Raw genomic sequence first — 71,382 nt, 5'->3', positions numbered from 1 at the left:
ATTATGATTCTGCAACATGTACACTCAGAAAAATGAGAAATTATATCTCATCTATGTATGATATATCAAAGTGAATGCATTCTACTGTCATGTATAAGTAATTAAAACAAAAAAAATTAAAAAAATAATGTAAATCCTATTACTTTGTTCTATCTAAAATAAAACATGATCTCAATATGAGAACATATAGAACATTAGCAAGGGTAAAATAACAGTACTATATGAGGAGGCAAATCTAATGCAGTTGGTCATATAAGATGTCAGTTGACATGATGGCAGTATGGAAATAGTTTTATAGAATTGAAATACTCCCTGTAACTGTTATCAGAGTAGGCAGCATTGAGTATTTAAATCTTATGATTATGGGTTCATGCCCTGACATCCAAAGAAATAGTAGGTCATCTAGTTCTTACCCTGACAACATTTTATAGCTAGAAGCCACAGTGTTTGGAAACGTTGCTTGTTATTATTGAAAAAGTTGTGGTGGGTCTTAAACAGATGATATCTCAAATATTTGAATAAATATTAAAGATAATTTTCTTCTCATGTGAATGATCATTATGGCAAAACCCTGATATTTAACAAATAAAATCAAATGCCACGCTCACAAAATGAATCATTTCCTAATGAACTACCAAGGAGACATCTTGGCAGGATGCATGGAAATAGAACACTTAGTCCTATTTCCTGCCCTATGGAAAGATTTCCCCCAGGAAGCACTAGTCCAGGTATTCCTGGTTTCTGGTATTTGTTCACCAGATGATGCATAAGAAGGCAAGTCAAGATTTAAAATGTGGGTGTTAGACTAACTGGCTTGCCTAGGGTTGGTGCTTAGTAGGCACAAACGCACATTCACCTGGAAAGGCCAGGCTCACGGCCATGCATTGAGCCTGCAGTAATACATCCAGAAAAGACTGTTGTGCATTTGTGTTTCCTTTAATGGGGAAGCATTGAAGAGCTGGTCTCATTCTCATTAATGACTTCATTCGAATAGGCAATGCATAAATAAGCTAAAATCATATAAACAGGTCCAAAGATATAGAAATATTCCTGTTTTCTTCCTAGTCCTCTAATTCCGTTCTCTAGAGGCAAAACTGGTTTTAGCTCCTCGTATGCTCATGCAGATATATTTTATGTATAAAAGGCATATGTTAATTCCATTTGTTGAAAAGAAACAGTCAGATAGTTGGCCCACTTCTCTGATGGCCCCTGAGGCTCCCGTTCCTAGTACATGTGCCCTTTATGATCCTGTCTTGAGTATGGGAAGGACCAAAGCAAATGATGAGATATCACTACCATGATTAGGTTGGGCTACCAGCACCTCTACCATAGCCACTGGCTCTGAAGATATAAGCTGTCATGTTGTCAGAGAGCCCCATGCTGGGACATGAGGTTGGTCCATATGAGCTGAGAGAGACCCCTGGTTTACAGTCAGCGAGGAATGGACTTCTGCCAACAACCTGAATGAACTTGGAAGAGAAATCCAAACTTCAGATCAGTGTAATCCAAGTGGATACCTTGATATCAGTCTGGTGAGTTACTAAGTGGACCCGTATCCAGATTTCTGATTTAAGGAAACTGAAATAATGCACTTCTGTTGTTTTAAGCTGCTATATTTGTGATATTTTATATTGCAATTAAAAACTATTACAAAGTATAGTCATGTGCTTGCATAACAAAGGTTCAATGATGGACCACATATATGATGGTAGTCCCGTGAGACTATGTTGCCTAGTAACCTTATGGCCATTTTAGCGTGTGTAAATATATCCTATGATGTTTTCATAATGATGAAATCACCAAATAACTAATTTCTCAGGATATATATCCCCATTGCTAAGTGCACATGACTGTAGTATTAGAAAAGTAGTTATTTAGCTGTTTTGTTTATAATTTTTCCTCCATTTAAAACACTATTAAGTCTGGGAGTGGTGGTGCATGCCTGTAATCTCAGCAGCTAGGGAGGTGGAGGTAGGAGGATCACAGGTTCAGGGTCAACCTCAGCAACACAGAGGTGCTAAGCAACTCAGTAGGACTCTGTCTCTAAATAAAATACAAAATAGGGCTGGGGATGTGGCTCAGGGGTCCAGTGTTCCTGACAACAACAAAAACCCCAAACCAACAACTAGCCGCCAGGAGTGGTGGCACACATCTGTAACCTCAGCGGCTTGGGAGGCTGAGCCAAGAGCACTGCTCAACAATTCAAAGCCAGCCTCAACAATTTAGTGAGGTGCTAAGCAAATCAGTGAGACCCTGTCTCTAAGTAAAATTTTTTTTAAAAGTGTGGGGGGGGGCTGGGAATTTGGTTCAGTGGTTGAGTATCCTTGAGTTTAATCCTGGGTACAAAAAAAACCCCAAAAAAAACCCAAAAAACTATTAAGAAGTGTGTGGTCCTTTTGCCCATTTATTAATTGGGTTATTTGGGGGTTTTTTGTTTTGTTTTTTTGGTGTTGAACTTTTTGTGTTCTTTGTATGTTCTACGTATTGATTCCTTGTCAGAGGAATGGCTGGTGGGGATTTTCTTCTTTTCTGTAGGCTCTTTCTTCATGCCCTCTTTATGTACACGTATAAAGCACTAAATATAAAGAAACAAGTAGAAAGAACAAATTCGGGGGTTAGGAGAGAAAGTTGAACAAAAATGTGAGCATTTACCTTATGTAACTTGTATTGTGAAGAATGTCAACCTTTAAATACTATTTGCTGTTTAGATAATAAGTCATAAAAGAAAATATACTTCCAAGAAGTTAAAGGACCAATGAGAATACAAATAGCAAGAAAAATCTTGAATAGCATGAAGATGGACACTGGTGACCACCCCAAGCCACAAACACACAATATTTTCAGTTACAACTGTTGTATAATGGGTTATTTTGGGAGCCCAACTTATTATGCCAGTTCCCAAGAAGCAGTACGGTTACAAGAAGTGAGAAAAACATGTGCTAGTCAACCTCGTCAAGTTCCTTAATTTTGAACTTCAACATGAGTAGACAGCATTTAAAACTGTAGATCAGGCTTACTGAATTACATTTTCTTTTCTCTCCTGTGTCCCAGGATCATATAAGTTGCAGCAGAACATGGTATGAGAGAAAGCTGCTAATGTCTAGCAAGAGTTGTGAAAGGAAAAGATGGACTCTAGGCTTTAAATTGTAGAAAATGGAGCAAAAGAGGAACCGGAGGAAAGAATATTAAGAGAAAATGCGCGAGAGCTTGTGAGTACTAACTAGGTCCCCAGAACTTTCTCTACAGACAACCTTACAGATATTTATGTACTGGAACTTCATCCACAGAACTGTAGATTTTAGATCTGCGTGGGAACTGCAGAAATCACTGTTTGTCTTTGAAGCGCAGGAAGACATATTAGTAATCCTCTCCAGAGACTGAACTGCAGGATGTTGTGCAAGGCTAAGAAAATGAAATCGTTTGAAAAAGAAAAAGAAAACAGCACAAGTTTAGGTCATTTGAATCTTTGATTAGTGCCAGCTGTTTCATGATGTCCTTAGACAGCTCTGTCCCTCTTCTGCCCTCCTCCCAGGGAACAAGAAGTTCTATGGCAATTTCGAGACACCTCCAATTGAGTTTCAAAGCTTTCTATTTCATTAGGCAGGGAAACTAGAATTTCTTCTCATAAATATCTTACAGATAATGAAGAACGGTGGTGGAGTTATCCTCTTGTTCTCTTCATTGTGTTGAAGACTGATAGAAGTTTCAGCATTAGCAGTTTCTTGTCCAGTAGATGGGTCCCTAGACACCAAAGCCCCCTATGAGAGGGTCAAATGGGAAAGGTGAGTTGCTCAATGACTTCCCCCTTTGCTCTTCCCAGAGTGTCAGTGGAGAGATGGGATATTGTTGGAGCATTTATTATTACCAATTCTTTACTGCACCTCCTGAATAGAAGGAGATCAGCTTTGCTAGCTGACATAATAGGGTATGAACTCAATATCATTTTGTGAATCTTTCTTAGAATACCTGTACATGAATTTTGCCCTAGTTGCTCTGACCTGTGACTCGGATCCGTGATTTCAATAATTAATTTCCTTGCCTTTCTGAATTAAAGACAAGAACCACAAGTGAGTCATGGACTCAGCACTACAGGAGTGAGGCTTTAAATTCTGGAAGAGCACTGAGGCTCCAAAGGCTCGAATACCTAATATATAATTTGGAAAGCGGGGGGTGGGGCATTTTTTTTTAAACTGTCAAAGATATTGACTCTTACTCTGGAAACCTAGCCTTGAAATGTCCCCAAAGTGAGTCATTCCACAAATAGAAAATATAGGGCAAATCAGGGAGAACATTGCCGTTGTCTGACTTCCACAGGTACTCTGAATTTCATGGTAGTTTATTACAGATTTGCTTTTGCTGCTTCTGTGGTGCATTGAGCTGATCTTACTAAGGTAGAGAGGCAGAAGAGAGAGGTCAGAGAGCATTGTAGTCCAGGATCCACAAAAGACAAACATGATCATGACTCCTAAATCTTCTTTACTTTTTATATGAAAACAAAGTTTGTGGTGTGTGCCCTCTGATGTTTATTCCACCAGGTAACACACATCTTAATAACCTAATAAAAAAAAAGTCAGAAAAATGCTTTCAAATTCATACTCTACAGTTAGGAGTTTACTAGATAAACCAATATGTATTTTTCCTAAGCCTTAGGCAGAAAAGCTCACGATTGGTTCTGTGCCTGAGTCTACTTGGATCAGCCTGGAACCTGAGTTCTTGGAGGCTGGCCTAACGCCAAGCTGGGCGTGAAGCTTGAGTCCACAGGGGCAAATGTGGGTCCTGGGTCCACAGGGAATAACCCTGTGTGTGGCTGTGTAGAAGTGGCACTAGAGGATCAGCATGCAAGGGCCAGCTTAGTGCCTGAGTCCACTGGGGCGGGTCTGGACCCTGCAGATGTCATGGTGCAGGGTGGGCATAGTGCAGGGTGGACATGAAGCATGTGTCAATCTGTGCTGTCTGAAATCCAGGTTTGGATGCAACTCTGGTGCCAGTAGTTAGGAGGCCTTACCTGGGTTTTGGGACCGTGGGGCCGGCCTGGAATTCAGTCCATAGATGTGGTCCTCCTTGGGCCTATGGGAACCAGTCCTGTGCTGGGTCTACTGGAATGGGTCCAGACCCTGTGTCTTCTGGAGTGGGCCTGAGTCCTGAGTGTGCTGGACCATGGGCTACAGTGACCAGCCTCTATGCCTGGCTGCAGGCATGGTGCCTGAAGCTATGGGTACCAATCTGATGCTGGCTTGAGTCTGAAGCCTGTGTCCAGGGGACCAACCTGGCTCTGGACTGGTCTGAAACCTGGTGAGGGCTTAAAGGCTGGGGCTGCTCTCTGTGGCTTGGCACTGAAAATGCCCAGAGTCTACACAAACAGAGGCCCTATTTGTGCCAGTCTTGATGGCTATGGCTCAGGGTACAGCTTCATTTTGGGTTGGGTCAGAAGCTTGGCCCTGTGGGGACCCGGGTAGTACCAGCGACTGTCCAGGGCCTAGTGTTTTAACCCTGGGTACTGGTCTGAAGTCTGTGGCTATGGGCTCGTCGCCAGTAAGGTTTGATTGGACAGGCCTGGCACTGAGGTCTGAAATTTTGGGGAGCCATTCATGAACTGTGCGTGAACTAAAGCAATTAGGGCTTTAGGCAGGAAAGCCTGGTATCAAGAATTCCCAGCAGTAACCCTGATGGTTTGAGAATATCTGGTCCATGTGGTGTCCTGCCTAGCTCCATCTCAAGTTCAGCACAGCACTGGAGATGAAGATGGGGTGACCCTCTGGAGCCACACAGCCTCTTGGAGATGGATGTGGCTTGCCAGAACGCCAATCAACCTGTTCACTGCAAGACCTGTACCTCATCTAGAAGCAAGATGCCTCCCACTGAAACCTCATCCCTGCCTTTGATGAACTCCCCCTTAAATGAAGAATCGGGGCCCTTTGTTCAGTTGTTCATTCCAGCTCCCACCAGGACTAGAAGACCCATCAGTCACTAGCTTTATATCTAATTTCTGGCTCTGGCTCTTTCTTACTAATTATTTCAGACTTTTTATTTCCCAGGCTGCTCACACTACCTGAGCAGGAACCTAGCCTGGTGGGGGGCTGGTCACCCCATTATATAAAATATAGTCCAGTGCTCCTGTTCTTCTCCTTCCCCTAAGTGGAGGCTCTCTCTCTCTCCATACTATGGTGCCTGAGAACAGGGATGAATGATGCAGGGAAACGTAAACAGCCAAACAGCCCTTCCTACTCGTTTCAGTGAATCTTACTTCTGTGCTATCCCTGAAGGCTGTAATCTCTCACCTTACCACTTGGAACATATTTTGTGTGTAGACAATTATTCAAATTGATGTTTCAAAAAAAACCTATTCTGCTGTCTTGCTGTCATTCAGATTTCCTACACTGTTAGAGTCTGTAAACAAGTCTGGATGGCGCCTGGCAAAATGCCAGAGGGAGTGGTTTGTGAAGTAACGCCAGCGAGCCATTAAGTGTGGAGATTCCTTATTGGTTGACTGCTGTATCTATTTTATGTTAATTATATAAGCTATGTGGAATGTATATATACCCCTCAGGTCCTACAATAAACGGCTTCCACTCCTGCTGTATCAAAGTACACAAGTTGTTCGTCACTCCTGGGTTATTTTGCTGCAGCCGGACTGCGGCACTACACTGAGTTTTGAATATTGAGCTTGTGTCTTAGCATCAATTTAATTTTCTTCATATAGCAGTGTGATCATTTCTTATATAGGACTGGGTTTAATTTGTTAATGTATTGTTAGGTATTTTGCATTAGTCTTCATAAGGAATGCTAGGCATTCCTTTTCTTCTAATATTTTATTTAAATTTGATATGAAAGTAATGCTATATATTATTTTATCTTTTATGCCTTAAACAGGGCATTAAGATTTTTTTGATAGAGTCACTAATGAAACCACCTAGATAAACAATTACCTTTGTGGAAATATTTTCCTTTATTGGATGAATTTTATTCAACAGGCACAGGATTATTTAGATATTTAAATTGTTCATGGGATCATTTTTGTAATTGTGTTTTGTAACTTGTATTTTAGAAGAAATTTTCTTATTTCATCTTAGTTTTCAAATTTACTGGTGTAGTTTCTCAAAGTATTATTTCAAAATATTATTTGTTGTTTTAATATTTGTAGTTACCATAGTGACATTTTGTATTTCACAATTGAAATTATATCCATTAATCTTTGTCAAGGTTTATTATTAATTTTTGTGGAAACTGTCTTTGTTAATTTGTTCTAATTTTGTCTGATTTGTGGTAATTTGCTCACATCTCTTTATTTAATCCTTTTTTTTTCACTTAGTGTTTACTTTGCTTTCCTTTTTAACTTAACATTTAAAGATGGAAATTTGTTAAGGAGTCTTGATGCCAGCCTTTTGGGATGTCCTCTCTTTTCCTTTCTAATAGGATTTGCATGAACATTATTTTCCTTCACACACTGCTTTTCCTGGTATCCCACACCCTTAGACAATGTTCTGTTCTTTTCTGTTCAATATATTTTATAATTTCCCTATAAATTTCTTATTTGGCCTATGAGTTATTTTATAATACACAATATAAATTTTTGGATTTGGGGGATTTCCTAGGCATTGTTATTGGTTATTAATTTAGTTTTGGTTGATCATAAAGCATACAGCATACTGAGTGAGATTTCAGCCTTGTGAAGTTTACTGAGTCTTATGTTCCAACAGCATCCCATTCTGGCCACTCTAAATACTTTCTCTATGTCTTTGTTTGCAGCAATTTGACTGGGATCCCAGTAGTTCATTATACTTTATTTATTTTTATTTTTTTGTATTTTGACATTTTAGAGATGCTTGATTCCCTTTCTTCTGTAAGTCAATGTTTTCAAACATGAATAATTTTTTGCAGTATCTTTTTAGATGTTTTATTCTCTACCATTTTCTTTTCTCTGGCTGGGATTCATATTACTTATACAAGAGTTCTTGCTATTATTGTTTAATTGGTCCTTTATATTGGTTCATTTACTTTTAGCTGTTTTTCTCTCTGTGCTTTGGAGTATACAGTATTACAATTTAAATTTTTCTTCTGTGATCTTCAATTTGCTATCAAGTCAAGTGAAGTTGTAAATTTCAGTTATTAAAATGTTCAGTTCTTGAATTGCTATTTATGTGTTTATTTATTTATTTTTATTGGTTCTTTTTGGTTATACATGACAGCAGAATCCATTTAGAATATATACACAATTAGAATTCATTGTGTATATATAATACAAAAATGGAATATATCTTGCTCTAATTCATTCTCCAGCACCTCTTACTTCCACACCCCTTCCCCCATTGCCTGCTCCCTTCCCCCTACTGATCTTTCTGATCTTACCCATAGTTATTCTCTCTCTCTCTTTCTCTCTCTCTCTCTTTCTCTTACATTTCTTATGGATGCATACAATGGTGATATTTACTGTGATATATTGATATTTGTACATGGAAAATTATGTCAGATTCATTCCCCTGTCTCTTTTTCCATCCCCCTCTTTCCCTATCATCTAATCCACCGGACTTCTATTTTTTATACCACCTTCCACCCTCTTATTGTAGATTAGCTTCCCCGTATCACAGAAAACATTCAACTTCTGTTTTTGGGACTGGCTAATTTCACTTAGCACAATAGTCCTCAGATCCATCCATTTACTGGCAAATGTCATAAAGCCCTTCATTTTTATGGATGAGAAATACTCCACTGTGTCTATATAACACAATATCTTCATCCATTTATCTGTTGAAGGACACCTAGTTTGGCTCCATAGCTTAGCTATTGTGAATTGTGTTGCTATCAACTTTGATGTGGCTGTGTCACTGTAGTATGCTGATTTTAGATCCTTTGGGTATAGACCAAAGGGTAGAATAGCTGGGTCAAATGATAGTTCCATTCCTAATTTTTTTTTTTTTTGAGGCAATTTTATACTGCTTTCCAGAGTGGCTGCTCCAGTTTGCAGTCCCACCAACAATGTGAATGTACCCTTTTCCCCACAACTTAACCAACATTTATTCTTGATAATTGCCATTCTGGCCGGAGTGAGATGGAATGTCAGTGTAGTTTTAATTTGCATTTCCCTAATTGTTAGAGGTGTTGAACATTTTTTTCTTATATTTGTTGACATTCATACTTCTTCTTTTGAGAAGTGTCTGTTCCTTTGCTCATTTATTGATTGGATTATTTGGGGGTTTTCTTGGTGTTACATTTTTTGAGATCTTTTTATATCCTGGAAATTAATGTTGTATTCGAGGAACAGTTGTCAAAGATTTTCTCCCATTCTGTAAGCTTATTCTTTGTGCTGTTAGTTGTTTACTTTGCTGAGAAGAAGCTTTTTAATTTGTTTTCATCCCATTTGTGGATGTTTTATTTTGTTTCTTGCTCTTTGGGAGTCTTAAGGAAGTCAGTTCCTGAGCCAACATGTTGGAGTGTTAGCCTACTATTTCTTCTCACAGGTGCGGGGTTTCTGTTCCAATTCCTAAGTCTTGAATCCACTTCAAGGTGAGTTTTGTGCAGGGTGATAGATATGGGTTCACTTTCATTCTACTCCATATGGATTTTCAGTTTTCCCAGCACTATTTATTACAGAGACTTTTTTTTTTCCAATATAGGATTTTGGCACCTTGGTCTAGTATGAGATAACTGTATTTATATGGAATTGTCTCTGTGTCTTGTATTTTATTCCGTCTATTTTCACGCCTATTTTGGAGCTAGTACCATGCTGTTTTTGTTACCATAGCTTTGTAGTTTAATTTGAAGTCTGATGTTGTGATGCTTTCTGCTTCACTTTTTTTTTTTTACTAAGGATTCTTGAATCTTCCTGGACCTCATATTTTTTCAAATGAATTTCATGACATTATTTTCTATTTCTATGAAGAATGTCATTGGATTTTTGATGAGAATCACATTGAATCTACACGGCACTTTGGGTAGTAAGGGCCATGTTGACAATATTAATTCTGCCTACCCAAGAACATGGGAGGTCTTTCCATCTTCTAAGGTCTTCCCTGTCTCTCTTCAGTGTTCTGTAGTTTTCATTGTAGTGGTCCTTCACCTCTTTTGTTAGATTGATTCCCAAATATTTTATTTTATTTTATTTTTTATTGGAGTATTGTGAATGAAATAGTTTTCCTGATTTTTCAGCAGATTCATTCTTGGAGTAGAGGAATGTGATTGATTTATGGGTATTGATTTTTGTATCCTGCTACTTTGATGAATTCATTTATGAGTTCTAGATGTTTTCTGGTGGAGGTTTTTGGGTCTTCTAAATATTATGGGATCATGTTATCAGTAAATAGAGATAGTTCTAGCTCATCTTTCTATTCATATCCCTTTAATTTCCTTCTCTTGCTTAATTGCTCAGGCTAGATTTTCAGGACTATGTTAAATAGGAGTAATGACAGTGGGCATCCCCTGTCTGGTTTCTGCATGTTTTTAGATGAAATGATTTACTTTTTCTCCTTTCAGAATGATGTTGGGCTTGGGTTTGTTGTACACAGCCTTTACAATGTTGAGGTATGTTCCAACTATCCCTAGTTTTTCTAGTCTTTTAAACATGCATTGGTGCTGTATTTTTTCAAATGCCTTTTCTGCATTTATTGAGAAAATCATGAGATTCTTGTCTTTAAGACTCTTTATGTTCTTTATTGATTTTCATGTGTTGAATGGATCATGCATTCCTGGGATGAACACTCTTTGATCATGAAGCATTACCTTTTTAATGTGTTATTTTATGTGGTTTGCCAGTTATTTTATTAAGAATTATTGCCTGTATGTTCATCAAGGGTATTTCTGAAGGTTTTTTTCCTTGATGTGTCTTTGTCTGGTTTTGGTATCAGGACTACCCTCGCTTCATAGAATGATTTTGGAATAGTTCCCTCCTTTTCTAGTTCAAGGAATAATTTGAGGAGGATTTGTATTAGTTCTTTCTTAAGTGTCTGTTCAAATTTGGCTAAAAAAAAAATCTGTTCTTCGGCTTTTTTTTTTTCTTTTTTTTTAGTAGACTTGATGGCTTCTTCAATTTTGTTCCTTGAAATAGAAATGCGTTGAAGGTACAATGTTGGCTATTGCATTAAGAATTATCATTCAAGTGAAGCAGTTATTTATATGATCAAATATTAAGGTCTGTAAACAAGTCTGGATGGCGCCTGGCAAAATGCCAGAGGGAGTGGTTTGTAAAGTAACAAAAGCGAGCCATTAAGTGTGGAGATTCTTGATTGGTTAACTGCTGTATCTAGTTTATGCTAATTAAGATAAGCTGTGCAAAATGTATAAATACCTCTGTTATCCTACAATAAACGGCTTCCATTCCTGCTGCATCAACGTACACAAGTTATTCGTCACCCCCCGGTTATTTTGCCCAGCCAGCCGGGCTGCGGCAATCAGATTTGACATTAGAGTTGTTCATAGTACACCATGTCCAGATGGAGAAAATCTCATTGAATCTTGTGGGAGGCCATCCTTGCAAGTGATTGAGTTACCTCCCGTGCTGGGTGTGAGGCGCTCAGACACTAGGTGTTAGAGCTTTCCCCACCCTTCTTGGGCCCGAGGGCTTGTCTGTGTGGAGGCATGCCTTACCACTGCCCTCCAAGATCCAGTCATCTCACACTGCCCCCCCCTGACCTTCATTGGATGGGATTTTCCCAGAATTTTTTGTTCCCCAATAAAAGCCCCCTCCCTGGCGTGCCCTCGTTCTCTCGCTAGCCTCTTCAGTAAACCTCCCTACTTCCCTGGGTAGCTTGAGGCTGGGGTGCGAGGAGCCATCTGGAGCTGGTTTAAAAGTAATTGGCGTCTCTGTCTTTAATTTAAACTCCCTTAGGATTTTCCCACTTGGCCGAACTGTTCATATCTCCTGCACTGGCCTCAGACTAAAGAATCTTGCCTGTGGATCTTTCCTGAGTTGCAGGGGCACAGGGGCCAAACTACCAGGAATTTCTGAATTGTCAGCTCAGGGGCCTGCATCTGACTGATCAGAGGGTTCAGTGTTGTGAGTTGGGTGCTTCTATTGATTGCAGTAGTTCTGTATGCAGGCTTTGGAGTGTCCCCGAATTACTTGTGGGTCACTGTGTACTTGTTCCCTTCAGTTGGATCATATTCAGACCAGTGAAGCTCCCGATGGCTGTCTGTGAGTGCTAGAGTTCTGGTTTTGGTTTTTCCACAGGTGATCTGTGGTGCAGTAGTCCTCCCCCAGCTAATGCTAGTTTCTGAGTTATAGTAGTGGAGGGTCTACTGGGGCTCACCAGGACTCTTTTCATCACTCTCATATTTGGATACCCCAGAAACCTGCACAATGACACTTCTCTGTCTTGGACAGCTTAAAACCACTTGGTACCACCCAATCTGTCAGATGTCTATGGTTGCAGATTAGCATCTCTGTGAGCTAACCTGACCTCTTTGGCCCACATGCTTCCAATCTAGCAGCAGCTCTGGATTTTGGCTTTTTCTTAGTTTATTTTAATTCCAAGGAGGAATGTGGTATGGCACAAGGATGTAAGCTAGAGTGGGATGGTGGAATTAGATGAAGCTTTTTAAGTGAAAACAAAACAAAGAAGCAAACTCTTGTGTAGAATGGGATTTTTTTGATTATCTCTGTTGGAGACTCAGTTCTTACAAGTTCAAGGGGAATCAACATGACTGAAAACAGGGCAGGGACACTGGGCAAGTCACCTGTAAGTCATGCTTTACCCTTAATTGTCACCATCTACAGACTCAAGAATAGCAAATTGTAGGAAGTTTACATAGAGTATCAGAGTATCAGGACAACTCAGAATACAAACATCAGTTGGGTATGAAGCAATCTTTTTCCTTAGTGTCCAAAAGTCAAGTTTGAATTTAGAGGAAGTTTTAGCAGGTGACACCCCAGGATGATCTCTGTTCCTAATTAGCAGAGTAACTGATTTTGACACTTCATTAAATATCTTTGAACTTTAGTTTTCTAACAGTAGATGAGAAATACATACCCATACCATGTAATACATTACCATGTAAGCACATCTGCAGTGATATAACTGTTATACATTTATTTATAAATGTATAACAATATGTGTGTATGTGATATATATATATATATATATATATATATATATATATATATATGAAAATGTTTAATTAGCATCTGAGTCAACTATAAGAAAAGAAACAAAAAGAAAGGAGACAGTCTATGGCAAAACAATACAATACAATAATACTCCTTGGGCATTGAGCCACAAATGGGGCATCCGTAGTCTTGGACCCGTATTGTGGTAAACGTACCCATGCTCTCCAAATTTCCAGCTCAGCTCCAGATTCTTCCCCATCACACCTCCCCCACACTGGAACTGCTCCCTGGATTCTTAATGTAGCTCTCTACTTTCCCATCCAAGTGTCCTTAGGAGAGTGAGTGCACCTGTCTGTTGCTTGTCTGTCACACACTACACAGAGTAAAATGGAGAAAACTATCCATCCACCTTTTAGGGCTTATAGGAAGGTTAAAGGACACAAAACAATCAGAAAATACCTGGTACCAATATGTGATCGATAAAAATACAAGAGTAAAATTTCTTTGCAGACATCTGCTTCCTGCTATTCTACTCTAAAGAAAAATCAGTTCTCTTCAGTGATTGCCTACAGCAGAAGTGCCTGGGACAGCTTCCTGATGGATTCACACACAGGGAATGTAAGGAGGAGGAATTGTGGGGGGATAGCTATGGAGACCTGTTGGTACTTGGGTAGATAAATGGAACATATCTCAGATACAGGGAGTACATCAGGGAGGGGCAGAAATTCTTTTATCATACTAGTGTGTTCATGCAAATCACCAGACAACAAACACCTCCACATGGACAACGTACCTGATTGTGGCCCCTTTAGGGGACAGATTCTCAGATATCTACCCTTCCAGGACAAAGAGATTTGCAATTATACCGCAGGCCGCATTTCATTACCAAACTTTTTTTTTTTGAGCAGGTCATAGCCTATTCAACTGTGACTAGAGCCTAGCATTGCTCTAGAAAAATTATTATTTTTTTAAAAAAAATATTAAAATTATCGATGTAAAATATGGAATTTAGAAATACAGACAAGTAGAAAGTAGAAGGCTCTTCTAAATCTCATTTTCTAGAATCAATGAATATCATATTTGTTTTTAAATTTATTTATTATTCATTTATTTTTGTGTTGCAGGGTATTGAGCCCAGGGCTTTATGCTTGCTAGGGGAGCACAGCACCACTGAGTGACAGCCACAGACTAAAGCTGGTTTTTGTTTGTAATATATTTCAAATATATATACATGTATTTTTTTTCTGTACTTGGATCTCATCTCCATGAGCACTGTTATCAGTAGTATTCTGGCTTTAAGAAGGATTCTTGTGAAGTGTCCATATTTGAATCACGATTGAGTGGACATATCTTGGATTTGTTGGCCTTGATTACCTTGAAGAAGAAGGTCAGAAGTTGAGATGCAGCTGGCCCACATTTCTCTCTTCACCCACAGGGTCTCCTCCCCATGAACCTCATGTCTTTTCTCACTCCTACTTATCTCCTATAACCATTCCTGTGGTTGGAGTCACCTTTTCCCACTTGCTTAGGACTAGAAAGTCAGCTAGTCACTTTATCCAGCATGAACACAGGTGGTATCAGGAAGCAGCACAAGAGACAAGAGCTGGTGGACCCCATGCAAAGCTGAGTGGAGGTTTTCATTGGGCAGAAGGGAGGGAGGAAGTTACAAAAGGCTTTCCTAGTGCAACTGGTGGGAGGAATATTTGACTGATGGTCCTGAGGATCAGAGAGATCTCAGCAGGTGTGTTTGAACAGGTCATGTGTACATTTCTGTGTGCTTGAACAGGTCAGCCTTTTTATTTTATGTCTTTGCTGTCCAGCATCAGCCTTTTGCAGTGTTCCATGACTTGCACATGAATGTCTGTGCATCGGTGTGACAAAGAGCACAGACACTGTCATCTACCATTTCTCTAAAGGGAAGTACTTGTGTTCTGATTTGCTCAGGGCAGCATTGGTAACCTAGATCTCTTAGAGGTTTTGTTGATGACCTGTTGTGTTAGAAAATATTTCCCCACTTTATAGAAGGTGACAGAGAAGTGCCTCGTGTTTTAAATCCTTAGTCAATTAGAAAATCACAGAGCCAGAAGTTGAAACAAATCTTCCTTAATCTAACCCAAATCTTTCATTAAATTATTTTCTTACTTTGGTTAATTCAACAACATATCTTCATTATTTAGCTTAGGGAAGAATGAATTTTTATAGTGTCTCTGAATTTACTTTATTTATTACATTTAAAAATAGAATTAGCTTTTAAAAAATGATGCTCATATGTCCTAATCGGCAGAGCTTAGTTTTTCTTCCCACATGTTGAACGCTCTAACAGCATAGAGAGTTTATTTTCCTGAAAGTACAACATAAAAAAGAAAAACAAAAAACTTATTTTGGAAGAATGATATTCCCATAGCACACCCACCTTGATGTAACTGTGGAAAACAGATCTCAGCTGCCACTTATCTGCATTCAAGGTCAATTCAAAACAGAAGAGATTAAGTTTATCTCCTTCTTCACAGTTGATGTAGGTTAGCCGTCCATACACCACCACTTCCATCTTCCCTGTATCATCTTGTATCTCATAATAAGTGCAATCTTCCCTCACATTTTTCTGCAAAAGATTATGAACACTCATCTTCTGAGAAATGTATCAGGAATTCTTACATATTTGACAAATATAGGCTATAAATGAAAATGTTTATCTCTGACAAGGTAAATAGATCTGAAGTTTCTGAATCACAGGTAACAAAAACTTAAGGTATTTTCCACCGAACATCTCTCAGGCTTTCCTAATTTAATGTCTGTAAGGTTTTTCTAGAAAACCTTATCTTCCTAATCTGTTTCCACATAGGCATAGTCACTATAAAAATCTGATTACCTGTATAGGTTTCTTTGATACCTCCACAAGAAAAGAGAAGAAAGGCTCACTGGGTGAGGCTGAGGAAAACTATTACATTTCCTCATTAAGTATATTGTTATCTCAATATACAATTTATTTTTTGTCTTCTTCATTGACTTGCTCTTCTCCAAATATTAAATCCAGATCATCTAGTCCCAATGTTTTTGGTCATATATCACTATATTTATTAGTTCTACAGCCACATATATTTGCACTATTGTTTAAACAGAGTGCATAGAAAACATCCCAGGTAAAAGAAAAAGGTTGAGCTCAGAGGGTTACAAGTTCAAGGCCAGCCTAGTCAACTTGGTGAGGCCCTGTCTAAGTAGATAGATGATTGACAGATAGACAGACAGACAGGCAGACAGGTCTAGGAATGTAGCTCTGTGATTGATTACCCCTAGTTTAAATCTTCACTACCAAAGAGAACAACAACAAAAATAGACCATCCTCAAAGACGTACAGAGCAGATTGACACACTTCCAACAAACAGTTATCTCAGCTAAGGGTACTAAGTTGCATGGTGTATCGGGACTGAATGACCCTAATTCTAAGAATTCACCAAGCTTCTTTGCCAATTGAGGGGTCTCTGATTGAGACTATAGGTTTCTGACCTTTCAGCTTCTATGTTTCTCTTATGATTTAATGCAGAGGTCAGCTGCTCAACCATCTCTGGATGAAAAGTAATGAATGGGAAGAGGGGAGAGCCTTTTAAAGGGACCAGAGTCTGGCTGATCAGAATCTGAGGTCACTGTTAGATGTCACCACATCCCGGGGCAGAGCCATCTATTTGGTTTCTTATTATGTTCACCACAACCAGATCCAGATTTGGGAGGCCAACTCTTCATTTACAATTAAGTTGTCATTGATACCGATGGGGAAACCACAAGCAAAATCCTAAGGATACATGGGCTGAGATGAACTACAGGGTGTTATAGACCAGAGTGGCTATGAAAGTATCAGAATAGCTGTTAAAATGCCAAAGATTCTTGGTGAATCTCTTTCTGAAGAACTCTCCTGATGAGATCCTGTAAAGACAACTGTTCTGAGACTCACTGTGCCATACTCTGATGATGGAGTCTCCACTTCCCAATCCCTGATCAGTCAGGCCTTGATTTCCTCTGTTCAGTAAATTGACTCGACTCCCATCAACAAGGTAAGACTCTTAAAATCTGGGCTTACAGAAGAAACTTTATGAAATAGTGCTGTGGCTTACCTTATACACCATGTACACCCCATTCACGTATTTTGTTGTGCTTCTTGAGCAAAGATACTCAATTTTAGGAGTTGCATTAGCATTTTTAATCAGTGTCTTTGAGATCTCCATCTTTCTGTCTGTGCTCACGTGAGACACAGTTGAAGCACTGTATACCTCCAGGAACCCGTTGCGGCCAATATAATCGGATATGGCGATAACTGTCTTTGGGATGAATTTGTCCTTCAAGTGGATGTCGAAAACTTTCACTCTGAAGAACTCGCTCTCAGTGGCCACTGTAGCATGAAACATCTTCTTCCCGCCTTCTTTGAACTCATAAGTAAATGGTTCTGTTACTTTCAACACCACTACTTCTTTGGGGCCCTTCTGGTGACCATGTTCTTCAGAGGCTTCTTTAGGTACAGTTTTCAATCTTGGATTCTACTTAGGAAATACACAGCAAAGACAGGCACCGTTAAGATAGGGTGTCTTGGGTCACTATCTAGTGAGAGCTGACTCAGTGCTGATTCTCAAAGAACGTCAACAAGATTCTCAAGGTCGATCCTCAAGAAAACAGTACTTGGGCAGAACTGGGGGGAAATCTAGACAACACTATCAAAAATAGTATAATTTAGGTGGTGGAATAAATAAATAAGAAGATTTAGGTAGTCATTTCACTGGCACTATCCTTACAGATTCGTAAACTAGTGTCCAATTTAACTCATTATGGAAGACGGAAGGGTAAGTTCACTAACAATTATATATATTACTTCAATGAAGTGGAGTATTATCTGAATGGGAATTCAAATGTAGGATGGGATCTCAAAATGTACTCAATAAAATGAGCAGTTGAACTGAACAAATGTGGGAGAAGCTCTTCCAAGTTTGTGAATCTCTGTCATTATAGTGTGGGAACAGAGAACTCTTACCGTGGGTAAGCCACTGCTGAAAGATGTCACAGTCTTCTGAAGAGTCTGCAGACTGGCAGATGGTGTTGCTGGCCACACTTGTGGATTCTGGATTATGGTGGATGGTTCTGTGGGATGTGTCTGAGGAGTCTGGATTCCTCTGGATGACGTTGGAGAAAAATGAGGAGTCTGGATTCTGCCTGATGGATCTCCAGGACACATGTGAGGGGTCTGGACTCTGCTGGATGATGTTAGAGATACGTGAGTGGTCTGGCACTCACTGGGTGAGGTTCGAGGTAAGTGTGGAGTGGGGGTTCTGCCATCTGGTGCTGCCAGAGGCATCTGAGGAGTCTGGATTTTGCTGCATGACGTTGGAGATGTGTGAGGACCCTGGATTCCTCTGGATGATGTTGAAGAAAAATGAGGAGTCTGGATTCTGCCTGATGAATTTGGGGGAGACAGATGAGAGGTCTGGACTCCGCTGGGTAATGTTAGAAGTAAGTGAAAGGTGTTGGTTTTGCCAGATGTGGCTGTCGGAGGCATCTGAGGAGTGTGGACACTGCTGGGTGGTGCTGTTGGGGGATTCTGAGGAGTGTGGACACTGCTGGGTGGTGCTGTTGGAGGCTTCTGAGGAGTGTGGACACTGCTGGATGGTGCTGTTGGAGGCTTCTGAGGAATGTGGACACTGCTGGATGGTGCTGTTGGAGGCTTCTGAGGAGTGTGGACATGGCTGGATGGTGCTGTTGGAGGCTTCTGATGAGTGTGGACACTGCTGGATGGTGCTGTTGGAGGCTTATGAGGAGTGTGGACATGGCTTGATGGTGCTGTTGGGGGATTCTGAGGAGTGTGGACACTGCTGGGTGGTGCTGTTGGAGGCTTCTGAGGAGTGTGGACACTGCTGGGTGGTGCTGTTGGGGGATTCTGAGGAGTGTGGACACTGCTGGATGGTGCTGTTGGAGGCTTCTGAGGAGTGTGGACACTGCTGGGTGGTGCTGTTGGAGGCTTCTGAGGAGTGTGGATAATACACTGAGGTGGTTTTATGCCAATTTCTGACAGTTGTGGAAGTTGACGCTGTCCCTGAGATTCCTGGACCTTTCCGTTATTTGTTTTGCTATTCGTGGCTTCCATTTCCTGAAGGAAAACAGGTTTCTTTACTTTGTTGTAGTTATTGTTGTTTAATGGTTTTAAAATCAAATGAAATTCATCTTTTATTTTCATTTTTTTTTTCCTCTTTAAATAGGACTTTGACCCTGCAAATTTTATTCTGGGTCACAGTAGGAATCATAGCATGCATTCAGATACTTCCAACATATTGCCTCCTCCTACCACGAACCTCCTTTTAAATGTTAAAATCAGAAAGGACTGCAATTTCCTTTGTCTGGGAGGTGATACTGGTTCTACAGATCCTATAAAACTGATCTAAATCATTTGATTAGATAAAACTCTTAGGATTATTTTGGGGGGAGGGCAAAACAGCAGATTCACATTTATGGGCATTTCTTAAGTAAGCCTTTCCAATCAAGCAAATATATGCACCAGTCCCTGTCCTGTGCTTTTTGACAAATAAGATATACAGGTCTCCATCCTTCCAGGTGTCCTATCATAACTCCAACAGAACAGGTCCCTCAAATTCACAGTTCCTCAGGAAGGATCCTGCTACCTCAATACTATGGATCAGGAAGCCAGAATCTTTCTGCGTTCCTAGGTGCATTCACAGCAATTCAACATACTACCTAAAGCATTATCTTTAACTACATGGTTAGACAATTTCAAATAGTAATGGGAAATCTCTATAAAATCATATGCCATGACAATCTTCAATCACACTAATGGAAGATCATTAAACATCATCATAATTGGGTCAGCACAACATACTACTGAACAGTTTTTTTTTTTTTTTTTAACTGTTTTGTAGTTGTAGATGGACAGCATGCCTTTATCTTGTTTATTTTGTGTGGTATCAAGTGCCTCACACGTGCAAGGCAAGTGCTCTGCCACTGAGCTACAGCCCCAGTCCCCTGACCAGTTTTGACAGGATTGACAGCATTCAGTAATCTGACTTTTAAAGTGCCAGTTGTGGATAGGTGTGAGAGAACTGCTTAGAGGGCCCTCACCTGGAGTAGAGCCCCTTAGAACGGCTTCTAAGCACCACAGGCACTTGTGCCACAGTGACAAACCCCAAGCCTAGCACTTAACATGAAAGGGTTTAACATCTTCACACCTACCCTGCAGTCCATCTATGTTCATTAAACATTCGAGTTTTACAGCTGAAAGATGGCTGGATCTAAATCCTGGCGTGAATGCCTACTGCCTGTGTGACCTGTCTGATTTCACCCGTCTCTGTTTTCTCATGTGTGCAATGAGACTAACAAGACCATCTTCATATGGTATTATAAAGAAGAAATGAGATGATGTACATGAACCTGGGTTCTACATTTGCTGCCAACTCATTTGATCAAGCACAGTTTTTAGGGTTATGTTTGGGTAAAAAAGAAAAAAAAAAAAACAAAAAACAAAAAAACCTCTGTTTTTTTTTTTTTTTTTTTTTCTCTAAGGGAGGAAATTTCAGAACAAAGTCAGCAGCCTTTGGATTGCACTTTGTTTATTAACTAAAACTTTCCATTAAGGAAATGCACATTTTTTGTCCTGACACCTGTTCTCCAGGCTCCTAAAAAGAAAAACAAACAAACAAAAAAGCAGATTTATTTGACCTTTCAGGAAAGATTATTGTGGGAAATGTAGGTTCTGGGAACTAACAATAATACTAACAACAGAGGCTGGGCATGGTGGTGCACTCCTATAAGGAGGAGGCTGAGGCAGGAGGATCACAAGTTCAAAGCAAGCCTCAGCTACTTAATGAGGCCCTAAGCAACTTATCAAGACCCTCTCTCAAGATCAAAAATAAAGAGAACTGGGAATTTGGCTCACTGGTTAAGTTCAATCCCTCCTGCCCATAAATAAACAAATAAATAAATACAACAGAAAATCAAACCAAAAATCAATAGTCTCCCTGTATAGGAGGTCTGTCTTCAACATCGGCATATGTCTTGGTGGTGAGGCTGCACCCTAAGTCGAAGTGCAGCGTGAGTCTGGAGTTAGAAACCAGAGTGCAGAAGAGTGACTTAACTTGTGCTCTTACCTGCCCCTCCTGAAAACTTGAAGAAATTTTTTCTTGCTTATTCACCAACGGTACAGACTTCTTGATCTTGGGTCGCTGATAACCACAGGAATCACATCAAGGCAGGGAAAAGAAAAGGCAAAACAAAAAGCAGAGTTTGATGGAGTTGATAATACAGATGTGAATCACTTTTCCACCTCTGCCTTTCTCCCCTCTGGCAGAGCTGACTGCAATATGAGTTTATCATCTAGTAGAGAAGAAAGACATCTATTTATTTTTTTTTTTTACAGTAGGATAAAAGCACAGAAAAGCTTAGGTCCAATGTCTGCTCTTTTGCATAGGGGGTCTTTCCATGAGGAATTATTTGAGGAATGCATTATTGCTGGCACCGGATGGGTAATAAGGAATTCCAAAGCAGGGACAGAGCATGGGTCAAAAGATGTGGCAAGCAGTAGCACAGGTGTCTGAAAATTAATTCAGAAGTTTGGTCAGTCAGCAAAGATAAAGGGTTGAAAAGAAATTGGAATCTAGAGTGAACATACTTGTATTCATGCATCCTTATCTGTCTGGCCAACCCCCTATCCATACCCATCTCTCCTGGACCAACACATGAACACAACACTGTGGAGATCAGAAATTGTTTCATCAATGTATGCCTTGTAAATAGCACTGAGATTTTGATAGATGCATTTGGCAAATCAATATGGGATTTAATTGTAGGAGGAAATGGGGTACAGTAAGGGATTAGGAGAAGCTCTTTCAAGGTTTCAATGACCCCTGAAATATGGTGTGGGGAGGGACAAGTATTAGGAGCAGGAAGAGGTACCTTGATTGGAGGACTGCTGGATGGTTCTGGTGGAGCCCCATGAGGAGTCTGGGGACAGACCTCAGTTTGTTCTTCGCTGGTGGCTGAAGGTTCCATAAACCGACTCTGTTCTGGGGGAAGCTGTGTTCTCTTAGGGTCTTCAGATTTTTTCATTTTGTTTTCTTGAGAGAATTTTAGTCTTTCTTTTTTCTTGACAGTGGTAGGTTTTCTTTTTTGGTGCTGCGAATTGAACCAGGGCCTTAATCATGCTGATTAGGTGCTCGACCGCTAAGCCACACTCCCAGCCTTTGGTAATGGGGTTTAATGTCAGTTGAAGCAGAGCATCTTTAGACAAGAAAGTCTGTATTTATAAGCAGATTCTAATTATACTAATACCCTTGGGAACTCCAGGGAGTCAGTCCATCCTCTAAAAAGATGGCCAGAAGGTAAGCACTGGCCATACATGACTGCTTCAAAGAAAGAGGAAAAGTAATGTATGCATGTCGCCCTGTACTCACCTCTGGTGATGGAAGAGCAGGAGACTTGGATTTGGAAAAGCTAAATTTGGACTCAGTGTCTCTCAATAGGCTTTAGCAAGCCATTGCCCCAAACTGATTGCTGTTTTAGTGCATATCTTACAAAAGTGTGATGATTTTCTGTTTCTGCCCTAGGGGGTCATATTACCTAAGTTCAAGTGCACAGCAGTACTGAAAGAAAACGGGAGACCAATAGGTATGCCTTTGCTGGCTCAGAAGCTCACTTTCACTACGTTCTTGATCTATACAGGGACTGGAGGGTAGATTAAAAGGCAAGAAGTGGAAGATCAGGAATGGATGTTTTTCAGTGGGGGCTCAGCCATCCTACCTTCAACGAAGGTACCTCCTCCTCTGACTCTGGTTCCGAATCTGTATTTGTTGTGGACCTGGACTGGGCAGTAGGAGATTCATCCTGCTCCACTTTTTTCCCTGTAGATTTTTTTTTCCCTGTGGGTTTTTTTTCCCCTTTGGATTTCCTTTTAACTGATGAAGTAAAAGAAAGCACAATAAACCAGGGTTCCTGGGTGAAGACAGTGGACGCAGTCTCAGTCTGTTTCCTCTCTGCTCCTGCTTTTGTGTCTGACTGTGGGCGTCCACCTCCAGCCCATCAGCCCAGCCTGGCAGTAGCCACCCAGGCCCAGCCTGTCCCTCGGCGGTTTCCTTACCCTTCCTGTGTGCAGTGAGCACAGCCCTCCTATCCTGGGGACTCTCAGGGACCTCTGTCAATCCCTTTCCTAACCCTCTTATTGTACATTTGCCTCATAAGCTTCTACACTGTACATGATGTTAAGGAGAAGTCATCTTTGTAGAAGATTCCTCCAAATTGGAGAAAATAGAGAAGGAAATATCTTCTCTTTTGCAGCACGAAAAAGTGGTGGTATTGGAGTTTGAGTTCTTACACGTGGTTTTTAAACCCAGTATTTCATAAGAGGGAATGTCTTCACATCGCCGAAAGGCAGGTTTTTAATTAAAGAGTGCTTCATTTTTTGTTGCCAGAGAAGATATTAATGATGAACTAGTATCCTAATAAAGCAATAATAATAACTGATTTAAATATTTTTAAAATGCACACTCCCCCCCCCAATTTTACTTTGTTATTTTCCAATGTAATGTATCAGAAACACGAGTCTCTCAATGAGTCCTTTTGACTATTTTCTTCATTTCCACCCTCAAAAGACATAACCCCTTTGCCAAAAAAAAACCCATCAGAACCCTTGACTGGAAAGGAGTTCTCTAAGTGGTCAAATGGTTGGCATCTCAAGAACCATGATTGCTATGGTAACTGAGGTTTTGACTTGGGAAAGGGATGTATTAACTGTGAGCAAGTCAGGGCTCTAGTCAATGTTGGGGAAGGTGGGTGCAGAAAGGATGGGAGCCAGGGGTGCCTCCTGGTTACCTTTCAACCTCCGAGTTTTAAGAGTTTCCGCGAGTTCTGCAAGTGCCGGAATGTCTTTGCAGAGTGTTATCAGTTTTCCCAGCCCAGCATCACTTGGGAACTTCTCTTCCATCAAGTCAGCAATCCTAATTCTGTCATAATCTTCTTGCATATTTTTAGTCAGTTTTAAGTCTTTGGCCAATAAGGACTTAATCAATCTAAATTCATAATCCTTAATGGCCTCTAGCCCCACCAGCAGGACAATTTTCTTGTATTCGTTCACCATCTCTCAAGTTATGGATGAGCCTACAAGACAGAAACAGCGTATAGTCTGACACGCGCATATGGACACTTTCAAAAATGGCTTATGTGTATGTGAGTGAATGCCCCCGTCCAAGTGCCGTCCAGAGGTGTGTGTGCGATGAAGAGGGCTTGGTTACCAGAGGTGCTGCTGTGGAGATGGGGGGAGAAATGCTGCAGTACACGTTTCTAAGAAATTCTTCCCTATGAGTGATGAGAGCTGAGTGGATTCAATGGAGGGTGGTGAAGGGGTCTGGAAACAGGCTGGGGGCGGTGCAGTGTCAGAGCCCCTGGCTCCCCTTGCCATTCTTTCTTGGACCTGGGGCCCATCCCTGGGTGTATCTTGCTCCTGACTCTCTGCTCACCTGTTATGAATGAAGTGGCTGCTGGGCCAATGGCCGCGGCCTCCCCCTGCCCCCAGGAGTGACTGTCTGCTGCTGCACCCCACTTCCAGGCTCAGGCACTGACCCTGTCTTGGCTTGGCTCTTCCCTACCCAGCTCTCATTAGTACTGTGTCTGTTCTGGTGTTGGAGCATGCATTCTGTGTCCTCTGCCCCCATTTCTGTCACTTTGCTGAACATCTATCTGCTTTCTGGTGTAGGGTCACAGTGTTTATTGGTAGAAAAATTTCAACAGTTGCTTGATTTTTCTTCTTTCAGCCTTAATTTCCTTAATTGGATTTTTCATGGAGTCAATTTTCTCTCTAGGATCCACAGCACAATAATGCTGAAATTTTTTAATAGTGTAAGAAATATTCCTGACTCCTTAAAGGATCCTGGAAGGCCCTGAGTGACCTCCTGTTTTTCATTTCTGTTTTGTTCTTCATATTCCTTCTGATATACACAACACACTCTGTCTTCTCATGCTTTATGACTTTGCTACTTCCCTTTCATGGCCTGAAAAGCCATTTCTGTATTTCTTTTTCTGATTACCTCCCACTACAACCTTTAAGTGTGAACTGAGGTTTTGTATTCTGGAATCCCTAGAATTCCCACATGGACAAGAGTCACACTTCTGAACCTAGGTGGCTTTTTGTGCTCTACCCTAGTGACACTGGTACATGGTATGGATTCCAGTTTTCTGCTTACTTTACAAGTGTTTTTAGGAATCATTTCTTTGTACACCTTTTGTATGTTCAAATTTCTGTGGCTGTTAATTGCTTCTTCCTTGAGGGAACAGGAACATCCTCAGATTGATATCGCATAACCCAAATATCTATTGCATAACCCAAATATCTTTAAAACACAAAGTTTTGAGAGTGTGTCAACACAATCTGTTTGTAAAATATAACCATATGTGAGATGATAGGTAGCTATGTGTAATCCTTATTCTTTCTGCTGAAATCTGAACACTCTTGTTTGTGTTGTTGTTGAAATATTATTGCTTTTGGCATTGGAGTAAAGATACAGATTATCAGTGGAGCTTGTAGTAGTACAATGTATAGAACAGATGTTTCAAATAGCTTTCTGTGAACTTCAAAAACTGAATTTCAAAATATATCTAGCCCCTCAGTACAGAAGAAGGTGCTCTAACCTGGCTTGAGTGAAAAAATAATTTTGGAAGTGTAATTTTAACCTACAAAAAAAATGATATTTAAGCAGGAAAGCCTCAACAAGTACTCTGTTTTTCTCAAGGCCTAGGTAGTTTTGAAAGACAACAACCCACATGGAAATATCTATTGAAAGAAGTAGTCAATGAGAAAATGATAGATTAAGAAATACTTCAGGCCAAAAGATCAGGAGAATGAAAACAAACTTGATTAAGTATGACTATGTCTTAAAAATAAAGATATGATTGAAGAGAAAAAATAGAGGAAGCCCATCATCATGGCGAAAGTAGGAGAGAAACAGAAAATAACAATTTCTTGATGTATTTTTCATAAAGCATAAGATAGAACAATAAGTTAAAAACAAAGAGAATAAAGAAGTGTCATAGATTGAAGTAAAGATAGCAAAAACAAGTCAAAATACTTTACACCAGCATATACATAAAGGGCCTGATCAGTTAGGTGATTTTATGTTTTTGTCAAAATTAATTGAAGACATTTATCTAAGTGTCATTAAAAAAACATCACTGAAAGGTGGAAAAAATAGACATCATTATCAGATACCATTAATAAAACATTCAACTCTTAATAACCCAGCAGTTTTAATTATGGATGTTTCTAATAACAGTTATAATAACTTTTTGGTCCTCATGGTACCATAAATATATTTTTAATTGGTCCTCGTGGTACCATAAATATATTTTTCTCCTTATATACACACACAGATACACAGATGTATACATCATTACATATATGTAGCTATCTGTGTGTATCTACACATATATGGATTTCTAGGAACCACAAGAAAAAGTGACAATTTTTTAGTTGGTATGGCAGATCTCCTTATCTTTTAGCCTTAAGTATTTTTTAATCTATTAATTTTCTCAATTACTGAATGAACAAAGCTAAAAGATATGAAAATACTTAGATTATCTGAGCAACATACCTGATGTACTTAACAATATTTTTCTATATATAAAAAATCTGATATCAACAATTAAAATTTCATATTCTATTCAAGTGCACATGAAATATTGAAATTGGCTCTACAGAAAGTCTTTTAAACCTTCTAATAAACAAGACTTCTTTCTACTTGACTTCCCTTCTTCTCCCATACTTGAATTTCCTTTTTCTTTTCTACCTCTTAACACTAAAACCTATGTATACGTATGATATTGAATTTTCAGACTGGCAAAGCTATCCAAAAGTGATTGAAATCTGCCACTAGTCCTGTTTTCAAATGGAATTAAAGGAAAGTTAAAAATACTTCTGAAAATATTAAGTTCATATTTTTGAATATCTGAGTTTGTGAATCTAAAATTTTCTGCAATGCCTTTCTGTTTATTCTCACGTTTTGGAAAATTGGGATAATGCTACACAACACAGCGTCATTCCAGGTGTGTGTTTTGTTTTTTAAAAATTAACATTATTTTATGCTTCTTTTCATGTCTCATTCTTGTCTTTTCCTGAGGCCCCTCACTACAGTCACCAAGTTTTTTATACTCTCTCCAACCAAGAAAACCAAAGTCCTCTTCTGCAATATGAACTCCTGCCAGTTCCTCCTCAGAGTTTACAATCTGAAATAGCCAAAATGCGCTTCCCCTTTTTCAGGCCCCCGTGTTGGAGGAATAAAGAGGTCTGTTATCTTTCTAAGTGAATCAGTCTAGCTACTGAAGTCGTCACCAATTCCAAAGCAGCTGATGCCGGCCGACTCCCCTCACCCCACCACCCAGAAGACCCAACACTGATTTCCCCTGCTGACCTTGTGATTTGTGGGAGGTGTCCACAAAATCTTCTCCACCGAAAGCACTGACAGGGCTCACCTCCCTGGGGATTTCTTCAACAGTGGTCCAGCTCTTCAGATCTTCAGTAGTGCAGGAAGCAGGGCTTTTTTGTTTGCATTTGAAAAGTAAGTGAGATCTCTCAGAGACTGAAGGAAAACGGCAGGATCTTGGGTTCTGAAATGCTGAAAAGATGAAGCATTTCCTGAAGAAAACAGGAAAAGTGCCCTGGTGAGTCACTTACTGACAATGCTGGGTGTCTCACACGCTGGGCTCTCAGCCCAGGGGGGAGAGGAAGCATAGTAAACAGAGCAAGATGCCTCTAGGTTTCGATTTCCTCAGCCAGAGAAGCTAAGTGCTATTCCTGTAACATCTCAGTAACCCTGACAAGTTAGAGCAGTAGTTACATGTTTTTCTTACAAATCTCAATAGATAAGGAAGTCTAGAACTGGAAAATTGGCAGAATGCTTCGCAATACAGCTTCATGTCCAGACGTGTTTTTTTACCTAATATCATATAATTTTTTTCATGTCTCATTCTTGTCTTTTCTTGAGGGCCCTCACTACAGTCACCAGGTTTTTTATACTTTCTCCAAGCAAGAAAACCATATGCTACACAATACAGCATTTTAGGAACTCCATATCATTTAGGAACCTCTCTTCCTTTGCATGATGCTAAAAAATCAAAGAGGAAAGGTGCACCTTCCAGTCACTTGCAATGCACCCCTCCTAGTCTTCCCCACAATGAGAAGAAAAGGGAAAGGAGCACCATTAATCTCATCTTCATGGCATGAACGACGGGGAGTGTTTGGATACAAGAATGAATGAAGTTTCCAGTTCATCCAAGATATTGTTCTCCGACCCTCACTGTATGGACAGGGTAGATTTTTCTACTACCCTTGTCTGCCCAAGCTGACAAGAAAATCACCATTAGTTATTTTCAGCTCGGAAGGCACTGCTCACTAGCAATGATGAAACATCTACCCATATGTGTATTGGAGATTGGATTAATGTTGTTAATACAATTAAAATGCATTCATATTTTCTGGCAATTTAACAAGTGGGATGTTTATAGTAGGATGTGTGGTTCTGTTTATCTTCTGCATGCAAATTCTCTATTAATCATATTACATATCGCAGATATGCAGATATGTTCTCCCAGTGTTTGGTTTGTATTTGTACTCTAATACCCTGTCTTATTTGTTAAAAAAAAAAAAAAAAAAAAAACTTAGAATTTGCATGCAATTGAATTTAATAAAGTTTTACTTTCTGGCTTGTACTTTTTGTGGTTTAAGATATTTTCCCTCCCTCAATGTAATGAGATTTTCCTGTTCTCTGTAAATGATATCACTCATCACATTAGAACTTCAGTCTCTCATGCTATGTAATTTTTGTGTGATTTTGTGAGATACAAACCCAATGTCTGCCTCTCATCTCTGGAGATTTCTCATTGGCCCAACACTTTATATTTGGCCTTTCTGTCGGCTGTGTTACAATACCATGTTTTCACATGTATGTGCTTCTATCTTCATGCTATCTATTAAGTCACATTCCATGTTGCCTTAATTATTATGGCTTTAATAGATATTGGTTTCTTGTAGAGCTGGGGCTTCCGAAATCATCAGTTTGATTTGTCCTTACCCTTTTATATAGGTTTTAGGCTTATCACAACAAATTATTCAGAAATGTCTTTGAGATTTTTTTTTAAACTGAATGATCTGTACTTTCATACTTTTTTTAAATTAATTCATGGCAAACATACCTAATACTGAAGTTCATTTTGATACAATTGTATGAGTGTGGAATATGATTTTCTCCAATTCAATCCCTAGGATTTTCCCTTTCCCACCCATTCCCCCTCCTCCTCTTTCCTTTCTCCTGCTCTACAGATATTTCTTATATTTATTTATAGTTTTTTAAATTAGTGCATTATGGATGGGCATAAGGGTGAAATTCAGTGTGATATATTTATATACGGACAGAGAAAAATTGAAAAAAAATCTATAATTTTAGAGCAGTTTGAGCAGAAAGTACAGGGTGTTCTCATATACTTCCTTCACACACATTCAAAACTTCTCCCACTATTGACACCTTTACCAAAAGGGTGTGTTTGCAAGGATCTTTGAGGTTTTGTGTGGAGTTTATAGATTAATGTGAAAAGAATTGTCCTATTCATGTTATTGAGTTTTCAAATTAAAAAAATCATATATATTCCTATTTATTTGTCTTCTTTGCAATCATCAGTAAAGTTTCATAGTTTTGTCTATAATGGTTTTACATATTTTTGGCTAGATATCCCTAAGTACATCATGCTTTTGTACTTTTTATCAATTTGTCTTCTATTGGTATATCTGCAAAATAAAGAAATGCAGATGTTTATGTTGATCTTATGCCTAGAATGATTGATGAAACATTTCTGATATTTTGTATATTATTTGGATATTATATATAAGCAATTTTCTTTATTATTATTATTATTATTAGTTGTTCAAAACATTACAAAGCTTTTGACATATCATATTTCATACATTTGATTCAAGTGGGTTATGAACTCCCGTTTTTTCCCGTATACAGATTGCAGAATCATATTGGTTACACATCCACGTTTTTACATACTTCCATACTAGTGTCTGTTGTATTCTGCTGCCTTTCCTATCCTCTACTATCCCCCTCCCCCCTCCCCTCCCCTCTTCTCTCTCTACCCCCTCTACTGTAATTCATTTCTCCCCCTTATATTTTTCCCCCTTTCCCCTCACTTCCTCTTGTATGTAATTTTGTATACCCCTGAGGGTCTCCTTCCATTTCCATGCAATTTCCCTTCTCTCTCCCTTTCCCTCCCACCTCTCATCCCTGTTTAATGTTAATCTTCTTCTCATGCTCTTCCTCCCTGCTCTGTTCTTAGTTGCTCTCCTTATATCGAAGAAGACATTTGGCATTTGTTTTTTAGGGATTGGCTAGCTTCACTTAGCATACTCTGCTCTAATGCCATCCATTTCCCTGCAAATGCCATGATTTTGTCATTTTTTAGTGTATAAGCAATTTTCAATATCTTGTTAGCATAAAAATAGAGAAGGAAACTAATGGAATGGAATAAAGAATCCAGAAACTGACACACATATATAAACAACTGATTTTTATGTTTTCAAATGATATGTATGAAATACATGCACTGTGTTGTATGACAGTAAGCCTCAATAAACCTGTTTTAAAAATAACAAGAATGGATGCCGTTCTCTAAGAGTTTCAGAGACAGCACATGAACTCTGAAGATTTACTATTTCAGTAATAATGAACATCTCAATTGGCAGCTTTTGCTTATCTTTTGTCCAAATATCCTTTACTGTACTAGAGTCATTTCATTTTTCATTGAAAATGACATTTACATCTCTCCTTATTTTGAAGGTAAAATCTCCTTTACTGGTGTAATCTTATGTCTTTGGATTTCTTATAGGGTGACTCCAATGTTGAGGGATAGAGATTAGATATAAAAAAATGCTTTTACTAGCTGGCCTGGAAAACCTCACTGAGGAGGAACTGGATCGGTTTTAGTTTTTCTTCCACATGAATGTGAGATCACCAAAGGCAAACGACAGGTCACAGCAGAACAGTTGGCCAACTTGCTGATTCAAAATGCCGGTGTGGAGTCTGCAATCTGAAGACCATTTGTATCTTCCAGAAGTTGAATTCCATGCATGTGGCCAAGTCTTTAGGACTAGAAGAAAGTCAGTCTCTTGTTGGTGTGACTTAAAAACCTGACAAGAACAACTTAGAGGAGGAGTAGTTTATTTTGGGCTCTGGGTTTCCAAAGTGTCAGTCCATGGTCAGCCAACTCCATTGCTCTGGGTCTGAGATGAGGAAGAACATCATGCAAGAAAGATGTGATGTGGGGAAAAAATTCACATCATGGCAAGTCAGGAAGCAGCGAGTGAGTACAAGGAGACAGGGACAAAATATTAACTCTAAAGGCATAACTCCAGTGACCTACTGCCTTAAGCTATACCCTACCTCCCATAGCTATCATCCAGAACGATAATCCTTTCCAAGTATTAATTCACCAAATGGACTAATTCACTGTGGTTAGGTTACAGCTCTCATTTAATTTAAACAATTAAAATTCAATGAATTTACCCTCGAATAATACTTCACTATTTCACCCATGAGTTTTGACAAACACTTCATATACAAACCATGATATTGCACTGGGGTCCCCCAAAGCACATATTCATCTCACAATGAAAAATGCATTTAGTTCATCATCAAGAGTCCCCATAGTCTCAACTGTTCCAGCATTGCTCAAAAGTTCAAGTTCAAAGTCTCCTCTGAGATTAAACTCTTGTTTGTGAGTGCCTATAAACATAAAAGGTAAGTACTTATATGCAATATGTAATGGCATAGAGCAAACATTTCCATTCCAATGGAGAGAGATACCAGTATAGATAGAAGGGATTAGGACCAAAGCAAGACTGAAATTCAACTGCACAAATAAGTTTTCTAGTTCCATGTTTGGCATCTAGGGCACATGATGCCAAGATATGTTCTTTGAAGGGCATGTGCTGTCCACCCCATGGCCTTGCTGATTGCAGCCCACATGGCCTCTCTTAGGCTGACCCTGTCTGCCGCCAAGGGTTTACCTGGGTTTATGTTCCACCTTCTTGTTACCTGTTAATCCCAGGAGTCTCCTCTGCAGCTTTGGGTTTCTTCTCACCCATTCATCCACAAACATGTCCTTGATCCCACTATGTATGGGATGAAAGATTGCTGATGCAATGGGGCAGGAGGACATGTTGATTGCCTTGACCCCCCCTTGAATGTTTTCTATCCTATACTGCCAACATAGAAGGGGGACTTTCATCTGCATAGCTCTCTGAAACCAGTTTCATGGAACAAACTTACCATAGCAAGGTTAATTGAGAATCTTCCTGAAGCAGATATTTTTTCTGTAATTTCAACCACTTTCTGTGGTTTAAAAGGTAGTGATAGGAAACCTATTAACTGGTAAGACATTTCACTGTACTCCTCTGAGATTGTCCTAAGAAGCAAATTAATGTAATGATTCAATTATTTTTTTTCTATTAAATCCAAACCAATCACTTTATTCTTTAGAAATGTTTCTATCAGAAATAATATCTAAATTTTACTTATGTATTTTTCTACTGTGTCCTTAAATAATTAAAAATGACCATCTTGACATATGATAGTTTTCAAATAATGACTGGAAGTTGAATTTTCATGATGAAATATACTTTGCCCATGGAGCTGGGGAACCTAAATCAAATTTTTGAGATGATGATGATGATTATTATTATTATTATTATTATTATTATTATTATTTGCGCTTGGAATTGAACCCAGGGGCTCCTTATCACTGAACTACGTCGTCCTCATCCTCAGCCTTTTTTATTCTTTTATTTATTTATTTATTTTTAGCTGTAGACGGACATAACATCTTTGTTTTTATTTATTTTTGTCATGTGGTGCTGAGGATCGAACCCAGGGCCCCACATGTGCTAGGCAAATGCTCTACCACTGAGCCACAACCCCAGGCCCCGTTTTATGCTTTTTTAAAATTTTGAGATAAGATCTCATTAAGGTGCCAAAGCTGGTTTCAAATTTGTGATCCTCCCGCCTCGGTGTCACCAATGGCTGGGATTACGGGTGTGTTTCACTATGTCTGGTTCTAAGCCAAACTTCATAGTTGCATAAAGGTGTCACTAGGAGCAGCCTGCATGTGATTCACTCGTCCTTACATTTATCTATTCTAGTTAAAATCGACTTTTTTAAGATTCTGCAGATAAATTAGCGAATTGAAATTTTATACAGTTTATACCCAAACTGGTGAAATATTTTCTTAAGAACAAGTTAGTGAGTTGATAACTAAGTGCTCTGGACCGAAAGGACAATAGCCCCTCCCCCCAGAGTGTATTACTTTCCATAAATCACTATAACAAAGATCCACCATTGGAGGTCTTAAACAGCAGTCGTTCATCATTCCACTTTTCTAGCAGAATTCGTCAAAGATCAAGAAGTCAGTGAGTTCGATCACTCCTGAATAAATATCTGTTCCATATCTTTTAAGTAACTTATGGTGGTTGCCAGGAATATTTTGGCTTGTGATTTTGTACTTTCATCTGCACTTGATGTTTTGCTGTATATATCTGTCCACCTACACATTTTATTTTTTTATAAGGACCCCAGTGGTCATCTTAATGATTTCATTTTAATTAATTGCATGTGCCACGACCCTATTTCTAAATAAGGTCACATTTTTAGGTATTAAGGGTGAAGAATTGACATATAATATCTGGAGTGCTACTGTTCAACCCTTGATAGTCTACTGTTCATCCTACAAATGCCTATTCCCACATACAAAACACATTCATCTCATCTCAACAGCCTCCAGTCTCCACTCATTCAACAGAATTAACCTAGTCCAAACTCTAAACCAAACATCATCAGCATAGGTAGGAATAAGACTCAAGATACGGTTAATTCCACAGCAAAAACCTTCTCCATCTCTGAAAATTTTTAAAAGATCAGTTATAATCCTATTACCCACTTCCAAAATTTTATAGCCTGACAGGCATAAAGATAGGTATTTCCATTAAAAAGGGGAGAAATTAGAAGAAAAAAGTATGGGTCCCACATGATCAAAAAATTAGCTGGGAAAATTTCTCTAGAGTTTGTAGGCTTGGGAATGATGCTCTGACTCCACGCTCTAGTACTTCTGTGCATCCTGGCAGTGTTCCCTGAGATAGTGAATGACTATGGATACTAATGTCATTCACAAGTGGTTGTCCAGAAACACCCTGTGCTTTCCTCATTGGTTCTGGTGGTGTGCGAAAACTGTTTGATGTTCTTTGACTTACAGATGCATCACTCCAATCTCTGCCTTTGTGATTACACAGTATTTTACATGTGCATGAGTTTTTTAAAAGGCACAGTCATATTGGATTATGGCTACCCTAATAACTTCAGATTATCTTGTTGAGCTTCAAAGGCTCTATTTCCAAGTGAGTTTGCATTCATAGGTCGTGCAGCTTAAGACTTCAACATATATTTGGGGGATATAATTTCACATTCAATGGGAAAATACTATTCATGACAAATGGTAGTGAGATAACTAGTGAGTAACCTGAATATGAGTTAATGAAATTGGTCCATTTTCACACACACACATACAAAATTAATCCCAAATGGATCAAAATCCTAAGTGTAAACTCTTAGGAAAAAAGGTATAAATCTCCAGAATGCTGGATTTGGCAAATTCTGGATCTACCTGTGATTAAAATGGGCTTGAGCTAACCTAGTTAAGCACATTTCTTATGGTCATGCTTTGGTAGCTAACCCTCATAGGTTATAAAAACAGTTTCATACACAAAAAGTTGGGTTTCATACACAAAAAGATTGATGGGTGTTAATTATAATAAGCTTTTGTTATCAAGCAAATATAGGGTCCTGTCATCTGCTACTCAGGCTCTAGGAATCCCAGCCTTTAGATACTTAGATGATCATAATGCTGGAAGGATTGATTGTATCAAACACACAGGTACAGGTGCAGAAGTTCACTGGTTTTGTAGCCAAAATTCTTCAGGATTCTCAACCATATTCAGAAATATTCAAGAAATAGTCAAGAAACCAACCAAGCTACCCATTTAGTAGGTTCTTATACCTTTTACCAAAGGCAAGGGAACTTATCTAAAATCATATAATTTGTGACATTTATTTTCACCATTAGCAATATTCATAATATTGAGTTGATTTTCACAGGCTGTTTTTTTTTTTTTTGAGTAATTCTGACATTATTATCTAACTCATAAAATGCTCTTCTTGATGAAGAGGAGAGTGAGAGGATTGAAATACCTGCTTCTGGAGAGTGAGTTCCTTATTAGAATTTCCTCTGGCCACCCCCAGGGTACCCCTTTCTTCATAAGAATGCTGGCAGAGCCTGGACTGTGCAAACAAATCCCAAACATGACATTGTCACTTCCAAAATTTTTATAATATAGTATTCACATTTGCATGGCATAACCTCTATTCTAAAGCTATATATGATCATTAATTCATCAAGGTTTAGATTTCATAAGGCTGGATATGAATCTTGTCTCTAATATTCATTATTTCTGAGATTTTGAAAAGATTTTTAACCTCTGCGTACCTCAATTTTCTTTTGTGTGAAGGGGGAGAGAGGATAACAACCTCATGACTCTGTTATGAAGAGTGAATGCGATAACCTACATAAAGAACACAGATTTTAGAATCAGCATCTTGTAACTGCTCAAAGTATAAATAGAGTTATTGAAATATAATCATTGTCATTGTCATTCCACATTCTACGCAGAGTTTTGAATGTCTGCTCTGATCTATATGTAGTATGTTGAGCCTGTTAAGGGAAACCCTAGTTCATAGAGGTATGAGAGATACTTTATAAAGTATGTATCATCCACTGGAGGTCCTGTGGATAAGTTCTGAAAGTCTTGGGTCAAGAAGGATCTTGATGTCTGAAATTTGGAAACCATCTGTATCCTATCACTAAAGCAAGAGTAAATCAGGGTAAATCAAGGAGGAACTGGTGTGAAGGCCACATACACCTGTGGGTTTTCATGATCCTATATTACAGTATTTAGTGCCACTTATATGGATATGTTTAGCTGGTCTTAATTTAGAGAGTAGTGAGGCTATTTATAATGAATTCAAGCACTTATAAACATGATATCTTTATCAGAACATACAGACTGTTAGCAAGGGTACAATTACAGGACTATATGAGGAGGCAGATATAATGGGATCATGCAGTTGGTCATGTAAGAGGTCAGTTGATATGACAGCTTCATGGAAATAGTCTTCTAGAATAGTTCAGAATAGAATAGTTTTATAGAAAGAGTTTTACAGCTGGAAGTGTGAGAGGAAATGGGCTCTTGACTTTAAGTTATAGAAAATGGAGCAAAAGAGGAACAGGAGAAAAATGTTAAGAGAAAATGCCCCAAGACCTTGGGATTCCTAGCTAGGTCCCCAGAACTCTCTCTACAGACAACCTGATAGATATTTCCTCATTGGAACTGCATCCACAGAAGTGTAGATTTTGAGACCTGCTTGAGAACTTCAGGAATCACTATCTTACAAGCGCAGGAAGGCACATTCGTCATCCTCTCCAGACACTGAACTGCAGGATGCTGTGTAAGGCTAAGAAAATGAAATCGTTTGAAAAAAATAATAATAAAAACAGCACAAGTTTGGGTCACTTGAATCTTTGATCAGTGCCAGCTGTTTCATGCTGTCCTTAGAACAGCTCTCTCCCTCATCTGCTCCCCTCCCAGGGAAAGAGTAGTTATGTGGCAATTTTGAGACTCCTCCCACTGATTTTCAAAGTTTTCTATTCCATTAGGCAGGGAAACTATATTATTTCTTCCCATAAATATGTTACTGATAATGAAGCACGGTGGGGGAGTTATCCTCTTGTTCTCTTTATTGTGTTGAAGACTGATAGAAGTTCCATCATTAACAGCTTCTTGTCCAGCAGATGGGTCCCTAGACACCAAAGCCCCCTAAGAGAGTGTCAAATGGGAAAGGTGAGTCGCTCAATGACTTCCCCCTTTGCTCTTCCCAGAGTGCCAGTGGAGAGATGGGATATTGGTTGAAGCATCTATTATTACCAATTATTACCAACTCTTTACTGCACCTCCTGAATAGAAAGAGATTAGCTTTGCAGGTAATTTCCATAGTACGTGACACTTTAAAGTTATTGCTAGCTGACATAATAGGGTATGAACTCAATATCATTTTGTGAACCCTTCTTGGAATACCTGTACATGAATTTTGCCCTAGTTGCTCTGACCTGTGACTCAGATCCATGATTTCAATAATTGATTTCCTCGCCTTTCTGACTTAAAGACAGGAACCACAAGTGAGTCATGGACTCAGCACTACAGGAGTGAAGCCTCTAAATTCTGGAAGAACATGGAGGCTCCAAAGGCTCAAATACCTGATATATACTTTTGCGGGGACTTTTTTTGTTTAATATCAAATACATTAAATATACTTTGGAAAATTGCATTTGAAATTGCAATAAATGGGCCAACTAACAAAAACAAAATACGAGGCAAACCAGGGAGAATGTTATGTGACTCCCATAGGTACTCTGGGTTTTCATGACAGTTTATTAAAGACTAGTCTACTGGGGCTGGGGTTGTGGCTTAGGGGCAGAGTGCTCACCTAGCATGTGCAAGGCCCTGGGTTCGATCCTCAGAACCACATAAAAATAAATAAAATAAAGGTATTGTTTCCAACCAACTACAACTAAAAAATAAATATTGAAAAATAAAAGACTAGTCTATTGCTTCTGTGATGCATTGAGCTGATCTTATTAAGGTTAAGAGTAGAGAGGAAGAAGAGGAAGATCAGAGAGGATTGTAGTTCAGAATCCACAAAGGAGAAACGTGATCATGGCTCCTAAATCTCCTTTACTTTATAAGCAAATAAAGCATGCGGTGTGTGCTCTCTGATGTTTCTTCCACCAGATAATATACAACTTAATGACCCAAATAAAAAAATAAGTCAGAAAAATTCTCCCAAATCCATCCTCTGCAAATGGTACGAAAGGATCAGTGTGCATTGGCCAGCTTAGCACCTGGGTCTACTGGGGTGGCCTGGACCCTGGTGATGGCCTGGTGTGGAGGTGGGCATAGAACATGTGCCATTGTGTCCTGTCTGGAACCCACAACTGTCGATGAAAATCTGGTGCCAGTTGTTATATGAGGCCTTACTTGGGTCTCAGGACCATGGGGCCGACCTGGAACCTGGGTCCACAGAGGTGGTCCTGGAGCTTGGGCCTATGGGAGCCAATCCAGGGCTGGGTCTACTGGAATGGACCTAGACCTTGGGTCTTTTGAGCTGGTCTGTGTCCTGAGTTTGCAGGACCATAGGACTACAGTGACCAGCCTGGAGAGTGGGGCTCCAGGGACTGGCCTGACCTATGTGCCTGGTTGCCCACCTGGTGCCTAAAGCTGTGGGTACCAATCTGATGCTGCCTTGGGTCTGAAGCTGTACATGGGGCCAACCTGGCTCCCGACTGGTCTGAAACCTCGTGTGGGCTTAAAGGCGGTTGCTGCTCTTTGTGGCTTGGCATTTGTTAAGGTCTGTAAACAAGTCAGATTGGCACCTGTTATTTTGCCAGAGAAATGTTAAAGTCTGTAAACAAGTCTGGATGGCGCCTGGCCAAATGCCAGAGGGAGTGGTTTGTGAAGTAACAAAATCAAGCCATTAAGTGTGGAGATTCCTTATTGGTTGACTGCTGTATCTATTTTATGCTAATTAGATAAGCTGTGTAAAATGTATAAATACCTCTGTTATCCTACAATAAACGGCTTCCATTCCTGCTGCATCAAGGTACACAAGTTATTCGTCACCCACCCACCCCACCCCCCCCCACCCCCCCCACCCCCGCTTATTCTGCTGCAGCCGGACTGTGGCAGGCATTGACCATGCCTAGGGTCTCCATCTACAGAGGTCGGCCTGGAGGCTGTGTGTGTGGGTACTAGCTGATGACTATGGCTCATGGGTCTGCCTGGTGCTGGGATTGGTTGAAGCTTCGGGCTTGGGGATCCAGGTAGTGCCAGGGGCTGTCCAGAGCCTAGTGCTTTGGTTCATGGCTACTGGCCTGAAGTCTGGAGCTGTGGTCACCTGGCCAGTGTGGTTTGATTGGACAGGCCTAGTATTGAGGTCTGAAACACAGTCCAGTGCTCATGTTCTCCTCCCCCTTAGTGGAGTGGATCTCTCTCAGTACTAGACTGCCTGAGAACAGGGCGGGCTGGAAAATGCAAGGAAATGTAAAACAGCCCTTCCTCCTCTCTTTATTGAATTTCTTCGCATTTCTGTTCTAAACCAGGGTGCTTAATATTTAAGGATTTTCTAAGTATTTTTATTAATGTATTTCTGTTTGTTCATAAAGCATACTGAATAACATTTCAGCCTTGTAAAGTGTACCGAGTCTTCTATTTCACCAGTATCTTTCTCTGTCCTTCTCGGGTTTCTGTAAATATTTTCTCTATGTTTTGGTTTTCAGCAGTTTGGCTGTGATGCTAATGGTTTGATTTTTTTTTTTTTTTTTTTTTTTTTTTTTGTATCTTGATTGCTTAGAGTTGATTGATTCCTGTTTTTCAGTAAGTCAATGGCTCTACATGTATGTGATTTTTAGCATTATCTTTTTAGAAATCTTTTCTTCTTTCATTTTCTTGAGTTTAAAAATGCTTCAGTGAGTTTTATTTTTTTTTTAATTTTTTAAGTATATATGGAGATTCCTCTTTCTTTTTTAAAAAATTTTTATTAGTTATTGACAGACCTCTATTGTTTTATTACTTATATGTGGTGCTGAGAATTGAACCCAGTGCCTCACATGTGCTGGGCAAGTGCTCTACCACTGAGCCACAACTCCAGCTCTTCCTTCCTTCCTTCCTTCCTTCCTTCCTTCCTTCCTTCCTTCCTTCCTTCCTTCCTTCCTTTCTTTTCCTTACTGACATAAGAGGGTTCTATTATTTTTGCAAAGTTCTCTTAGATTAGTTCATTTACCTTCAAATTTTTCTCTCTGTACCTCTGAATAGACAGTATAACAATTTTTACTTACTCTGTCTTCTGCAGTCTTCAATTTGCTCTTAAGCTAATTCAGTTAAGTTTTAAATTTTAGTTACTAAAATGTTCTGTTCCGAAATTTCTATTCACCTCTTATAATTTTCACTTCTCTTGTTTAGATGTTCACTTAGTGTTACAACATATTTAACTCTAATTATTTTAGCCTGTCTTACTTTTCATTTTTGCACATATTTATAGTATCTGCTGGAAATCTTTGACAAACATAATACCTAGGCCATCCCAGTATCATTTTATATTGGCTAAAAGATGGGTCTAGTGATTTTAGATTTAGTGTTTAATTTTTTAATAATGTCTCAGGAAAACTTTAGATCATTTTTGAAATCTGCCATTTTTCAGGTACTGGTTCTGGCTATTTTTTTCATAGTTGTTTTAATTATTGTCTGAGCATTCACAATTCTAAATTTATTGTTATTTCTTATTACAGTTAATTGATATGAATCCTAAAAAAAATTCTTTTTTTTTAATTTTTTATTGGTTGTTCAAAACCCTACAAAGCTCTTGACATATCATATTTCATACATTAGCATACATTAGCTTCAAGTGAGTTATGAACTCCCTTTTTTACCCCAAGTACAGATTGCAGAATCACATGGGTTACACATCCACATTTTTACATAATACCATAATAGTAACTGTTGTATTCTGCTACCTTTCCTATCCTCTACTATCCCCCCTCCCCTCCCCTCCCATCTAAAAAAATTTCTTTGCTCAATGTTACTTCAGTAGAACTCAGACTATTTGAATCAGTTGAGGCTCAATTTTCAGGCTTTGTTAGGATGGACAGAGACAGTTGTTAGTCTGCTATATAACCTTTGCTCTTCTTTTATTTTTCCTTAAAAATGTTTACAGTTAACATTTATTTGGGGCGCTGTGGTTGTGGCTCAGCGGTAGAGCGCTGGCCTCACATGTGCAAGACCTTGGGTCCGATCCTCAGCACCACATAAAAATAAATAAGTGAAATAAAGGTATTGTGTCCAACTACAACTAAAAAATAAATTTAAAAAAATATTTTTATTTTTTAAAAAATTTTATTAGTTCTTCTTAGTTATAGATGGCAGTAGAAATCCTTTTTGATACAATTACACAAGCACAGAATATGGAATAGATCTTATTCTAATTAAGACCCTATTCTTATGGGGTTCTACTGTGAACTGAGCTGTTATAACCATTGATGTGGTTATGTCAATCCTAAGATGTAACTTTCCTGTTTGGTTAGTTTGACACCCAGTTTTTACCAGATGGGTCACTATTCCAGCAATATCCTGTATTTTCTGCACTATTTTCACATTTACCTTTCTTTTCTGTTCTCAACCCCAAAGCAGATGCTCTCTGTAGATGTCACATTTTCTCATCCCTTAGATGTGCAACCGCAGGACTCAGCTAATAAGTGGGATCCATCTCTGTATTTCTTCCTTTTCTCAAGATGCCAGCTTTTAGGTGTCATGAGAAGTGGTATTTTCCTCCTATGCCCAGCGTGACTGCCATGATTTCCCAAATACCTATTAGCCTGCAATCAGAAAATCTTCCCAGGCATCTGGGAGAGTTGTAGAGCTTGCTTTGTGAATTTGATCTCTTATCTTTAAGTTGTATATTGTTCAAAGCATGAAAACTGTCAATTCCTGTTATTTTATTGAATTATATTATTGCTATGGTGCTATGGTTTGGAAGTGAGGTGTCTCCCCAAAGCTCATGTGTGAGACGATGCTTAGAGGTGAAAATGGGGGCAGGGGATGTGGCTCAAGCGGTAGCGCGCTCGCCTGGCATGCGTGCGGCCCGGGTTCGATCCTCAGCACCACATACAAACAAAGATGTTGTGTCCGCTGAAAACTAAAAAATAAATATTAAAAAAAAAAAAAAAGAGGTGAAAATGGCTTAGAGGTGAAGTGCCTGTGTTAATGAAAGCCTTAACACAATCAGCGTGTTGATGTCTGATAGGGATTAACTGAGTGGTAACTGTAGGCTGGATGTGGCTGGAGGAGGTGGGCCCCTGGGTGCATGCCAATGGAGTAGACATTTGGTGAGCTGAGTTGAGTCTTGCTCTACTTCCTGATCATCCTGTGAGCACTTCTTTCTACCACATTCTTCTGCCACCATGTTCTACCTCACCTCAAACTCCAAGGAATGGAGCTGGCTGTTTATGGACTGAGACCTCTGAAACTGTGAGCCCCCAAGTAAAGTTTTCCTCTTTAAAATTGTTCTGGTCAGACCTTTTAGTCACAGCAGCGAAAAAGCTGACTCAAACAGTGAATATGCTACTCTTCTATCACCAGAAAAAAAAGACAGTAGCTACATTTTAAATATTGACTTTATACATTTTATTTCTATAGGCAATACTTACTGTCATGTAGAGTAGGTTTTATTGTAAAACCTAAATTCTTTTCTCTTGACCAACAGAACCCTTTCTCAGGATACAAGCTTGCCAAGCTTAGATGGATTTAGGAATAACTTTGAAAATCACAATCAGAATGCCGTCCCCAAGGCTGATAACCTGTGCTCCACCCTGCATGCCTCATGGCACACAAATCAACCACACCAAAGCAGTGCACTATTGCATTAAAGAGAACATATCTGGCAGTTTGTGGGAAAGATATCCTTTTTTTTTCTTTCTTTTTTTTTTTTTTTTTTTTTTAGAGGAGAAAAGTTTATTTGGGGCTCATAGTTTCACCTGTCTCAGTCCATGGCTGGACAACTCCATTGCTCTGGGCCGGAGACGAACAGAACATCATGGCAGAAGAGCTTGGTAAAGGAAGGCTATTCAGTTTATGGCATCCAGGAAGCGAAGACAGAGAGAGGAAGAAGCCAGGGACAAATATAGTCCAAGGTCATATTCCCAGTGACCTACTTCTTCCAGCCACACCTACAATTACAAACCAGTAATCCATTCAGCTATCAATGGATTAATTCAGCAAATGGATTAATCCACTGATTATGTAAAAACCCTAATCATGACCTAAAATCCTTCCTCTGAACCTTGTTGTATTGAGGATCATACTTACAAAACATGAGGTTTTTATTTGGGGGCGGGGGGTACTCTTAGATTGAAACTATAATATCCTTTTAAAGATTTTTTATTTGAATTTTTACATTATGAATATTATAAAAGCAAAAAGTAGTTTCAGAGAAAGGAAAATAATAAGAAAGTTTTATAAAAGAAAAATAACAATTCAAACGTAAAACTCTTAATATGGTTGGGTATTGCCCCTGATGCTATTGTTTACATGAAAGTCTCAACTTTAATCGTATCACTGTTGAAGACACTGAATTGATTTATAGGGAAGTTCTGTACTTCAAGTTCCAGGCTTAAATTCGCATTGCTTTCTCTCTTCTTGTTCTTTGCGCTCTTGATGACCTTGAAGAGAGGTAAAGAAGACGCAGTGAGATCCCAGCCATTGAGGAAAAGCCCTGCATTTCTGTGGCCCGTCAATGTCTGTTCATCTCATGGGCCACACCAGTCCCTTCCCCTTTCTCAAAGGCTGTTAATTTTTGCTCACTTATCTTCTTTATGGTATTATTCAATATTAAGTGAGTACTTTCCCGTCATCTGGAGCCTCATGACCATCGTGGGTGTATTTGAACAGGACAGGAGTTCCTCAAAAGTGGTGAAGGGGAACTATAAGTAAAGAGGAAGAGCTACTTTAATCAGTGTGCAGCACTGATTGGATCAGAAAAGGGGAAGAATTGTTTCCTCAGTGCTCTCCTCTGATTAGCAGGTAGAGGTAGAATACATGGGTTCTTGCATTAAGGCATGTCTCTGTGTCACAATCCATCGATATTTCTACTTGGACTGTTTATATGTGAGTTTAGCTCTCCTTAGTTTTATCAAGAATCTCCTGGTGGACCCTTGTGTGGGTTGGTATGTGGGAATGTGTTTGTTTGGGTCTGAGACAGAGAGCATGATAACATGTGGAATCAACCATGTATTTTGCTGTGGGCTGGAACACGCATTTCCCTAAAAGATGGCACCTTTTGCTTTAAGATGAAGTTATTCCAAATCCCTGGGGATCCCTTGGTCATCTGTGTCTGGCATAAGCTATGTTGACCTTCTTCCTCTTTCAACTTGTTTTTACTGCCTATTTTTCTATTTTTCATTTCACCTTTGGCCTCCCTGTTTGCATTTGTTCACTCTCATTGGTAGTATCCTTTATCTCCAGCCACTCCTGTCTTTCTTATGACTCTTTCTTCACCGTTTGATAGTCTCATTCATCTTGCCTAAGAATCTGCTTCTGGAACCAGACAGCCTTGGCTGGATCTCAGTTCCTCCATTTATAGGCTATGTCAGAGCATGTTACAGTTTCTGAGCGTCAGTATCTACATCTATGAAATGGGTACAATTACTATAGCTCTATCATGGTTTCAAATCTCAGCACATAATGAGTATTCAGCAGGTATTTTCTATTAATATAAATGCAATGTTATTATACTATTATTTATTTTTGATATTATTATCCAAAGGAATGATTTTAGCATGTATCTCTAAACTTAAAAAATATGTACATCTCTAGCACAAAATTACTGTTTGGTTCTACAGATGTACATCCAGATCTACAGATCTTCATATTGATCAATGGATATTTCTTGGCTATCATATAGACAGCTCAAATCAACATGCTTTCATTTCCCAGCACATGTTTTTCCCCTGCATTCTCCATGTTAGTGAATTGCAGAACCATTTAACATTATCTTGGAATCATGCTTGAATGTTCCTTTAATCTTTTCTTTCTCACCATCAGCACTTAGTCACAAACTCATAATCTTCCTGCAAAAGACACTTTTTCCCTCCATGAGTTCCAAACTTATTTGACTTTCCCTTTGTCCTGAGCAGTTTATAAATCATTGCCTTGAGCTATGTGAAACCCTGGATGACAAAGTGCTGTTTCTGGGATCCACGTGGTTACCAGGGGAATGCCCAGATTTGCAAGATGACTTCCGTTGACAGGGGAAATTCTGTACTTGTCATTGAATTCACTAAATCAAAAAGTCATGATTTTAAATCCCAGCCCAGAGATGGATATAATCTATTAAGCCCCAAACATGTGGTTCCCCCCCTCTTTCATCCTGTTTATCCTAAGAAGTTCTTCACACTGAAACTCTTTGTTGTTCCTAACTATAAAATAAACACACAGGCTTTCCTTCCTTTGTTAGATCCAGTTTCTACCAGAACTGGTCACCCACTACGGCCCCCCAGTCCCCCTCCACCCCTGCTTTTCACTTTTAAATGAGTCTTTGTCTTATTTTTATAATTTCTACTGATTTTTCTCAATCTGGCTCACCGCCTGCTAACCATCCATCCACTGGGACAAGGACACCCCCCTTTTTTTAACTTGTACAACCCATGTTTATTGAGGTGCTCTTCACTTAGCAAAAATGTACATATCTTAGCTATACAGCAGACCCCCCCTTCTTAAATAGAATTCTGAAATATCCTCCTGTGGTGTTTTGGTAAACTAGCTGCCTGCTTTTTCAAAGCCCTGATATATATATATAGCTTTTGCAGATTTTGGTGGCGTGAGTACATCTGACATTGCTAGTTACAAAATGCCAAAGTTTTAATAAACACTTTAAAAAAATTCTGGTTATTTAACAAACATAGTATATGAGCAGATACTAGATGTCACTGCTTCTGATTCTGTAACAATGGTCCACTTCACTTTTTGAATCTAGCCCGCCTTGCTCTGAGGAGACGGTTTTCCTTTTTCCTCTCCTCCTTCTCCCCCTCCCTAACCTGGGGGTGGGGAACAAGATTGCCTTGAGTGCTGGGTGCTCCACAGGAAGGAGAGGTTGGCCCAGAGGATCTACCAAGTGAATATCTCCCAAAGTAACAAGTGAATCCTCACGTACCATCTGGGTGCCCTGGGACCCCCTGTCAGGGTACACCTGGAATGTAGCCTTTGAATAGCTCCTTTGAAATCCCCCTGTTCCTTCTGATGGGCAGCATCACAGCCTCTGGGACAGGAGTTCCCTGTGTTTCTCCTTTACTAGCAAAGCAATAAAACTATTTTTTTTCCTTTTTCTCAAAATCGTGTCCTCACATTATTGAATTGGCATCGGGAACAAGGACCAAGCTTTTGGTTACAATACCTGTCTCCAAACCTAGTTTCTTTCGAAGGTCTTTCTAACATGGTTACCAGAATCTTTCTTTTTGCAAAAATGTCAAAGTCCTCAGGCTGTTTGGTTTCAGAGCTTCCCATCAGATCTATATATCTCCATGTGAGAGGAGATAGGAAGAATCGGGCATTCTTAAAATCTTACAAATGTAACAGTGGTCCCTTCACCTTCTGAATATAGCCCTGTGGCTCTAAGGTTTATTTTTTAAAAGAACATGTTTTGTTTTGTTTTTCTCCTCTCTTCTAACCTCTCCCTCTCCCCTAACAAGATTAGGGAGACAGTGTTACCCTTTCTTCCCCTAGTTAATTGACCTTGAACACACCTGCTACAGGAAGGAGGTGCCTGCTGGGGAGCTGGGAGGCGAATGACTCCCAAATTAACAAGTGAATTCTAACATGCTATTGGGGCGCCCTGGGACCCCCTATCAGAGCACATCTGGAATGTAACCTTGAAGAGTTCCTTTAAACCCCCCTGTCCCTCCTGAGGGAGAGTCACACACAATTAAAACAGCATTTATTGGTATTGGGGATAGAGGGTTACACACCTTTCAGTGATTTTCACAATTAATTTCCCATTTTATATTTCTGACAAAAAAAAAAAAAAAAAACCATTTACCTAGCATTTTTTTTTTTTTTAATTATTTGGCCTCGTCTTCCTATGGTGTTCCACATCTACTGAGTTTGAGCTCTACAGAATTTATAGAGCTAGTTTACACTTTAGAGAATTTGCCTTAGTCATTTTCCCCTGGATTAGAAAAATAATACCTATCTAGATTAATTTCTCATCATGTCCTAGCAGTGAGATAAATAATATACATTAATTTTCTCCCTTAATGTTCAAAACAACCCAAGAAAATGGAGTGCTCCATTATTTTAGCAGACCAATTACACTATTTCCCTCAAATCAGTCAACTAGTGAGTGTTGAAGGCAGGATTCAAATCAGATGTGTCTTATTTAAAACCCTTGTTCTTGATCATTATTGAAAATGACTCCTTAATTTCATGAGATATGAGATAGTTTATTATTCATCACAATTATAATATTCTTTTGAAACCCATACGAATGTCATTTCCTTAGTATCTTTTTTTTTTTTCTTTCATTTTTTGGTCTGGGGATAGAACCCAGGGGCACTCTACCACTGAACCACGACCCCAGACCTTTTTATTTTTTATTTGACACAGGGTCTCACCAAGTTGCCAAGGCTGGCCTCAAACTTGTGATCCTCCTGCCTTAGCCTCCCCAGTTGCTATGATTATAGGCATGAGTCACTGCACCTGGTTCCATTTCCTTAATATCTTGTGAAACAAGAAAAACCTTCTACTCAGAAACGAGGGCAAGGGCATTATTTGAATCCTCTTACCCACTGAACTGTTCACATAGCACACTAGGAAGATGGTTTCTCAAATGCTAAAAAAACCTGATTTCCCTTTTGGCAAACTTATGCTCTGTCTAGTTCCTACCTTAATGAAACTGTGATCGCCACACACCAGTGTCAGCTTCTTGTTGATTGTTTTCAGTTGAAAGCAGAAGAGTCGAAGTTTATTCCCTTCATCACACTGGATATTGTGCCATTTCCCACTCCCCATCACGTCTATCTTCCCTGTATTGTCTTGTATTTCATAGATTGTGTTCTTCTTATTCACTTTTTTCTGCGAAAATGAAATGAACATTCAGTTTCAGAAAACACGTCATATGTTTAAGAAAACTTTTGAGACAAAGTCAATACAAAATGTAAGAAGTCGATTAAAGGCATAGATCTACATGTAGCTTGGCAAGATCTTCTCAAATAAAGTTGCTTTTCTTTGCCTGTTTTCCTAATTTTTGCTTTTCTTCTTCTAGGCATTTTCTAACAATTCTAGAACAATGAATTTTCTTCCTGGTCTCTAATGCTTCCTCCTCAGGAATAGATTTGATTCCTTTTACAAAAACCTGGAATTAATGTGATCATAGGTCTGGTGAACTTCTATGGCTCCTCTGTTTATGCAGATATAAATGGACATTTGTTACTACTGTTCAACAGGGGATCTATATAACAAGTAAGTTCTAGTGACTTCCTAATGTTTTTTGAAACCTTCTCCATTGACTTATTTTTTCCCAATAACATTATTCCAGTTAACCTATGTTCCTCACTTCCTACTGCATAGAGTCTCACACATTAAGCTGTTATTCATCAACTTTATAATTGCATAAATAAGGATCGTCTCTTAAAAAGGGTGTAATAAATAATCAATATAAAATGAAGAGGCAATATTAAAAGACAGGTATATACAGTTATAAAGCAGTTAAGTTTATCAGATGTTAGTTGAGTTTCACAAAAGCTTGTTAATTTTTTTATTGATTGAATGCAGAATACTGATGCTCTGGATTTGAGCATTGATCTATCAGTGAAATGTCTGTATTTTTTTTTTTTTAGATGAGGAGATTAGATTAACTTGCCTTTCAAATATCATGCCATACAACAATTCTAAATTGTTCAATAAACTCTTCATGAATTATCGATGAAATAAGTGAAATACGACAGATATGACTGAATGATTAGATCATTGCCTATTAAATGTTTTTGCACTCAGGAGAATATAATCGATCCATTTATTCCTCTGAATGCATGTTACAGGCAGAATTCATCCTCTTTTGGGCAATCCATTCGTCAAACAAAAGGAAAGGGGAAAAAGAAGGAAGGAAGGAAATAAGTGAGGAATTATAATAGTTGTAATAGAGTTCAAAGGAATAAGACTCCAAGAATATCGTTCTGTGCCATGCATTGTTCTTGCTCACTGTGACTGTGGATAGGTAATGATAACTAGGGAAATGAGACTTCTTAGTGAAACTTTTGCAAAGAATTTTCTGGGAGGAATTTTGGGAAATAGTAGGTTAAAAGGTCACTTAGTCGTATTTCCCCTTCTGTGTCTGTAGTCAGGGTAGAATTCTAGGATCCAACATTTAGCCAGTAAGCAGACATTTAATTTCAGATGTTGGTGGAGAAAACTAAAAAAGCAATTCTAAAAAAAAAAAAAACAAAACTTACCTTATGTAGCATAAACAACCCATACACTAATGTTCCTGGTGCTTGTTTATGAAGATGATCGATCTTGGGAGTTTCATTTGCTCTCTTGATAACACTGCTGGGGACCTCGATCTTTTGGTCAAGACCAGCTTCAGACACAACTGATACTTCATTTACCTCCAGGATTCCTTTGCACTCAACGTAATTAGAGATAGTAATGATCTTATTTTTTGTAAATTTCTCTTTCAGGTTGGTGTTGAAAACCTTCACTTGGAAAAACTGATTCTCAGTAGCCACCGTGGCGTGGAACATTGAACTTTTCCCCTCTTCGGCAGACTCGTATTCAAATGGGTCCGTTGCTTTCAGCACCATCACGATCATTGGGCCTTTGTGGAGGACACTTCTTCTGGAAGCCAAATGACATTGGGCCTTTTTCTGATTCTAGGTTGAACAGACACAGGGAAGTAAATCTACAAGTTCAGGAGGAAATATAAAAATCACCTTTCAATGAGAAAAATCTCAATCCCAACATTGGGTCCAGCAACTTTCATAAATAATTAAAGCTAGAGATATATTAGAAAGAAAGGAAAGGTTAATGAATCGGTATAGTTTATCTAGAGGAAGTATGAAGCAGCTGACAGCAGGCGTGGAACTTAAAATACTCCCACTGAAACGGAATAATCTTTCCAAAGCAAAGCATGGCCCTCAGCATGAACAGTACAGATGGGAGATGATGAAGACATTTTTATGAAGCACTGAACTTATAGATTGCAATATAATAAGTAACAAATTCCAGTCTATTCTTTATTTACTTAAATTCAAGTCTATTCTTTTATTTACTTATCACCCCCAATACAAAAGAAGAAAAAAAAAAGGAAAAAAGAAATTGAGTAGTGTTGAAAATGGAGAAGGATGATTATCACATTAACAATCTCAAAAGTTTTTGGTTACCACTAGAATATTCAGGGCCATTTTGAGAGTTCAAATTGTAATAGCTCTTCCCAGGAAATAATGGTCTATTACAAGTGATGAGAAAGGCATTGGCTAGCTTAAAATCTCCTATTTTAAACAGGCTTAGGTAGAGGTATTCTGTTCAGAGCCATATCCTTAAACCAGGTAGATTGCTTTCCTTAAAACCAGGGACAGACTCCAATCTCTTTTCTCCACAGTGGTCTGGGCTCACTGAATTTCAGCAGAGTGTTTTAACGGAGAGGAAGTTGCCTGATCTGTAAGAGAAAGTGTGTGAGGAAATAATAGGCAAGGTGCAAGTATATGGAGATGTTAATTGTCCTCACTTACCAAAGCACTACAAATGCTCTGCCTTGGTAGTACACTATGCACAGTATTCACCTGAGGGTGATTGGACTTGGATTTGACTTTTTAATAGTGTAACCAATTACTCTAGCACAAGGAACGATTTTTCAAGAGCTACATTGTTAGTAGTATTGACTCAGACATAAGAAAAGCATTACTGACAACAAGATTCAGATTGACAAGAAAATTGTAGTGTACGCATAAAAGAAATGATCCAACCGCTCTACGGGACATAAAGGACTTCCAGTGGACACAGTACAAGCATGTCCATGAGAAGGGCACTGGGGTTGGGATAGTGGAATATCAATCTATAGGAAAATTATTTTTAAGACAAATTACATTTATGCATGTCAACATTATATAGTCATTAAATAATCATTTATTTTTTTTTTTACTTAAGGACTCATAAAAGTATTCCTAATATGCTAAATGAATAAGGAAAGTAACTAATCATTGTAGGATACTCTACTGGGAAAATGAAGAAAAATATCTGATTTTTTTTTTTTTTTTTTTGGTTCTGGGAATTGAACCCAGGCCCTTGTACATGTGAGGCAAGCACTCTACCAACTGAGCTATATCCCCAGCTCCAAGAAAAATATCTGAAAAAATACAAAGAAAAAATTTGGTAGGATGATAGCTAATTAAAAATCAGGGTTTTTTTTTTTTGCTTGACTGATTGGCTGTATGTAATCATGTGTTACTTGTATAGAAAAAAAAAAAAAAAAAAGAAGACAGAAAGAATGTTGATGGTGTTGTGATTTTCCTTCTGTTATCCATAATCTTTCTTATCCAGAATCTTCAATGCATATTCTGGAAAAAAAAATACTACCTCTCTTTACAATAAAAGTAGATTTTTTTTATGTGCTTTTAAACTGACACTGATACCAAACCTTGTAAAAATGGACAAGTCTGATTTGAAAGTGGTACAACTTAATCAGAGCATTCATTTGTTATAATGGTCATAACTGGAGAGGGAAACAATTGAGAACCTATCCAAGTGAGCCCCATCCTTCCCGCCCCTGGTCTGGATAGAATCTCAGGCAGGAGTTCTCAAGGACAAGGTATCAATATTGGGATTCAGAGGGTGATTAGGTTTGGGCACCTAAGGTTTTTCCAGGTGGAGGAAATACCTGGTGCGCAGAAATTCTGAACAAGATGGGAACAGGGTTTGTGTTGAAGAAAATTTAACAGATTATTCAACTAAGAGAAGAGATGTGAAAGAGACTGGAAGAGGGGAAAGTGAACATGCTCAAGCACACACCTAAATCTGCGGGGTTTTACACCTCCCCCACCCTGAGATCAGTACAGGAGAGAAAACTTGCTTCAGCAATAATTTCAAGTTTGTCAAGCAAAGGGTCAAGATGCAGTCATTTATATGGAAATATAGAAATTGGATATATATGGAAGTATAATATATATTTATTTATCTCCAAGTTGTGGATCTATTTAAGTACTGGTATTATTACCAAGTTGAGGTTTTCATCTGAATTTTGAGGTCTGACATCTATATTTAGGTTGGGGAAAAGTGGAACAAGAAGCGTGTACCTCTGTTGGGGGAGCTCTGAATGGAGTTAATGCTGGCACCTGGGCAGGTAGAAAATGGTCCATGCTTGCAGTCACGCTGGCTAGTGCAGAACAGGAAGGACGAGTCTGGTCCTCAGGCATCTTAATTGTTTTGCTTCCAGAAATCTTAGTCTTTTTGGTTTCAGTCTTTTCTAAGTTTGCTTTTTTTCTTTTCTGTAAATAGTTTAATTTTCTTTCCTGTTAATGATTCTCAGCAGCAAATGAAGTAGAATGCATTTTCATTATTAGGTAGTAGGTTGATTATAAATAAAAATGTTTTTGTAGAATCTGTAGAGTGCAGTCCATCCCCTGGCCAGTTGTAACACAGGGGCATAAACATTTTCATCAAAGGGAGAAGAAAGAGTTATAAACACCATTCCTCTAGTTACCTCTGTGGTAGAATGGGACTGACTTGGAATTAGAAACTTTTTTTTTTTTTTTTTTGGTAAACATGGGAAAAGCATTTTTCTACCCGATTTTCAAGTTAACACCTCTCTAATGGGAATGGAGATATATTTATGTCATGTGGCCAATTATTATGCAGTTCGGTAACTTTAAAAACTTGATGGGAAACTAATGAATAACTGTCTGATAGACTGAATGGAAAAGCCATCGCAGTTCTTCTGGGGGACTTTGAGCACACTTACCTGAGATTCAGGAGTCTTCATTGTGTCCCTGGTGATCGATGTACATGCGACAGGATCTACCTCTTGCTTCTTTTTCACTGGGGTTTTTGGTTTTACTGGGATAGAATTAATTCTCATCACAACAAATGCATTAAAAAGGAACCCATGTAAACCCAGGGCAGATGGGGTAGAATGGCTGAAGCAGTTTCCATACTATTGGCTCTCAGTTCCTGTTGTGAGGCTAGGTGGCTTGTGTCTATCTCTACTGCATTAGCTCAACCTGGCTCAAGGAGACCAGCCATCATAATCCAGGCATCCCCTTCTGCTCCTCAAAGCTTTTTTGACTCATCCCCTGCACAATGTGCTAATCCACTTCCTAATCCTGTCCTCCTCCTATCTCTTTTGAAAAAGTCACCGTGTTCATGATGCTGACTGGTTGATTCTGTTTCTCATACAATACATTAAAATTATAGAAACAAGTGAAAGGAAAGATAGTATAGATTTTTGAAGTGAGATATGGTGATTGTGAACTTTGACTTTTTCGTTTTTATTTAGTTAAGTAATTTTACAAGACAAGAAGTTCACATGGCTTTGCCGTCCGTCTTCATTAAGAGTGTTGCCTTATCTCTGTTACGGGAGAGAATAATAATGATGGTATAGTATTAATAGACTGGTTGCAATGATTGGTTAATGGTTATATGTAAAATTTAAACCATGATTTTTATACTTTTGTTATTTTCTAAACTTTCTCAGATAGTATGCCCGAAACCTCTTTCATTAACTTCTTTTAGCTTTTGTTTTTTATTCGTAACCCAAATATACACTCTCTTCTAAATTCACTCCACAGAGAATGCCCTGAGTGGTCCACTGGCTGGCATCTGAAGCACCAGCGTCGCTATGGCTTCTGAGACTGGGAAAGGGGTGTACCGACTTACACCAAAGTGGGGTTTCATTCAAGGTCAGGCAAGGTGAGCACAAGTAGGGCAGGGTCAAGGGAGAAAGTGCTGGGTTTCCAATTACCTTTCATCTTCTCTTTTTTGAGTTCTCCGGCAAGTTCTTCCAGCATCGGTATGTCTTTGAGCACTGATATCAGCTTGTTCAGCCCAGCATCATTTTGAAACTTGTCTTCCAACAAGTCAGCAATCTTAATTCTGTTGTACTCATCTTGCATTTTCCTGGTCAGTTTTAATTCTTTGGCCAGTAAGGACTTAACCATGCTAAAGTGATAATCACTGATGACCTCTAGTCCTTTCAGGAGAACAATTTTCTTGTATTCGTTCACCATTTCTCAAGTTATGGGTGAGCCTACGAGAGAAAATCAGCATAACAGTGTTACACATACAAAAAGAAATTTCAAAAATGGGATATGCTCATGTGAGTGAATGGCCACAGGTGCGTTCATAACAAGGATCACCACCAGATATATCATTTGGGATATTGGTTGAGACTTGCTACACTAGGGAAATCTAAAAAAAGTTCTTTCCTATCAATGGGGATAGTTTAGTTGTGTCAAGAGTAGTTGTGGTGAAGGGATATTTTGAAATGTCAACTGTTGTAATGCTTAGAATATGGGCTGTGTAGTGTTAGGCTCAGGCTCAGCTATGGAACCAGGCTAGGTGTCAACAGATGAATGGAGAAAACAAATGTGATACACACACACACACACACACACACACACACACACTGGAGTCTTAGGCCATAAAGAATGAGATTATGTCATTTGCTTATAAATGAATGGAATTGGAGAACATCATGCTAAGTGAAATAGGCCAGACTCAGACAGTCAGGAGTCCATTGTTTTCTTTCATATGCATAAATTAGAGAGCAAAAGGGGTCAATTTAAAAATATATCTCATGAAAATAGAGGGAAGAACAGTATAGTAGAGTAAGGGGCTCAAAGGGGAGGGAAGACAGGGGAGACAGGGGAGACAGGGGAGGTACTATGGGATGAAACTGAGCAAATCATGCTGTGTGCATGTGTGAACATATAATGAGTCCTGTTTTATATATGTGTGTGTGTGTGTGTGTGTTGTAGATGGGACACAATACCTTTACTTATTTATTTATTTATTTTTATGTGTTGCCGAGGATCGAACCCAGGGCCTTGCACATGTGAGGCAAGCGCTCTACCACTGAGCCACAACCTCAGTCCTAAGTTCTACTTTAACGTATAATTATAATGCACCAATTTTTTTTAAAAAATAAATGATGTTAGCAACTGATAAGCTAAAACGTGTTTCTGGAATTTGTTGTTGTTGTTCAACACCTTCATTTTTTTATGTAAGTTTAAAGTTCTTTAAAATAAGGAGAACATGCTCCCTTCGGCAGCACATATACTAAAATTGGAACGATACAGAGAAGATCAGCATGGCCCCTGCGCAAGGATGACACGCAAATTTGTGAAGTGTGTTCCATATTTTTGTCTTGGTGAAGCTGACTAACTCAAACAGAAGAAATTACTATAACCAGTGAAAAACAAAAAAACAAAAAACAAAATAAGGAGGACAAAGAGACAAAAATCAGACAAAACCAAACCTCTCCCCCCCAAAAAAAAGAAAAAGAAATGCATGAAATAATTTTTAATTATGTTTTTCCCCAAATTACATATTTGGAAACTTGTCTGAAACACCAAAAAAAAAAAAATGTAAAACCTAAAGTTGTGAATATGTGAGCTTACTTAAAAACAAAACAACAACAATAACAACAACAACAACAACAAAAACACTTCAAAAACATCCAATGTAAAGTGGCAACAGTCCATGTGTAATATTGTAAAATTCCACTTTAGTATAATAGCCACATGTCTAGCTGCAAAATATTAGTTCATATGATTTGGGAGTTGTGTCTTTCATATACTACTAGTCCTTTGGCATAAAACCCTATATATAATGTGTGTATTAAATACATTTTCTTAAGTATTCCAATTTTGGAATTTCATAGTGAGCCTAAAGGTTTCAGAGAAGTGCTGCCAATCTAACCTGAAGGCAAAATAATTTTGAAACTGTAACTTTATAGGTAGCCAAAATGGAATTTTGAGTGACATTGACTGACAATGTTAACAATCAGAAGATTGGCAACACAAAAACACCTACCAAGCATGCTTTTGTAATAAATATCTAAGAAAGTAACTATATGAGGGAAAAAAAAGTAGTCAAATATGCAGATGCTAGAGAAAAATAGGGGAATAAAGGGGATTTCATGAAAATAGAAGGGAGCTCAGTGGAGCAGAGGAAGAGCTTTGAGAGGGAGGGAGAAGGAACAGGAGAAAGGAGGAACTAACTACAAAATGCAATTGACCCAATCGTTCTACGTACATATATGAACACACCACAGTGAATTTCACCTTCATGTATTTTCTATAAAGTACCAATTCAAAAATCTATAAGTAAATAGAGGAAAGACCAGTAGAGTCGGGGCGGAGGACAGGGAGGGAGGAGTAGACGGCAAGGAAGTACTGGGGAGTGAAGTGGACCAAATCATATTCCACGTCTGTATGATTATGTTGAAATGGACCTCGGTATCATGTATAAATATAATGCAGAAATGAAAACTTTAAAAGTAAATGATGCAGTCTAAAAAGTCAGAGAGTCCAAAACTAACTTGATCAGGTCTTTCAATGTGAAAAATAAGACTGTGAACAAAGAGAAAGGAAAGACGAAATACATCAAAATGGTGGATTAAAATCAGTGTGAAATGAAGGACTTGAATGCTCACTAATGTAAGGAAAATGCAGATATAAATTTTAAAATATGGACAAAAGGAGAAGGAAGCATAGAAAGAGTCTTATAATTTGAAATAATGGTGGCTGACTAGCCACAATACATCATTTAAATTCATACACATTAAATGTTAAACCTGTGAAGAGATGAGTTTTCAAAACTTGAATTTAAAAAACAAAATCTATCTATAGATTGTAGACAAAAGTTCATTTAAAAATTCTTAAAATGTTGAACAAAGTTTCATGATGCAAACAGTATTTTTACAGCAAGCAATATATCTCTTTGTGTAGTTATAAATGGACCTTGATTGTAAGAAGGGAAGTTTCATTAACGCTACAAGATTTAAGCCCAAGAAAAACAAAACAATTCTAATCGTGTATTTTACCTAATAGTAATAAATTCACATTATTTGTTGTCACTGTATGTTTCTTTTTATGACTATAAACAGTAATATGTAGCATATTTCTCTCTCTTTTTTTTCCCACTATGTATTTACATATGCAAAGTGAACAATAGAAATTTAAGCTGAGCATGATGACCTGTGTCTATAGTCCCAGTGACCCAGAAGACTGGGTTTGGAGGATCACAGATTCAAAGCCAGCCTAGGCAACATAGTAAGACCCCATCTCAAAATGCAAAATAAGAAAAGGCTGGTGCTGTAGCTCAGAGGGTAGAGTGTATTTGGGTTCAATCAACAGTACCAAAAAAAAAAGACAACTGTAAAAAATTTATAAATCATAATTGAAGTTTGATATTTTAGTTTATCTCTATTACTGAAAAGAGTAAAAAAGTCAGAAAAGAATTAGAAAAAAAAATAATTAATACAGTTAAAAATTAAAGTTTTAACAGACGTTTACATAATTCTGAAACCAACATTAAAAATTTCACATGAATTTCCAAAATCGTTTATATACCAGGATCTAAAAAAAGATCTTGCTTTCCAAAAGTTACATATACATTTTTTATTTAGCAACTGTCTTTTGGTACATAAAAGATTTAATTGCTTTCAACCACCTCTTTCATACAAGCTCTCACAGCTGAAGTTCACCTCTGACTTTGGAGAAAGCAGGCAGAAGTCCAAATATGACTGAAATACTATATTTAATACCAGGATAGAGTAGAGGTAAAGTAAAAGTTAAATATGTTTATTAATGTAAGGTAGTATGCACTGGAATAACTGGTTATGAAATGGAGGCATTTTCTACTGTTTGTTCTTATGTTTTGTCAAAGTGGGATGATACCATATAATCCAACTTTATGTTGAGATGTGTTTTTCCCTTAAAATCATTTCATGATAAGTTTTCATGTCACTATTTTGTCTTTTATTCAGGCCTGACAGGACAATGAAAGCCCTCTCTAATTATCAACTTATGCCACCAAATATGTAGAAAAATTATTTTACAATCTGTTATAATGAAAATGCATTTCTCTTTATTCAGGCCTCAGTGTTGGAGAATAAAGAGGCCTGTTATCTTTCTAAGTGAAGTATGAGAATCAATCCAGCTACTGCAGTTGTCCCTGTTCTCAGCACAACTGATCCCACCCCTACTCCCCTCACCCCACCCCACCCCACCCCACCCCACCCGGAAGAACCCAAACTGATTTCCTCTGGTGATCTTGTGATTTGGGGGAGGTGTCCAGATGGTCTCTATAGAAAGCACCGACAGGACTCACCTCCTTGGAAGTGTCTTCAGCAACAGTCTACCTCTTGAGAGCTTCAGCAAGTGGCTGTTTTTTTGCTTGAGAAATAAGATTTCTTGAAATGTTAATAAGGTGTTTTCAAAAGTCACCAGGAAAAAAAAAAGCACTGGAGAGTCACTTAATAACTTGAGCAACACTGGGTGTCTCACACTGCACTCACAGCCCGGGACAGAAGAGATGAAGCACAACAAGGCTCCTCCTATCAATGCTCATAGCTTTCGATTTCCTCAGTCAGAGAAACTGAACTGTGTCCTTCCTGTAACAGCTTAGTAACCACAGAGAGCCAGAGCTCAGCTATGTTTATTTAAAAAAAAAAAAAAAAGAAGGAAGGAAAACGAATATTTATAGTTGAAAGAACAGAGACATTTGAACTTTCTGGTCTAGCAGACTAACACATGGGACAGGAGGCACAAAGTTCACTTAAATGAAGCTCAAATACCATAGGGGACATGAACGACCCAGTCACTTCCCTCTCTCCTCCTGCTCCCTGACTGACAGTAGCAGCAAGAGATCTTGAGAGAGGTGTCTCTTGCTCTTGTGATGTTTTATAGATGTGCCAAAAAAGAACGCAAGGGAAGGGAAGAAGGGATGGGATGTCACTTACCCTGCTAGGCAGTCACCAGACAATTAGTGATTTTTATCATCCTTGAGTTACAATATGTTTATCAGGTCCTTAATCACTCCTAGGTGGTCAGTGCTGTTCCAAAATTTGCAAGGCTTCATTGTTAAAATGAGCTGAGCCATTTATTCAGGCTGAGAAACAAAAGAACTCCTGATATTAGACAAAATGTCAGAAAGAACCTGCACGATCCCCATCCTCCAAAGTACTTTTCCAGAAGGTCACTCAAAGTCCCCGGAGAAGAGCTCCCACCAGTTTGAAACCATAATCCAGAAGATGCCAAGATTCTTCTAAGAGAGGACCTAGATCTAAGACAACAATTGCACAAGCAGAACAATTGTAATGTCACAGAAAAAACAAAATGGGAGGGGAAATCTTGGGGGGTGTAGTTGAACCAGACTCTTCCGCCTGCTCTTTCTAAAGCCCAGAACAAAATCTGCTAGTGTGTGAGCCTGAACTTCCCAAGGTGATGTACGCATTCACTGTTATCTTTCATAAAAATCAACTTTGAGACATATTTATTTTCTTCGTATTTTTGTCAGATATTCTATGTGTAGAATTTTTCCTAGCTTTATTCAAAAATGCTATTGTTGTTTACTTAGCTCTCTCTTTTTTAACCTTATAAGATGTAGATTTACATCACTTATATTACTATTCTCTTTTTTTAGTATAGACACTTAGCGATTTTTCTTATCGGCACTGCATTTTCCTATGCTCTCTAAGTTTTGTGGGATGTGTATTTATTGCCCTTAATATTCTTTGGCATGTATTATTTTTAACTTACAGCTGATTTCAAGATATATGAGAATTTTCTAAATATTTGTCTTAACTTCTTAGTCAGTCTTATAATTATGCAATCAATGCTAAAATCACAAATATGGACTTTAATGAAACTCACTGTAGTTCCCTGCACACATTTCACTTTGATGTGCAGCTAGCTAATTAATTAATTAATTAATTTATTTTTGATGCCATGTATTGATCCCAGGGGTGCTTAACCACTGGGCCACCCCGCAGACCTTTTTTAGATTTTATTTAGAGACAGGATCTGGCTGGGTTGCTTACAACCTCACTAAATTGCTGAGGCTGGCTTTGAAATCTTGATCCCTCCGCCTCAGCCTAGGCCTCCCAAATTGCTGGAATGACAGGCGTGAAGTACTGCACCCAGTATCCCACCTATTTTTATAGTGTTTTTCAAATGATAAGCAGGTCATCTATTTTGAAGACAGTGTAAAGATTTTTCAGTCTTCTTTCTTCTTACTCGACCTATCAATATTGAATTACAGGTTTTAAATATCTTAACTGTGATCATTGATTTGTGTTCTACTCCATTTGATGTTATTTGGTTTTGCTTTGTAATCGGGAAGTCCCGTCATTAGGTGCCTTTATGAATTGTTAGGACTTGGCAACAAATTCACTGAGGCATTTCCTTTTGGCATCGGTCTAAATCTAAATGTTATCTGACTCATGTCAGGACTTGATATGAGGCCTTGTTAAGGAGGATTTGAATAAATCCAAAGTTTTCTTAAACTCACTTGTTTGCAGGACTCCAGCTCTGACTCATGGTTGAGGCAGGTTTTAGGCTTTGCTTTCATAATAGTCTCTACTTAGCTGCTTGGCCCTTACTTCTACTCTGGCATGCCGCTGGACAACAGGGGCGGTGTGTGTGTGTGTGTGTGTGTGTGTGTGTGTGTGTGTGTGTGCGGGCGCGCGCATTTGCTCTCTGGTTCCTGTGTTGTCTTCTCAGCCACCCAGCAGCTACTCCCTGGTGGGCCTCGTGTTATTTCCTTCACATATACGAACAACTGAGGACCCAGCGTGCCGGGAGTGGGCCACCCCGGCCTAGTTCCTTTCTGTCCAGGTATCTGCAAAGTGGAGCTCTGTGTATGTTGATGTATGTACTCCAAGTTTAAGAGAAAGAGTGCTAATTTGATCCAGTGACATTTTTCTGTGACGGTCTTTCTTCTTCTTTTTTTTTGTTGATACTGGGAATTGAATTCTACTGGAGTAGCATTATACTACTGAGCCACACCCCAACCCTTTACTTATTTATTTATTTATTATAGATGGACACGATATCTTTATTCATTTTTATGTGGTACTGAGGATCGAACCCAGTGCCTTTCATGTGTGAAGCAAAGAGCTCTATAACTGAACTATAACCCCAACCCCATTCCGAGCCCATTTAAAAATTTTTTGAGATAGGGTCTCACTAACTTGGGGAGACTGGCATTTCCTTTTGGCATTGGAGACTGTCAGTTTGGGAGGCTAAGACAGGAGGTCTGTGAGTTCAAAGCCAGCATCAGCAATTTAGTGAGGCCCTAAGCAACTCAGTGAGACCCTGTCTCTAAATAAAATATGAAAAAAGGGCTGGGGATGTTGCTCAGTGGTTTAGTGCCCCTGAATTCAATCCCCAGTACCAATAAACCTCCAAGAAAACAGACACAAACATATAAAAGTTGTTCAATATACCTGGTACCAAACTTCTCAGCTGAGACTTTGCAGTCTAGGAAACAGGGGATGATATATTCAGAATATTAATGGGGAAAATGCCACAAATACAGTCCTCAGCAAAAACTGTCTATGTTTTTAAGTTGCATTTGCTTTTAAGTTATTCTCTTGTTTGAAGAACTGTCTCTATCATTAGGCTCTTTGAGAGGACATTTCTTCTGGAAGCGTCTCAGCATTGGAAGTATGTACTGAACGGCTGCTGGACAGAAGTGGTAGAAAGTGTAGGCAGGGTTCTCCTCTTCTCCAAACTTACAGCTGGGAAGAAAAAAGGATAAATATACCATCCATTAGCCATAGTATTGTAAGTGGCAGAAAACAAATGCACGCAGTTCCTCAGAAGTACGTCTGCTAGCCTGCGAGGAGACGTACAGCAAGGTTCCTAGGAGGACATATGGACTCTGGGACACAGAGGATGGAGTGCTGACCAAGTTAGGAGGCACCCAGTTAGGGTATGTATGAGGAAAACCTCCAAGAAAAAGGGAACATGATGTGTTTGAAGAAATTTTAACAGGTAAATAAACAAGTGGGAATAAATAGAAAAGAGACACAGCAACAAAGAATGCGAACACTGTTTATTCTTATATATGCTTCATGATTTCCTCTTCCTCCAGAACAACATGAGGTAGAACATTTTAGTGGTCAGAAATAATGTTAAATTGATGAACATTACGGAGGGATGTCTGTATCTTTGTGGACGTAAGAGGTTCATTGTAGTGCATGACCAATATATTCATCTGAACTAATAATTTTTGGAGTTATGCTTAGGTATAACAGACATTATGTTATTTTAAGGTTTGAGCCCTATTTGGTGTTTTCAATAAAAATGGAATGGGAAAAAAAATAGAAAACAAGAGAAAGGACACTAATTAAAAGAAAGTTCCCTTGTGATCTTGCGGTTACAAACGGTGTACCCACATCTTCCTCTACAGAAATCTCCCTTCACTGAAAGCTCTTTCACAGCAGTCTAGTCTTTGAGACATCTTTTTTTTTTTAAAGAAATAAAAGGAATATCTGATAGAAATCTAAATCAGTCAAACTAAAGTCTGAATTGTAGGACGTTAGAATCTCATGTAAGGCTAATAATGAAGTATTTTGAAAGAGAATCATGAAAAACGGTATTGATTTGGATCCCTTAGAAACTTGACTGAGGTTGGCTTCTTCATACTGTGAACCTGGTCTCTAGGAAACAATTCTGAGGCTCCTCCCGTCAATGTTCTTAGCCTTTTGTCGGAGATACTGAACTTTGACTTTCCTGTAAGTAATTTAGCACAATTGAAACAGTGATAGCAGGATTGTTATCTTTTTCGTTATAGCATGTCCATAAATGAGTGAAGGTCTGATATTAGGACTTTATCAATCCAGGAGACTTAAGTGTCCCTTCATTGAAGAGAAAATATCCAAATGGAAAGGCAAGTCACCGGCCATTTCTTTCTCTTTCTTGTTTACAGAGTGTCAGTGGCCTGAAGAGAGGCTTCTATTTCTACCCGTACTTAAACATTATAGACAGCATTTCAAGATGTCAGGACTCCAGGATGGGGGAAGTCTGCTATGAAACTGCTTTTGGTTTAAATACTAAATGTTATCCTATTGACACACTGAGGCCTGACATACCTAGAAGGTCATTATGAATATGTAAATCCTTACTCAAACCAATCAAGTTTGGCACTACTTGTCTTTATAATGACTCATGTTCTCTGCATTATTTATAAATAATCTCATGTGGATAGTAAGCTCATATTACCATGGGAGTTTGGAAATTATAAAGAGCAGAGAACTTCTAGAGGGTAGGGGGGCCTAATAAATTATTTGCATTACAAGGTTTTCTCTGTGAGGTACAGTGACGCTCTCTGTAGTTCTGTAACCCTTAAGTGACAAATAAAAGGCACCCGGCAGTGGAGGGTGTTGTGGTAACCTACCAGCTAATCTGCAAGCATAATGAGGTCATTACAGGAAAAGAGGTTCCAAAGATAGCTAATATAGATGAAAGATCCAAGGCCATCTACAAGGAAGAAGTTGGTTGTCTTCCTCTAAACCAGCAGCACAGAGGAGAGAGTCAAAAATTTGGATTTGGAAATTGAATTTATACCTATTTCTCTGAATAACTTCACCAAAGCAGGTGTACATCAGAAAAGAAGCAACAAGGATTTATTCGGAGTGACTGGGACAAACACCTACATGTATTCATGTATTCCATGGTATTTTTGTTTTGTTTTTACACATTTTTGTTTCCTGTTTGTGTGGTTGGATGGGTTGAGCTGGTTATAGAGGAAAAGGAAAAGAATGACATAAGCAAAGTTCATAGAGGGTCCCAATTCAGTGTCTAGGGACTAAAGGTGCCTATGGCAGAAGTGACTCTGACTCAGAAAATGGTTTTCCCTGTTATATTTCAGAAGCCATCTTAATGTGGTGAGATGCTTTGGTGATTTCCCAGTAGATGATGTATGAACTTTCTTGCCCAAATAAAGATCATTCACAGCAATGCTTTCACTGAATGTGTTGTTGAAATTTTAACAAATGGACTAAAGTAATGTTCAAGATTATTAATTTTTACTGATATATCGGCAGAGACTGAATAATTGGTGATCTGGGTTAGTCCCAGAAAACTCAAATAGAACACAGGAAAGCTTCCCACACCCCACAAGAGGTTCAGATAAACTTGCAACACCTCCTAGTGCCCCAAGTTCTGGGTTTCAAGATCATTTAAAATCTTGGGGGAAGAGTCCCACCAGGTTGATTTAGGAACAAACCAGTCTAAAGATACCAAAAGTCTCTTAAGAAGATAAGGAGTGCTGAGTGTGGTGGCAAACCTGCAATCTCAGTGACGCAGGAGGCTGAGGCAGTTTGAGGTCAGCCTGGGCAATTTAGCAAGACCCTGTCTCAAAATCAGGAATGAAAAGGCCTGGAGATGTGTCTCAGTGCTAGGACATCCCTGATTTTATCTCCAGTACTCTTCACACCCTGTCCTCCCAGAGCGGTCACACTAAGAATGAGTACTCACGTCCTTTAAAGTTCATGTGAGGCTCAGGAATGAAAGTTCACATAGGAATAAATTCCACAGTCTTAGAAAAGAAAATGTAATAAAAGGGTGTTTTTTTTTTTTAAATACTCAAATGAAAGATCTTTCTTTGTTTCCCTATCAATAAGATCAAGAGTAGATTGTCCTGTTAGTCATAGGACCGATAAATATGTCTCTTTAGTTTTCCTTCACAAGAAAATCCATTTGATTTTTCTTTCTTTTCTGATCATCCGTAGTTTTTATCTGGAAGTATGAGCAAGACCATGCTTCGTTCAAGTTGTGTTTTTCTTCTTTTTAAATTATTTTCTTTTTTTCCAATTAAATATTAAACCTATATGTAAACATGCAAATGTTAAACATATTTGTGGGATACTGTATCTTTTTTTTTCATTAAGAAGTGCTTATCTTTTTATTTTTAAATGATTTCAAAATGTACAGAAAAGTAATAAAAACAATATTAAGAAATTAAAGCTAGCCAAGTGCCATGGCGCACTCTTATAATCTCAGAGGCTTGGGAGGCTGAGACAGGAGGATTGTGGGTTCGAAGCCAGCCTCAGCAAAAGTGATGTGCTAAGCAACTCAGTGAGACCCTGACATGGGATGTGTCTGGGGATGTGGCTCAGTGGCTGAGTGCCAGAGTTCAATTCCCAGTACTCACTCCATCCAAAAAAAAAAAAGAAAAAAGAAATTCAAATTACCCTTGACTTAGATTTGCAAATTAATATTTTGCCATAGTTGCTTTAACAATCTATCTCTATGTATTATTATTTTTTTCTTACACATTTCAAAATCAACTGTGGATATTTTGATACATTATCCCTAAATACCTCAGTCTCTCATATCAAAGAATATATTCACATAATGATCCAAATGTACATTGATTAAAATCAGGAAATTTAAATTTGATATAAAATGATTACATAATTTATAGTCCATATTCAAATTTCTCCAGCTGCCCTGATATCATCTTGCAGGGTACTGTGTCTTATTTAGAAATATATATATATATATATATATATATATATATATATATATATATATATATATATTGTATATTGTTGAAATCAGGTTAAATATGTCTAGTTCCTCAAACATTTACCAGTTCTTTATTGTGAAATTCATTCTAAGCTAAATCTTATACTGTCTCTCAAATCTATTTTTAATTCTCTTTTTAAATCAAGTTTCAGTTCTGCAAATTCTTTCAAAAATTATTTCTCAAGATTAAAATCCTCCTGTTAGTTTCCTGTTGCTGCTGTTAACCAATTACCACAAACGTGTCTCAGCTTCCACAAGAGACGTTTGTCCTCTCACAATTGTACAGCCCCCAAGTCCCAAATCGGTATTACTGTGCATTAATATAGATATTCCCATTTCGGGCTTCTGTGAGCTCGCTGCTTCAACACCTACCTCCATGGGTGTGCTAGAGGCACTTTGTTCCGGACACCCTGATGAGATCACTGACTGAGTCACTTTTCTTGGCTTTCTGCCTCCCTTGTCCTCTCTGTAGAAGTCCTCCCGCCAAGGGTTGCATTTTTCAAATACAAACCAACGAATGAATGCAGAGTTCAGACATCTAACCACTTCCTTTTTGGAGCATTCACACTGGTCCACTGTACTCCTGCTGCAATCTCCCTGGAATCAGCTGTCAGACCATAAGGGTCAGCTCACGCCTCAGAGCCTCCCTGGAGTTATTCAAACCAGCCAGCCCACAGCCTGTCCCTTAACTCGCCTCGCCTGTTCTTTTCTGCCAGAACCACAACAGAGGTATTTGCCTCCAGTTTCTTCCTTCTCCCTTGACCTTGTGACCTACCTCAGCACTTTCCCGCGTGGCCCTGTGTGGTGTGACCCACCCTCTCCTCTTGTGAACTGTAACCAACAAACTGTCTTCCTAGTGGCATTTGTTTCCTGATCCGTGGGCCTTACTTTGCCTCGAATTTCTATTAGTATACGGATCTTAAATCACACTAAATCTTGTATTAGGGGCAGGCTCATTTGGAAGGTTTTAGGGCAGAAACCAGTTCCTTGCCTCTTTTGACTTCTTATAGTGGTTGGCAGCCCATGATTTATAGGCACATCCCTCCAGTCTCGGAAGCCAGCATGTCCGATTTTCCTCCACTGTGTCTTTATTTCACCTTCTCCTCCAGTTGTGCTTCACTCTCTCCCTGACTTCCTCTTAAATGGGCATCTGTGATGGCACGTAGGGGCCACTTAAAAATATTTTTTATTTCTCTAGGCTTCATTACATCTACAAAGATCCTTTATAAGACAACATCCACAGGTTCTAGGGATTAGTACGTGCACATGCCTCCGGGAACCGTTCTTCACCTACCACAGACCCCATTCCTAAATTTGAGAAGGAAGGTCTTCCATAGTATCAACCCTCTCCTACGACCTTTCTCTAATAGCTTCCACATGTTATTTTCTCATCAAAACCATATTACTATCCTCAGTGTCAGCGACGGTCACAAAAAAACAAAATGAGAAGAAATATGACCCTGGGGATAGAAGACTGGAATGATGTGGTCACAAAGAATGCTGGCAACCACAAGAATGTGAAGAAGATGAGGAATGGACTTTGCCCTTGGATTCCAGTGAGGACATGGCCCTGCTGACATCTTGATTTCGAACTTTTGGGCTAAATCTAACAAAATATGTATAATACCTACATGAAGAGAACCAAAAAATATGATGGGAGAAATCATAAAAGAAGTAAATAAACAGAATAAATAGAAAGGTGTTCCATGTTCATTGACAGAATCGAGTTGCCAAGTGTCCTTGCTTTCTAACCTGATATGTAGATCCGATGCCATCCCAATCAAATACCAGCAAGTTATTTTGTGAATGTTAATACTTTTCATATTTTTTTATTCAGTAAATTTAAGGAGTACAGCAATATTTTGATTTATTCAGAGTTAAGTGATTATGTGATCAACAAGTAACATCCATCATGTCATAGAGTTACTTTTAAAAATTTTGGGCAAAAGACCTTCTAGTGTTCTAAATGACAATAGGAAAAAATATTTATATCCTTGGGTATGATTACTCCTTAACTATAACATGAAGGGTTACTGCTAAAGATAAGATAACAAAATGTTATAGGTATTATGACATGTATTAAAGTAAAATATTAAAAATAAGAATAAAAGGAGAGCATGCAATGAAAAATAAAAAAAAAATAGGCAAAGATATACAGCCAGGTGTGGGGGTGAACATTGCAATCCCTGCAACTTGGGAGGCTGAGGCAGGAGGATCTCAAATATGAGGATTTAGCAAGACTCTAAGAATTTAGCAAGATCCTGTCTCAAAATAGAAAATGAAAAGGGCTGGGTATGTAATTCAGTGGTAGAGCCCCCACTGGGTTCAATTCCCACTACCAAGAAAATTTAAGAAATTTAAAAAATGGAAAATAAAAATATAGAAAAAAAAAGAAGAGAAAAAAAGATGTATGGGTGACAAATAAATGTGTAAAAATGCAACACCTTATGTCACTAGGTAATTTCAAGTTGAAACAGTGAAATACCACTATGTACCAAATGGAATGCTCCAAATCTGAAACACTAACATCATCAAATGCTCATGAGAGCATGGAGCAATAGGAACTCTCCTCTAATGCTGGTGAAGGTGCAAAACTGGTGCATCCTCTTTGGAAGATAGTATGGCAGTTTCTTATAGAATTAAACATATTATAACCATATTCCAGCAATTGTGCTCCTTAGTTTCACCCAAAGAAATTGAAAGCTTATGCCCACATTAAAAAAAAAAAAAAAAAGGTAAACAAATGCTTATTGAAGCTTTATTCAGAATTTGGAAGCAATCAAAACATCTTTCAGTTGGTCAAAGGGTAAGTAAACTGTAGTACATCTAGACAATGGAATATTATTCAGTCCTAAAAGGAAAGAGCCATCAAACCATGAAAAGACATGGAGAGACATGCACCTTCAATGTGCATCATTAAGTGAAAGAAACTAACCTGAAAAGGTTCTGTACTGTGTGATTCCAAGTATCTGTTATTCTTCAAAGGTACAAGTACAGAGACAGTGAACCAATCAGTGGTTGCCATTTACTTAGAAGGAGAGCAATAGGTGGAAAGCAGATGATTTCTAGAGAAGGGACACTACTCAGTATATTCAGATACTAGAATGGTGCATTCATGTCACAATACATTTGACCAAGTTCACAGACTGTGCAATACCAACAAAAATTATTGATTTGGGGTGATAAAAATGAATCAATATTGGTCAAATGTTCATTGATTGTAACAAATGTATCTCTCTGGTGGGAGATGTTTATGATGGGGGAGGTGGTATCTATGGGAACAGAGAACACATAGAAACTGTCATTTGTGTTTAATTTTGCTATGAACTGAAAACTACTCTAAAAAAAAAAAAAGAGTTAAATTGCCTTTACTGTGCAAATTAAAACAACACCGAGATTCCATCTTACTCCAGCTAGAATGGCAATTATTAATAATACAAGTAACAGTAAATGTTGGTGAGGATGTGGGGAGAAATGTACATTCATACATTGTATGAATGTTGTATGTGGTGGAGGGGAAGAATAGAAGTTCAGTGGATTAGACAAAGGAGAATGAAGGGAAGGGAAGGGGGATAGGAAAAGGAAATATAGTGGAATGAATCTGATATAACTTCTATGTAAATATGTGAATACACCACAGTGTATTTCACCATCATGTATATCAGTAAGACTGAAGTCCAAAGTAGAATAAGATATACTCCATGCTTGTATCCAAATGGATTCTACTGTCAAGTATAACTAAAATAAATAAATGAATGAATAGAATTTTTTTAAATATTTATTTTTTAATTTTAGGAGGACACATATCTTTATTTTATTTTTATGTGGTGTTGAGGATCGAACCCAGTGCCCTGCGCATGCCAGGCGAGTGTGCTACTGCTTGAGCCACATCCCCAGCCCATGAATAGAATTTTTTAAATGCACTAAACTTTACAATTGATAATTTGAAGAATGGGAATTAAAACCTAAGGTTTTTAGCTGTGTTCAATTGTAATATTATACCAACACTAAAAATTGCATTTGTGATTTTTTTTTTGGTATCCTTTGAGAGCCACGAGAAAAGATATTATATATGTGTATAAGCAAGCAGAGATAAATAAGCAGAAGATCAGAACTATTTTTTTTAAAAGGAAACTCGAGTTTTGCTTTCCTAAAAACTTAGTTTATAAAATGTTTTAAAGAACAAACAAGTTGAATTCATATGATTTACATCCTTGTTTTTATGTGTTTTTCTTTCTTTTTTTTTTTTTTAAGTAGGAGTCAGGCTGTCTTGATACTGTTACCCTGATATCAAAATGTACTTATTTTTGTCAAAATTGTATTCTATTCCACATCATTTGTCACAGTTCAAAAATGTGCAGTTCAATGTCACCAGAGAATTCATAAAGTCCAATCTCTTTATTTTACATATTAAAAAGAAAGTGACCAAATTTTGTTATGTGCTTGTATAAATATATCCCAGTGAGTCTCATTTGTGTGTGCAATTATAATGCACTAATATGAAAAGAAAAGAAAATGGGAGGGAAAAGTAAAACTAGAGGAAAGGGATCAGAGGAGGGAGGAGAAGGGAGGAGGGGCGGAGTCCTGGGAATGAAAAGGAGCAAATCGTGTTATGTCGTCTATGAATGTGTCACAAAGAGCCCACCCTTATGTATGGTTTTAATGCATTAATAAAAACATAATTAAAAAAAAAAAAGTTGAGGTCAGAGCAGGTATATGACCCATTCTGCCAGAGCCGGTTAGTGGCAGAGCCTAACTTAGGCCTTAGGGAAACTTAGGCCTCCTGTGAATGTGGGAAATGAACATTCGGTTCAGGCAAACTGTCCTGACCAGGCCTGGGGAAGGGATTCTGTAACAATGATATCTATAGCAGCTTCTTTACCATCTTGGTCTGCATCCCCATGTTCCCAATTAGCAGTAATTGTAGGAGCCTCTCCAAGGCTCCCACTCCTCACGTATTGGTGGTCTCCAAAGAGAAAATGCTGATAATTACTGAAGTTGAGGCTGTGAGTCATTAGCAGGCACCAGGTTCCTCCTGGGAATCCTTCCCTCGCCTCTCTCCCTGGCTTCCCCAGGCACTTAACGCTACTTGTTTGCCTTCTCATTAGCAAACTTGTTAGCACTTCACTCGGTTCCCCTGAGTTGCTCAGAGGCAAAGTTTTGTGGGAGGGGGATTTCCTCAGCTGGGTAGGTCTGGCTCTCCTGCTTCCTCATGGGACAGGAGGCATCAGATCTTCTAAACAGGCTGTTTGTGACAGTGACAGTTCAGTAATGGGGCCGATGCTTCGCTTCTTGACTCAAAGGAAATAGAAATGGGCGTCTGGGCTGGCTAGGGATATGGCAACTGCCTGAGTTTAACTGGGAAGGAAAAAAACTGTGTTTTGGACACAGTGCTCACAGATTTGCAGGCTCATTGCAAGCTCTTGGTCCTTTGAGCAGAGGTGACCTTGCCTTCGAGTCTCTCCTCCCCAGGAATAGAATTTCTACACACTCTATGTACCATTACAGACGTTTAGTGCTCACCAACAACTCTCATATTTTAGTGATATCTCTCCCCTGAGGCAAGAAAGGAAAAGGCACATGTTATTGTTCCTCCTCGTTCAAATAGAAGCCTGAGGCTTTAGAATGACCTAGCACAGAGACTGACCGCCCTGATAGGGTACTTTTCAGCACTTCTCAATTGAGATCATGCGGAATGACTTTCAAATTTTTCCAGTCTTTCACACTATTGAAACCAATCACTAGTAATGGAAGGGCAACATCTATCTAGTCTCCATGAACAACTTTACATTCCAGCAGTAATACCACTTACTGAGCGCTCACTAAAGTTGGAATATGAATGAGGAAGCTGAGACCAGGCAATGCGACGTGTCTGGTATCACAGAGAAAACGATGGCCCTACTGCTCAAGCCTAGATGACGGGAGTGGGAAGACGACTCTACACAAGGAATATAGAAAAGATAGAAAATGGGTGCATAACCATGATAGCTCAGAGTGAAGAAGGTACATAAAGCACAATAAACGGGAGGCTCAGAGAT

General features: G+C 38.7%; 1 protein-coding gene and 1 non-coding gene across 3 annotated transcripts; one reads left to right on the top strand and one right to left on the bottom strand.

Moving 5' to 3' along the window:
* Positions 1-14,035: 14,035 nt before the first annotated feature.
* Positions 14,036-59,111, bottom strand: LOC143403985 (gamma-interferon-inducible protein 16-like). Of its 2 annotated transcripts, XM_076862343.1 has the most exons (11): positions 58,768-59,111; positions 58,137-58,457; positions 53,764-54,048; positions 52,765-52,859; positions 52,100-52,291; positions 49,262-49,681; positions 47,697-47,885; positions 18,051-19,160; positions 17,143-17,562; positions 15,450-15,638; positions 14,065-14,410 (listed from the first exon to the last, which is right to left on the bottom strand). In XM_076862343.1, the coding sequence occupies exons 3-11, from the start codon at positions 54,026-54,028 to the stop codon at positions 14,315-14,317; spliced, it is 2,976 nt and encodes a 991-aa protein (XP_076718458.1). In that variant the 5' UTR covers positions 54,029-54,048; positions 58,137-58,457; positions 58,768-59,111; the 3' UTR covers positions 14,065-14,314. The 2 variants fall into 2 exon arrangements, with proteins under 2 accessions (XP_076718457.1, XP_076718458.1); XM_076862342.1 differs by lacking the exons at positions 47,697-47,885; positions 49,262-49,681; positions 52,100-52,291; ... (2 more) ...; positions 58,137-58,457; positions 58,768-59,111 and adding exons at positions 21,169-21,243; positions 21,974-22,192; positions 22,817-22,971; positions 23,885-24,169; positions 27,472-27,761 and having other exon boundaries at positions 14,036-14,410.
* On the top strand, positions 55,056-55,164 carry LOC143405400 (U6 spliceosomal RNA). The gene has a single exon (XR_013092097.1). It is a non-coding gene; the product is annotated as a U6 spliceosomal RNA (small nuclear RNA).
* Positions 59,112-71,382: the final 12,271 nt, after the last annotated feature.

Source organism: Callospermophilus lateralis, chromosome 7, assembly GCF_048772815.1.
Source record: "Callospermophilus lateralis isolate mCalLat2 chromosome 7, mCalLat2.hap1, whole genome shotgun sequence".
NCBI lineage: Eukaryota > Metazoa > Chordata > Mammalia > Rodentia > Sciuridae > Callospermophilus > Callospermophilus lateralis.
Note: the sequence above shows the minus strand (reverse complement) of the source record. Positions and strands in the feature narration are given on the sequence as shown.

What these genes read in the sequence shown, in the direction of transcription:
- LOC143403985 (XM_076862343.1), bottom strand. Translation starts at nt 54,028, where the DNA reads ATGGTGAACGAATACAAGAAAATTGTTCTCCTGAAAGGACTAGAGGTC. An exon ending in TGAAGACTCCTGAATCTCAG is followed by an intron (nt 52,292 to 52,764) that starts GTAAGTGTGCTC and finishes AACTATTTACAG; the next exon opens with AAAAGAAAAAAAGCAAACTT. An exon ending in TTTTCCACAGTTACATCAAG is followed by an intron (nt 14,411 to 15,449) that starts GTGGGTGTGCTA and finishes TTCTTCTTCAAG; the next exon opens with GTAATCAAGGCCAACAAATC.